This window comes from Strigops habroptila, chromosome 12 (assembly GCF_004027225.2).
Source record: "Strigops habroptila isolate Jane chromosome 12, bStrHab1.2.pri, whole genome shotgun sequence".
NCBI lineage: Eukaryota > Metazoa > Chordata > Aves > Psittaciformes > Psittacidae > Strigops > Strigops habroptila.
Window position 1 is genome coordinate 26791469 of NC_044288.2, and position 72089 is coordinate 26863557.

General features: G+C 40.1%; 1 protein-coding gene across 1 annotated transcript; it reads left to right on the forward strand.

The window, feature by feature from the left end:
• The first annotated feature begins 25318 nt into the window (after positions 1-25318).
• LOC115615498 lies at positions 25319-26800 on the forward strand. The gene is given in 3 exon segments (XM_030503645.1): positions 25319-25966; positions 25968-26582; positions 26584-26800. Coding segments are annotated over 3 exon segments (1398 nt in total). The 5' UTR covers positions 25319-25400.
• The last annotated feature ends 45289 nt before the right edge of the window (positions 26801-72089 follow it).

Consider the following 72089-nt stretch of genomic DNA (forward strand, 5'->3'; position numbering starts at 1 on the left):
ATGGAGATGCCACAACCTCTACAGACTGCCTCCGCCAGAGGTGTATCACCCTTACAGTAAAAAAGGTCTCTCTTATGCTTAAGTGGAATTTATTTTATTTAAACTTGTGCCCATTGCCTCTTGTCTTATAAATTGAGACCACCAAGAACAGTACAAATCAATCCTCCCTACATATACAACTGTATCCAAGTTCAAGGCAGAAATCATACCTGCCACTGAGGGTATCAGATTTTATGGGTTTGTTGGGGTGTTTGTTTTGGGTTTTTTTTGTTTGTTTGTTTGGGTTTTTTTCCCCAAAAGCAAAATCTTCTACTTTTAGGTACTTCAGTAGCAACTGTACATTTTAAAAGAACAGTTGTGCAGAAGATAAATCTAGGTCATGAAGATTTCATTATTTTCTATGAAGAAAAATGTCAAGGGAATTTTTTTTCCACTGGCTTAAGGGAATTTTAACATTTAAAATTTCACTATGATAGATAACACAATTTGAAGCTTTCACTTTCAAGAAGTGGTTTACTGTTTCTCCTCACTGAAATACTTCCACTTTCCAAAATACAATTTCAGTAAAATGGATAGGATTTTGTCAAGTACTGAAACTTTATCAGAAACTTGAAACGCTGCAACCAGAATTGTTGAAAATTAGGATTTTTCAGCCACCATCCAAACAGCAAATTACAAAATAAGCAGCTGGGCATAGCCCACCTCCCACTGTGTAGGAAAAGATGACAGCACATTCGAAATTAACTTAGCTTGTACCCAGTGTCCAAACACCATTATCAAGCAAATATAAGATCTTTGGTGTACTCTCCCTCAGAATCAAAACAACTGTTTCACTTGCCAAAATTCTGCAGCTAAAAATTAAATATCTGTTTTAACTATGTTGCATCAGACTTGAGGTAAAATACATGCACATGCAGTGCTGTCTCTAAAGCATTCCAGAAAGGGAACAAAGAACCCAAATCTGTGTTTGGCTCAATCTCTAAAAGCCACAGGACTTGGAAAGAAGATCGTTATACAAGGTTAGAGTTAACCAATATTGTTGAGAGATGCAGTATAATGTGAAGTCTGCTATGGGCAGAAGTACAGAAGAGGACAATTTCATCCTTATTTTTATTTTTGGGAAGAACAACATGCAGGTATTGAGATTCATAAATAATCTAGTTCTAAAGTTTAGTGTTCTCCCTGTCTTCCTTTTGGCTTCAAAAACTGGTGCAGATTTCTTAGCCCTGGCTCAAATTTCTTTAAAGATGATAAAACAGTACAGGGTTTGCATAGTCTTGAGAAGGCAATGACATGAGAAGCTAGATTTGTATTGCATGCATTTGTATGTATGGATTGTACCCAACAAATGGATTAGCTCAATCCAGCTCTTCACAGCTAGCACAGAATCTTGTTTTGGATTAATTTTCAGGCAGTAGTACTGTTTCACTCAGAAGACGAAGTGTTTTGGAATGAGTTTGAATGAGGTAGTTAAAAACATCACATCTAATCTTTTTTTAAATTGCACACATTTAAATCGTTTCAGCCAAAGAACCCTGTTCACATTTTGCTTTCAACCACACAAGAAAAAAAACTCAAAGGAAAAATGCCATAAAAACCGTATCTGCTCTGTAATCTGTTGGGAACTGAACAGTAATAATACTGCTGCTTAACAGTGATACGGCACTTTACCTCTTCAAAGCACTGCACAATCATTAACTGAAAAATCATCTGACAACAATAACTCATGTACCTCACGTTTGCTGTCAGTGCAGCACTCCAAATGCTCTTCATTCAGTCCTGCTGAGAGCATTGTTGCTTTCTGCATCAAACACCAAACTAGTTATTTTCTTTCTCAAATTTTACTGGTACACCTTCCTGGATGAAGGAAAACATGCCTCAGAGGGCAATACCAGTGGAAAGTGCCCCAGTAAGAAAGACTGCAGCTGCCAAGTGATTTGTCACTGATGCCCTAGCATTCAGGAGGATGCTTAATGGTTAGCTCACATACATGGTCCACAGCCAGTGAGTAACTGACATTCACTTCTTCCAGAAGTAAAATAATGAATTGTAGTATTTTAATTCAAATCAAACAAAGCCCCACAGAAGTCTTCAATTTCCAGCTAAACACAGTTTTATCAAATAACTACAAACTTCTGTAATTAGGGGTGGAAGGGAAGGGCATGGGCTGATGTATCTAGGAAGAGCAAGCTACTGAGCTAATTTCATAATTCTCCCCCTAAAGATCTGCAATTTGAAATTTTAAATGCAGAATTTCCACACTGACTAATTGCACACATTTAAATCGTATACCGCAATACACCCGGTAACACTAAATGTTTCTGCATTTAACTTCACACAAGTAGTAATTTATTACTAACCACTTCAAAGTCACCTTCACCATTTGTCACATGTGCATCCTGAAAGATTATTGCACAGAAAGGAAAACCATGACAAGTAATCCAGAGCATTCAAGAGGTCACTTGCTGGTAATGCTCCCGGAGACAGGGGATACACAGAAAAAGGATCCCTGATAGCATGTGTTAAGAAAGCAGCTGCAGCAAATCAGATACAGAAAAGACAGAACTTTCAGAAATCTCTCTCCCACACCCCCTTTATTCCTTCATCTATATCTTCTATACAAACACTTGGAACTGTGCTCTGTGTCCTGGGTATTATGAAAATAAATCCTTTATTTGCATTTTACCTTAATCTGTCTTGAGTAAAGGGGAAATTCCAGGTAACTCTCTAAAAAGAACATCTCTCCCAAAGGTAGAGCGAGTCTATAAACCAGAATACTGCGATTCCTTTACAAGTGCTTTAACTTCACAGTACATTCTCCAAAACAGTAAAATCATTTGCCAAAGACAGCTTAGGCTGGTTTCAGAATTAAGATTGCAGAATCAGAAGAAAATCACCTTTTAGTTACTGGGGTGACCTGCAGAACACTCCAGCTTTCTGCAAGGATACAGAAGACCTCATCTCATTTTCAGAACTTTACAGCTTAGACCAACAGAGGTTTGTCGTATTCGTTGCAACATTACAAAGGTTGTGTTCACAGCTACAGGTTGGGCAGAGAAGAGATTCAGAGCAGCCCTGCAGAGAGCAGCAACACTTTGAGAGTGTTGGTCGATGAGAAACAACATGAGCTGGCTTCAATGTGCTTTCACAGCCTAGAAATCACCTGTGTGCTGGGCTGCATCAAAAGAAGCGTGACCAGCAGGTCAAAGGAGGTGATCCTGCCCCTCTACTCTGCTCTCGTGAGACCCCGCTTTTAGCACTGTGTGCAGTTCTGGTGTCCTCAACATAAAAAGGACATGGAGCTGTTGGAGCAAGTCCAGAGGAGGGCCACGAGGATGATGAGGGGCTGCAGCACCTCCCGTATGAAGACAGGCTGAGAAAGTTGGGGCTGTTCAGCCTGGAGAAGAAAAGCTACGTGGAGACCACAGAGCAGCTTCCAGGGTCTGAAGGGGGCCTATAAGGATTCTGGGGAAGGACTCTTCATTGGCGACTGTAGTGGTAGGACAGGGGTAATGGCTTCAAACTTAAACAGGGGAAGTTTAGGTTAGATATAATGAAGAAGTTCTTTACTGTGAGGGTGGTGAGGCACTGGAATGGGTTGCCCAAGGAAGTTGTGAATGCTTCATCCCTGGCAGTGTTCAAGGCCAGGTTGGACAGGGCCTTGAGAAACCTGGTCTAGTGGAATGTGTCCCTGCCCAAGGCAGGGGCAGTTGGAACTAGACGATCTTCCAACCCTAACCATTCTATGATTCTGATTCTACTAGGCAGCTCTTAATTCCTATTCACTATAAGAAATGTTTAAATTTTCAAAGTAGTAGGCACTGTGCCTACTGAAATTGGGCTTTCTATGCTCCAAGTAATAGCAAAACTGATAACTTGTAGAAACTTCAGCTGTTTTCACCAAAACAACTTTTAGATACACCTCTAACCACCTAGTAAAAGTATAGAAAACATCACTGCTTTAAGGAGTACACACAGAAAACAACTCATCGGGTTCGCTATATTATACCCCCCATCCTTAAGGGAAGCACAAGTTACACGTATAATCACAAACATATGTGACTTCTTTTCTATGAACCTACATTTTCTGTATATCATGGTTTCTGTATCAATTTCTAGTCTGCTGAAGATACCTCCCCACCGTGAATAAAATTAAGCACTAGTGTTGCCTTACAGAAATCAGGTTATCAGCATTAGAACTACATTTACTATTTTCTGAGAAAAGGGCAAAAACTTTGCTCTTCTCTTTGACATAATTAATTTACAAAGCAGTAGTGTGTGATCCAAAAGCTGTAACAGGAACAGAAAAGAAAAGATGACAATTTCTTTGTTCACAGGTTAAGAGGGGTTTTTTTTTATTATTATTAAAAGAGTGATTTTGTTTTCCTTAATGGACTAATGCAATAAAAACCCAAGTTAGAAAGCTGATATCTTTCTTCTCTTCAAATCTCTCTGACTGTAATTATTTTCTTCTGCTTTTGGTAGCTGTTCTGGTGCTGCAGGACCACAAAGCAAGCCAACATGCGCATTTCCATTGGGTCATAAACCCTGACTAGGTGACAGTTAACCCCAGTGGCCAGAGTACTGAGGAAGGGTCGCAGAGATATTTATAATTCAAGACTAGCATGTTTGAACGCATTTCAAGTATTGTGGCAGTTTTACAGCTCTTCACAGCAAAGCTTACTTCTTCTGTAAATACCTACAATTTCACAAAGGATAGCTTCTCTTCAAGGTGCCTACATTCTTCAGGTGCCCCAAAACCAAGTTTGCACAAATGATAAAATGAATTTATTGGAGCAAGTCTAAGCTGCTATGCCTTTCATCAGTGATGAATCCTTATATAAGTAATAGATGTTACTCATATCTATTAGTACTATAGGTGAAGGGTGATCACTAAAAGGGTGATTTTGTCATTCTTTGTCAGAGACTTGTTCAAAAATATTTAGAGAATTTTCTTCCCCACAGAGACCTTCATAAAACAAATCAAGCCATATTATATTTGTACAAAGTATTGAAAAAATGTGCATTTACACTCCTAGTGCATCACACGTGCACATGCTGGCACTTTCAGGATAATCAAGGATGGTACACATTGAGCACAATCACAATAGCATACTTCCTACATTTCATAAATTAGTTTCCTCACGATCTTTTCCACTTAGTTCATTGATCTGCAACTGCACCACTCCATTTTGGTCTCTTAAGACTGCTATGTCAGCTCTAACAGTTTTTCCACAGGAAAAACTAATTGTAAACCATTTCAGGAGGAAATTACATTGTTCCTGTTTGCATACTACTTAACAAAGGACAGTCTATATAGCAGTGCCGCAATGGCTAGAGAAGCAGGGACAAATTAAACTAGGATTCAGATTCAGCAGCAGCATAAGGTTTGTTCTCCTCACCTCAAAGTGTCCCATTCTATTTCTTCTCTCGCTTTCACTAATCCAGATAGCTTAGAATTAGCACAATCCAAAACCAAGTAGAAAATGAAGAAAAGTTACTTAAATGAGACAAGCAATGTTACAATGGCTTTTTTTTCTTACTAGCTTTTAAAGACTATCTTAAGAAGAATTCCATAAAAATTAAAAAAGAAAAATAATATCAAAGTGCAGAGTTTTCCTGAATGCACAAAGCACAGCCACGTACAGAGCCGGAGTATCTGTTGGACAGTACTGTAACTTCACCTATACTGCAGCGTACCCAGAGCAATCTGAAGCAGCTGCAGATTTAGAAAAGAACAGCAACAATTCAAGGTACAGTGAGATAGTCTGTCATCTTCCGTAGTCTTATGCCATTAACATACCTCCTCTCTATTCCTCCTAAACCTAGTCCAGAATATGCTTCTGCCACTATCGCACACCAAAGTCTAATTAAGCCATCCACATTTTCCTGTAAATGTGCATTCTCACACACAAGGAGTGCATATCTTGCTTGGGCAACTATCGTTTACAAAGAAGAAACAGGTTTAGAGAGAAAAACATAAGAAGTTATTCACTGAAGCATCTGATAGGCAGTTTGTATGTTTTCTTGGGGGGGGTGGAGGGAAGAAGAAGAGGAACCACCACAAAATTTTTCTGATGAAAATCTGGCAGAACACTTCAATCCCATCTGAAGTCACATCTAAGACTCACTTTTTAGGTCACTGCATATGTAACATGTATTTATAACTATCAGAAATCATCGGAGCTAGCATTTGGTATCAGTTCATACAGATACAGTTTTTGCTATATCCTAAAAAATGTTTTCATTTTTCTCCTGAATGCAAAAGCATTCAGGCTTTTGTTCATTGTCGAAATGGTAGAATTTAATTTCTCTAGGAACAAGTATCATGACATCTGTTTTACCAGATAATAACGCTATTAAAATAGATTAGTGCTAAGGAAAAATAGTATAGTCAGGTTGTGAAAAGCAGAGAAAAAGCAGGAGCATTTAAAGTCTCCTGCCTTGACAAACATTACCTTGCTCATTTATTTAGCTCTTATGAACTCTTTGTGCATGGTTCATTATCAAAACAGAGCTTGCAGCTACCAGCATTTATCTGTCTTCTCCCATGCATGCTCTTAAGGAATATGTCCCTGCCTGTTGTTGATAATACGTTGCCACTAGGCAGGAACCTTTGAAAGAAAGATAAGAACTCTCTTGCTTCTCAACTGCCCCTTTTATTCAAGAAAACTAGGATATATGAAGAGGAGAAATACTTGAAAGTGTCTTTTTGGTGAGGGTGGGGGGGAAGGGAAAATGTAATTGAGTTTGTACTGTTTACATTCACTAAGCAACTCTTCCCAGGACTGACATCAGCACATTGTTTTACTGCCTCAGAGGGATTTACTCTTAGCTAATTTATCAGTTTGGGATCTGTTGCTGGGCTTGGTTACAAAGGAGGTTTTTGTTTGGGTTTGCTTTTTCTTGGGGCTCCCCCCAGACACTGAGGACAGGAAATCCTGTCCCGGGAAAGCCAGGTAGACTTAAGCCTTACGCTATTTTGAGCGGTTCTAAATACGTTTCAAGTCTCTCGGTCTATAATGGACCTGAAAAACCACTATTCAGCTCCTCCCCATCCACTCAATGAAGCCTTGGGAGAGGAGCTTACACAGCGGTTTGTGTGTCTGAGGCACACGCACACACAAAAAAGTCAAATGGACAAGTTTAGGTTTCAGACATTTGTTTTCTTCATGTTTAGTTAAATACGATACCTACAAGCTACCTTTTGGGCACAAAGTCCTTGCTAACAACCTTTCAAATTCAAGTGCAATGTCCTACAGAATTATTTCCAACAAGCACACACAACCATGCAATTCACAGGAGAAGCACTAAGTATTACTGCAATGCAGCAGCACTTACCTTTCCCTCAATTTTATCCTGTCAAGCTGTGCTGGTGGGAGGAAAGTCAATTCAAGCTGCTTTCGTTATTCTCATTCTTAAAACCTAAACCATTGCCTGTAGCATTGTAGCACTGACTTAACTGCCCTTAGATGCAGTTAAGTCAGGCAGAGGCACTGCTTATTCAGGGTTCCTTCACTGCTGCAGTCTGCCTCACTATGGTGGGTGCAATAGTGGCTTCACTTCAGCACGTTCTTCAACTTACGTGTTTGTAAAGGCATGCAGATATCTTTGACTTCTTGTGGGTAGGGTAGCTGAGGCCTGTCTGGGTTGTGTTGTTACCGAAACTAACTTTGCTGTGATTCCAGCCTCGGTCCTTAAATTGGTTGTGTGCTGTGACAGTCAGCTTCTTGATCCCCTTAACTTTTGCCCTAATGACTTTTTCTTCTTTAAAAAGACCTTTTATTCATGCCTGTTACTGTAATGTCCCTTCTTAAATGAACTGCTGTCCTCTGAGGCCTCAACTAAATTTCTGAAAATGCTTGGGCTGAAAACTTTCTTCTAGATTTGAATGAATTCCAGGGAATACCTCAAGTAACTATTAGCTACTTCAGTAACTGTAGCTGACTTCATATTCTCCTGCTTTCTGTCACTTCTGATGCCATAATTCTTTACCCAAATCTCTTCAATACTGCTTGTTAGAAAACATCTAGATAAAGGAAAAACAATGTATTGCCTGAGGTATATTCATTATTTATGGCATCTAGTTTGGACAACTATGTAAGGAATCTCAGCTTCTGATGAGTGAAAGGAGTCTCAGGAAAGCCACTCCTTTAACAATCTGATTACCCACATGTTATTTCCAGCCTATAGTGGATCCTAATACAGGTACTTGCACATTTAGTTAATTGTGTATTTCCTTAAAGAATGGGCTTTCCACTGTCTGTATTTCTATTTATTTTTTAAAAACATGTTTTGTAAAAAGCATCTTCTCCTGATAGGCTTCACACCTCACCATGTGTCTGAAAAGCAGTACATCTTCCCTGAAAGCAGTCCCTTTCAGGAGCCTGTTCTCTTAAGCCATCTTGAAGAGCTCTCTGTCAGGGTCTACAATGATCAGCCCTCTCTAGTCTATGTCCCTTATTTAACAATCTTGGACTCTGTCTTGCAGTTGGTTTTCTGTGTAAGCCCATCCAAAGGCTACTTTTCAGCTCTGCTGCTTGCACACCGCCCTTTACTGTGCTTCTGTGTTGCTGGATTTCAAATTTGTCATCAGCATGAATTTGTTTTCTGATGTAAACTACTTAAATTTGGGGCTCCATGAAATCAATAACTCATCCTGGAAGACAGAAAGAAGAACTGATTGCTGTTGCATTTTTCTGGCATTATATAAGAAAATATTTTCCTCTGTTCTTGTAGGACACAGGACCAGTGTACCCTGGTACACTGACAGATCCAAGTGCCACCAGGCTGAGCTGGGCTTAAGCCTCGGCTAGCTGGGCCATGGTCTGTCTCTGTTCCAGATGCCAGCCCAGCTGTCCTCCTCCAGTCCTGCGGCTGCTCTGCCTGCAGGCTGAGAGCAGTGGCTGTTCGCAACGGCAGGTGTCCGGCTCTGCGAGCAGACATTTTTACATCTGGGTGCTGTTTGTCGCTATAATGAGTTGGCTTCTTACCATCTCCTCTCAGAATTCCCCTAATGTGCTTGCAACCACCAGTTCCCTTATTGTGGCCACAGACTGATGGGTTCTTGTCTTGCTGACCACTCTGCTGAAGCTTCTGTGTGCTGCTAAAGTATTTGAAACGTTCGTAGTTTTTGAGTGTCTGAACAGTTTCAACATTATGGTGGCAAAATTGGGCTTTTTCTCCCCCAGAGTAAGATCCTCTGCCCCCAGCATAACCTTACCCATTCCTGCATTGAGTCACTTAGACAAAAATTAAGTCCTTTTTATAACTGTCAGTATTAAATAGCTCCTGAAAGCTTTTGGAAAGAGAGTCATAGCTGCAGATGAAGCTTGCTTCCTTTGTTGGCAAGTTAGTGTGAATAAGTAAGAAGATAAAAACAAACTACTCAGCTCTGCAGCATAAGTAGCTGACATACATTATTTTAATGCTTTTCTCTTGACCTTCATTCTTGGGAATCCCTCTTAGAGGGAATTTCTGTCTGATTTCCAGAGGAGACAGATTAGAGTTTTTCATTAGAGGCACTGAGGAAGACATTCTGGTGAGAAACTGGGAAGGAAAGACATAGAGAGAGAGGCGTGCAGGTGTCTTCTCTTTGCCCAAGAGATTGCACTCCATTTGACACTACTTATGTTCATTCAGGCCTTGATGGTGATGGTTATTTTTTATTATTTACACATACATAACAAAACTTGGGCTCAGACACTTGTAAAAGTCTACTTTATGAATTACTCCTTGAGTAATACTTTTCACTCCAGCTGGTGTAGATATAAGCTGCTTCTAAATGCAGCTTAAGCTTTTTTGAAGCCAAAGAAAATTGACATACAAATAAGAACGTGTTATCAAATTTAAATTTTTAACAAGGTTTTTACTAGTCAGTAAAAACTGTTGTTTTGTTCTCAATTGTTTCCTTACCTTGCTTTTCCCTAGTGACATTCCTGGGCAAAAGCTGCTACAAGGAGGGCACTGTTTTGCTTAAAAAGACTGAATACTAAGGATGACTACTAAGTTCCTCCAAACAGCATCAGCAAAACTGCTGCAAGCAATCTATTTGAAAAGGATGGTGCTGTTAAGGTGAGGACACAGTTCCTCGGACATGACTAGTGCTATGCAGGTATAGAGCAGCAAGTGTTCGTTTGGGCTGTGCTGTGAACCACAGCGGTGTGCATGATCTCCTGGTCTCCCCCAGTGCATGTGCTGTGGGGATGTGGTGCTATTGGCAGGTGTATGCAAGTTGGGTTGCCTTGGCTATGGGCTGAAACAGGACACTTTGAACTGCTATGGCAAATACAGTAACAATGAAGGTAGGTTGTGCAAAGAAGTCTTGCTTTAAGCTTGTTGATGTTTGGGCTGCTTATGGCACAACTGAATGGTGCCAAAGAGCAATAAAGCTGTGCAAGACTACCTGGCGCGGTATCATAGATGGAATGTACCTCTACAAAATGCCAGAAATGCTTAATTTGGCAACAGTGCCACAGAAACAGTCCAAAAAGATGTGTTGGTTTTCCCCCGAGGAAAATTTTGTTTCCACAGATCATGGGTATTGAGAAACAAAACTTCCCCAAATAGTGATAGTTCCATCATGACCAAAAGCACATGAAGTATTGAACGCAGTCAGCTAAAATGAGAGGTGGGATATTGTGAAGCATGGCTTTTCAATATCTGCTTTTTCAGTATTTATTTCTTGCTTTTAAAACTTCAACCAAATTAAAGTTTGGTTTTCAACAACAACAACAAGAAAGTGTTCTTTGTTTTACTAAGAAAAATACTCTTTAAGGAGAAATGCCAGGTTTGTATATGGAAAAAGCATTGTTGCAGAAAACCTCAGCTGTTCCTTCATTAGGAGGTGTACTTTATCTCGTACCAACAGAGGAATGAAATTACTTTTCTCAGTTTCGCTGTTACCTAAATGTAGAAAGCAGAGTGATGCTCTTTTTACATGTGCCCTTTTCCAGACAACAATACATTATTGCTGTCATGATCTTGCCTCTTACACAAATTAAGCATGCTAGCGCTTAAACAATTAACTGGAAAATGCTACCTTGTACTAAATAGTGCTTTGTGAATGGCACAGAATTATTTGGTAAGGTCTGAAAAAGATCTAAGTGCAGTTAAGTCAGTGCTACAATGCTACAGGCAATGGTTTAGGTTTTAAGAATGAGAATAACGAAAGCAGCTTGAATTGACTTTCCTCCCACCAGCACAGCTTGACAGGATAAAATTGAGGGAAAGGTAAGTGCTGCTGCATTGCAGTAATACTTAGTGCTTCTCCCGTGAATTGCATGGTTGTGTGTGCTTGTTGGAAATAATTCTGTAGGACATTGCACTTGAATTTGAAAGGTTGTTAGCAAGGACTTTGTGCCCAAAAGGTAGCTTGTAGGTATCGTATTTAACTAAACATGAAGAAAACAAATGTCTGAAACTTAAACTTGTCCATTTGATTTTTTTGTGTGTGCGTGTGCCTCAGACACACAAACCGCTGTGTAGGCTCCTCTCCCAAGGCTTCATTGAGTAGATGGGGAGGAGCTGAATAGTGGTTTTTCAGGTCCATTATAGACCGAGAGACTTGAAACGTATTTAGAACCGCTCAAAATAGCGTAAGGCTTAAGTCTACCTGGCTTTCCCAGGACAGGATTTCCTGTCCTCAGTGTCTGGGGGGAGCCCCAAGAAAAAGCAAACCCAAACAAAAACCTCCTTTGTAACCAAGCCCAGCAACAGATCCCAAACTGATAAATTAGCTAAGAGTAAATCCCTCTGAGGCAGTAAAATAATGTGCTGATGTCAGTCCTGGGAAGAGTTGCTTAGTGAATGTAAACAGTACAAACTCAATTACATTTTCCCTTCCCCCCACCCTCACCAAAAAGACACTTTCAAGTATTTCTCCTCTTCATATATCCTAGTTTTCTTGAATAAAAGGGGCAGTTGAGAAGCAAGAGAGTTCTTACCTTTCTTTCAAAGGTTCCTGCCTAGTGGCAACGTATTATCAACAACAGGCAGGGACATATTCCTTAAGAGCATGCATGGGAGAATAAATCCACTTCCAGAATTGCATTCTTGCAGTCATGTGCACTAGGGACACAGCTTCCAGTGCTCAGAGCTGAGGTTTTAAGATCCCGAGCCTATTCAAAACACATACTTAAAATAGAATCGTGATTTTTTTGAATGGAACCAAGCTGTGTTTCTTCCCCACTCATTTCATAAAAGTCAACATAAAAACTCATTTGTTTACTCCTCTACAATAGAGAGCTTTTCTCTACTGAAAAACATTGAATAAGTACAGTTCAAGGGTAGCTCTTAATCTATATAGTTTTGAGACCCAGAGACAAAAGCAGCTATATAATGCTTTTGTTACAATATGGGAAAAAGCTGCAAATGCTGTAAATAAAAAATAAAACCATCTCTGATTACGTTCTAAGATTAGCAAGACAGATGCCCACATATCATAGAAAGCAGATGAACACAAAGCTAATCTGTAAATACAGTGACCACATTTTTCATATTTAAATGTGAAGCTTAAGCTATAATGTACTAACGCATTAAACATACCAAACACAGTTCAGCTTGCCAGATAAACTGAGTGTTTCTGTTGTATTTCTAATTGTTCCGTTCAAGTTGTTTACTCTGAAATGAACATCAAGGTAAGTCATCCAGGCCTGAGCATTTTGGAGATCTGCATTTCTCAGTCACCTCAAAGAGGATTCAATCCATCCCTGGAAGTGTTAAAGGCCAGGCTGGAGAGAGCCTTGGGTGACACGGTCCAGTGATATGTCCCTGCCCATGGCAGGGGGTTGGAACTGGATGATCTTCAGGTCCTTTCCAACCTTAACTATTCTATGATTCCTCATGAATATTTATTTTATAAATCATAGGGCTCTACATAAAGTCACACAGGATTAAGTTACTTTTTAATTCCTTTTCTTCTTAAGAATGCTACTTTGCTGATTGACTAATATACTTTTTCTTAAACTCACTGCTTTGGAAACATAGTATAGAGTAGAAAAACATGCAACAACAAAAGCTTTTGTCCCTCTAGCAAACTCTCAAGAAATAAGTCAGACCAAAAAGCATATTCCTGTTCAACATGTAGTCTCATTTTCTAGAGTAAATCTGGCCACTGGGCTCATGATAAAGACTAAATCTAAAATAATATTGCAAATAGCTCCATAGAGCTTGCAGCAAATTACGATTTTGTAGGTGCAATGGGAAAAGTTTTTATGGCAACATTAAAATGACTGGGAGAAAACACTGTAAAGCTTGTTGCTGCTCGATAAAGAAGTGTTCTATGTTTAAGAGGCAAGAAGATGTGTGCAAATGCGTATAGAAATAAGGAAAATGGGAACTTGCACTTTCTGAAAGCCAGACATTCTTTAATGTGCATGTCTTATATCTGTTATAGACTAAGAAAAACATGAACAAAATCCCTCAGAAGTCTTTACTACCTCTGTTCTTACACTTACAACATGAAAGCAACACAAGATACATGCAAGATCTGTTGTAAATTTTGAGGGCTGTAATATAGGGTCCCATCTTCAAACCTAGAAGCAAAATATTCCAGTTTGCCCAAACCCTTTTACATAAGCAAAACCCAACACCCTTTAATACGGTGTATTTCTTAAACACTTTTAAAGACAATGACCACTAAGTAAAGGACGGCCAATTAAAGTCCTTTGGAATGGACAATTTTACATTTGTGCTTTTGAGAAGTTTCTCTTCTTGACTACACATCTTTAAAACCAGACTCTACACACAAATCTAGTTCTGCAGGGGTTTACCTGAAGCCTAAACAAGCTGGGCCCAGTTACACAACAGCACCCTATCCTACCATTGAAAGCAAAAATTTCTTGGAGGGATGGGGAGGAGAATCTGAAGAACGTAACTCCCACGGGTTGAGATAAGAGCAGTCCAGTAACTGAAGTACCATACAAAACTACTGCTGCTACCACCAAAAATAACGATGATGATTAGGAAAATAACAAGGGGAGAGGATACAATTGCTCACCACCCACCGACCTATACCCAGCCCGACCTGAGCAGTGATCTCGGCCTTCCGGGTAACTACTCCCAGTTTATATACTGGGCATGACGTGCTGTGGTATGGAATACCCCTTTGGCTAGTTTGGGTCAGGTGTCCTGTCTCTGCTTCCTCCTGGCTTCCCCTCCTCCCTGGCAAAGCACGAGACTGAGAAAGTCCTTGGTCGAGTAAGCATTACTGAGCAACAACTAAAAACAGTGTTATCAGCGTTGTTCCCAGGCTGAAAGTTAAAAAACACAGCGCTGCACCAGCTACTGAAGAGAAAAATGACTGCTATAGCTGAACCCAGGACAGTATCCACCCCTTATTCCATACCATTCACATCATGCTCAGATCCCACATCTCTCAACACACCATCGCTCCTGCCCCATATATACACATATATATACACCCACACCCACACACAAACAGAAAGATATCATTCCCTAGTCCATGGACCAATCCCTGTAAAATTGCTGAATTCATCCAGTCCATGATGTCAGGCTCCACCTCTTGTAATAGTCTTTCAGGGCAGGAGGGATGGTGTGTAGTGTTGGGTTGTTGCCTGCTGATGACACCGCCAAACTCACCTATCTGGTCACTGCTGAGCTCATCTGGTTTCCTCAAACTTCATTCTTTGTTGAGGTGATGATCAGCGGGAAGTCAGGGTCAGTTGCTGGCGACCTGAAGATATCTAGCTGGTGGGCTATCAAAGTGTTATAGAGCAGGCAACAGCATACAATTGAGTTCATTAGCTGTTTTCCCCCAAAATTAAATGCCTTGAGGTACACATCCAACTTCCCCATCTTCCTGCATTACCCACCAAGTATATTCAGGTCCCTGAGCAAAAGCAACCCCACAAGTGGGTTTGCCTTTACCTGAAGCAGGAATAACCCAGACTGTCTTCCCCAACAAATTCTTTATGTGCACCACAGGAACTTTATCCCCCTCTACAGTACGTAAAAGTTCTGATTGGGCTGGGCCAGCCCTGTTGGCAGATCCCCTACTGTTGACCAACCAGGTGGCTTTTGGTAAATGTGTATCCCAGTGTTTGAAAGTCCCACCACCCATTGCTCTCAGTGTAGTTTTTAACAGCCCATTGTACCGTTCGATTTTCCCAGAGGCTGGTGCACGGTAGGGGATGTGATATACCCACTCAATGCCATGCTCTTTGGCCCAAGTGTCTATGAGGTTGTTCCGGAAATGAGTCCCATTGTCTGACTCAATTCTCTCTGGGGTGCCGTGTCGCCACAAGACTTGTTTCTCAAGGCCCAGGAGAGTGTTCCAGGCAGTGGCGCGGGGCACAGCGTATGTTTCCAGCCATCCGCTGGTTGCTTCCACCATTGTAAGCACATGGCGCTTGCCTTGGTAAGTCAGTGGGAGTGTGATATAGTCAATCTGCCAGGCCTCCCCATACTTGTACTTCAGCCATCATCCTCCATACCAGAGAGGCTTTAACCACTTGGCTTGCTTAATTGCAGCACGTTTCACATTCGTGAATAACCTGGGCAATAGTGTCCATTGTTAAGTCCACCCCTCGATCAAGAGCCTATCTGTATGTTGCATCTCTACCTTGTTGGCCTGAGGTGTCATGGGCCCACAGGGCTAAAAATAATTCACCCTTATGTTGCCAATCCAAGTCCATCTGAGCCACTTCAATCTTAGCAGCTTTATCCACTTGCTGGTTGTTCTGGCATTCCTCAGTGGCCCGACTCTTGGGTACATGAGCATCTACGTGGCGTACCTTCACCACCAGGTTCTGCACCCGAGCAGCGATATCTTGCCACAGTGCAGCAGCCCACATGGGTTTACCTCCACGTTGCCAGTTGCTCTGCTTCCATTGCTGCAACCACCCCCACAGGGCATTTGCCACCATCCATGAGTCAGTATAGAGATAAAGTACTGGCCATTTTTCTTGTTCGGCAATGTCCAAGGCCAGCTGGATGGCTTTCACCTCTGCAAACTGACTCGATTCACCCTCTCCTTCAGCAGTTTCTGCAGCTTGTTGCAGGGGACTCCACACAGCTGCCTTCCATCTCTGATGCTTTCCCACAATATGGCAGGACCCATCAGTAAACAAGGCATATTGCTTTTCACTCTCTGACAGTTCATTATATGGTGGGGCCTCTTCAGCACGCATCACCTCCTCTTCTGGTGACATCCCAAAATCTTTGCCCTCTGGCCAGTCCATGATGACTTCTAGAATTCCTGGACAACTGGGATTTCCTATTCAAGCTCATTGTGTAATTAGTGTGGCCCACTTACTCCATGTAGCATCAGTTGCATGATGGGTAGAGGAGACCCTGCCTTTGAACATCCAGCCCAGCACAGGCAACCGGGGTGCCAGGAGGGGCTGCGCTTCAGTTCCAATCACTTCTGAAGCAGCTCAAACCCCTTCATAGGCTGCCAGTATCTCTTTTTCAGTGGGAGTATAGCTGGCCTCGGATCCTTTATATGCCCGACTCCAAAAGCCAAGGGGTCGACCTCGAGTCTCCCCTGGAGCTTTCTGCCAGAGGCTCCAGGTAGGACCATTCTCCCCAGCTGCAGTACAGAGCACATTTTTCACATCTGGCCCGGCCCGGACTGGTCCAAGGGCTACTGCATGAACTATTTCTCGCTTAATTTGTTCAAAGGCTTGTTGTTGCTCAGGGCCCCATTTGAAATCATTCTTCTTCCGGGTCACGTGATAGAGAGGGCTTACAATCGAACTCTAATTTGGGATGTGCATTCTCCAGAACCCCACAACACCCAAGAAAGCTTGTGTTTCTTTCTTGTTAGTTGGTGGAGACATTGCTGTTATCTTGTCGATCACATTAGTGGGGATCTGGCGACGTCCATCTTGCCATTTTATTCCCAAAAATTGAATCTCCTGTGCAGGTCCCTTGGCCTTACTCCATTTTATAGCAAAATCAGCCTTCGGCAGGATTTGGATCATCTTCCTCCCTTTCTCAAAAACTTCTTCCGCTGTATCGCCCCACACGATGATGTCATCAATGTATTGCAGGTGTTCTGGAGCTTGCCCCTGTTCCAGTGCAGTCTGGATCAATCCATGGCAGATGGTAGGGCTGTGTTTCCACCCCTGGGGCAGTCGGTTCCAAGTGTACTGGACGCCCCTCCAAGTGAAAGCAAACTGTGGCCTGCATTCTGCTGCCAAAGGGATTGAGAAAAAATGCATTGGCAATGTCAATTGTGGCATACCACTTGGCTGCCTTTGACTCCAGTTCATATTGAAGTTCTAGCATGTCCGGTACGGCAGCACTCAATGGTGGTGTGACTTCGTTCAGGCCACGATAGCCTACTGTTAGTCTCCATTCTCCATTAGATTTTTGCACTGGCCATATGGGGCTATTAAAGGGTGAGCGGGTCCTGCTGATCACTCCTTGGCTCTCCAGTCTACGGATCAGCTTATGGATGGGAATCACGGAGTCTCGGTTGGTGCGATATTGCCGCCGGTGCACTGTTGTGGTCGCAATTGGCACTTGCTGTTCTTCGACCTTCAGCAACCCCACAACAGAAGGATCCTCTGAGAGACCAGGTAAGGTGGACAGCTGCTTCCTCTGTCTCCAAGGCAGCGATACCAAAAGCCCATCTATACCCTTTTGGGTCTTTGAAGTACCCTGTCCTGAGATAGTCTATGCCAAGGATGCATGGAGCCCCTGGACCAGTCACAATGGGGTGCCTTTGCCACTTCCTCCCAGTCAGGCTGACTTCAGCTTCCAGTACAGTTAACTGTTAGGATCCTCCTGTCACTCCAGAAATATAAATGGGTTTCACCCCTTGATACCTTGTGATGGCATCAGGGTACACTGTGCGCCAGTATCTACTAGAGCCTTATACTTCTGTGGGACTGATGTGCCAGGCCATCTGATCCACACAGTCCAGTAAACCCAAATATCCCTCTCCTCCACCTGGCTGGAGGCAGGGCCCCTCTAATAATGATCATCAAATTCTCCACTTATGTCTTATAGAAAGGGATTAGTATTTCTTATCACAGGAGCTGGAGTAAAATCAGCTCTTCCGCTGCATCTGGGAAACTGCTCACCAGAGACTGGAGCAGCAGTGTTCCTGGGAGGATCATCCTTGACCATTGTTCTCCTCTTCAGTTCACGCACCCGTTGCTCCAGAGCTGAGGTAGGTTTTCCATCCCACTTTCTCATGTCTTCTCCGTGATCCCGCAGGTAAAACCATAGGGTGGCCCATGGCGTGTACCTCCTATATTTTCTTTCTCGAGCAGTAGGGCGCCTTCTGTTAATAGCTGAGACATGGGTTGGTACACGTGGGGAGCTGGATAGATAGGATAAATCGTCTCAATTGTTTGAACTCCTGGGACAGTTTTTCCACAGCTGAAATGATGGAAGGGGTGAGATTGTCTTCGAACTCTCGGAGTTGACGAATCAGGAAATCCACTGTTGGTGATATTCCGTCATTCCAGGTCATTGATGCCAATGTGTGGGCATATGATGATGGCGCACTCCGTGTAAGTTCCCGCCACATGAGTCATGTACATTCGACTTCATCTGGATCTACAGATGTGTTCCTGGCATCCGGCCTACGATAGATCATCTCTATAATGGCTGATTCCCTCAGGGACTGGATGCCTTTCTCTATCGTGGTCCAGTTGGCTGAGCGAGTCGTAATATCGTCTTTGTAGGGAAACCTTTCCTTCACAGCTGCCAGGAGCCGCCTCCAAAGGCTGAGGGCTCACTTCTCTCTTGCAATTGCTTTGTCAATTCCTCCTTCCCCAGCAAGTGATCCCAGCTGCTTGGCTTTCTTACCTTCTAGTTCGTGACCGTCGGCCCCATTGTCCCAGCATCGGAGCAACCAGGTGACAATGCGCCCCATTGGAAGACGGGTGAAATCTTTTCGCATATTCCGCAGCTGGGTTGAGGTCTGGGGTCGAGAAGTCACCTCTTCTTCTTCTTCCTCTTCCTCTGATCCACGTAGTAGTAACTCTTGTTCAGATGCTGTTCCATGCAGCAAGTGCATTGGGACTTCATCTTTCTTCACTGCAGAGGAAGAAATGTGCCTCTCGTTTGATTTTGCTTACAGGGGCAACAGACATTGTCACAAACTGGCCATTTGGTTTAGCTGCAGTGTTTGTCACTGTGGTTGGAGTGGCTGCAGTGTCTGCCACTAGGATTGGAGTGGCTGCAGCGTCTGTTGCCGGGGTTGGTGCAGCTGTTGTGCTTGGGAGTTGAGTAACACCAGCAGCTGCATTGTCTGTTGCTGTCAGGGTTTGAATAGCTACTGTGCTTGTCACGGGGGTTGGTGTAGCTGCTGTACTTGGAGTAGCCACATTGTCTGTTGTGGTCAGGGTTTGAGTAGCTGTTGTGCTTGTCACTGGGGTTGATGTAGCTGCTGTACTTGGAGTAGCTGCGTTGTCTGTGGTGGTCAGGGTTTGAGTAGCTGCTGTGCTTGGAGTTGGAGTAGCTGCGTTGTCTGTTGCTTTGCCATCAGATCCAGAGACATTTTTTTCCCTTTGAAGGTGCTGGATAGTGTTGAGCAGGGCTCTGTAGGCGTAGGCCAAGCCCCAGCACGTTGCCATGATTTGTCCCTCTCTGGTATAACCAGGACGACAGCACACCTCATTTAAGTGTTTTACTAGTTTTTCCAGATGTTGCACTTGTTCAGTGGTGAAATTCCAAAGCACTGGAGGGGCCCACTGGCCTAGATACTTGCCCATACTATCCCACACACCCTGCCACTCATGACTGTCCAGCCTCAGGGAAAATCTCTTGGTGGTCCTCCCATATCGTCATCTAACCCTAGACCGGATTTGAACCTGATACTGCTTAACTTTTGAGATCAGACGAAATAGGGTGTTCCCAGGGCGGGATGGCCGTGGGTAAAACACACTCCATATGTTTGCCAACATGCTGATCCCCAGCACAATCAGCAGGCAGGTCTCAAGGGTATTCAAAGGCCATCCAAAAGCTTCAGAACTTTCAACTGCTGTTGTAAATAGGCTGGTGGGGGAACGGGGAGTGTAAGGAAATGCCTCCTTCGTAGGTTGACCCCCGAGGAGAGAAAAAAAAAAAAAAAAAAAAAGAAGAATATGCAATTGCTGAAATATTTCATTATATACCTCCCAAAGTATAGAGGTGATGGCCACACCGGAAGCACAAACCAGACCAGTTCCATGATCAATGAGTCCATTGCATTACAAGTCATTACCATGGAGTACAGTGAAACAAGAACCTTAGCCCAGGCCCCCCAGCCAATAAACGCTAAAACAGCAAATACTGGCTGTAAGTAAGGTACAACATGCTGAAACTCTGAGATCAAGCGCAACAACTCTGAGAGCCAGTAAATCAACATTGTGATGAGTAGTAACAATAAATGCTTATCACAAATATGATCAGACACACTCTGGTCAGATCTGTCATTATCTCAACCCTTCGTGCCCCACATTGGGCGCCACAAACAACTGTTGTGGTTTAAGCCCAGCCGGTAACTCGGAACCACGCAGCTGCTCACTCACTCCTCCCCTTCTTCCTCCCCCCGCTCCCGGAGGGATGGGGAGGAGAATCGGAAGAATGCAACCCCCACGGGTTGAGATAAGAGTAGTCCAGTAACTAAAGTACCATACAAAACTACTGCTGCTACCACCAATAATAATGATGATGATTAGGAAAATAACAAGGGGAGAGGATACAACTGCTCACCACCCGCCAACTGATACCCAGCCCGACCTGAGCAGTGATCTGGGCCTTCCGGGTAACTCCCCCCAGTTCATATACTGGGCATGACGTGCTGTGGTATGGAATACCCCTTTGGCTAGTTTGGGTCAGGTGTCCTGTCTCTGCTTCCTCCCGGCTTCCCCTCCTCCCTGGCAAAGCATGAGACTGAGAAAGTCCTTGGTTGGAATAAACATTACTTAGCAACAACTAAAAACATCGGTGGTATCAGCGTTGTTGCCAGGCTGAAAGTTAAAAACCACAACATTGCACCAGCTACTAAGAAGGAGAAAAATGACTGCTACAGCTGAACCCAGGACACCTTCTTAGGAAGAGAACAAAAATCATAAACAGCAAAACGTTGTCACCTTATTTCCTACAAATGGAAACAGAAAGAAGACTCAAAAGATTAATGAAGCTTTTTTTGACACCTTTACTGCAACCAGACTAATCTGAGAACCATTCTATGAACTTTCTATGCCAAAATGACCACAAACAATTGCCACTGTATACGCTGGTTAAATTCTTAGTTATTGTTTTCTGTGTCAGTTTCAGGTTTTCATAAGAATACAAAATTAAGGTTGCAAAAGTAGGTAAAGAGCAGGGGAATTACTAAGGCAAGCATTTCATGCTTCTATTCTTTTAGCCATCTTTCTCACATGCCTGCAATTTTGCAGAAATCTGATCAGCAGACCTGCAAAAGAAATATTCTCCCTCTCTAACAAAGATTTATGATATACCGAATTCTCAGAACTCAATATATAATGAAAACCAATCCTATTTAACAAAGATTTTAATCTTTTCTTATTGTGATGAATTATCAATATCATGCCTTGTCAAACACAGACTATTATCTAAAAATAAAGTTGATGAGGTCTGTTGTATCTAAGTTTTATTCTTCATGAATGGCTATTAATACCTACTATAAGTAATCACCATATGAAGATATGCCCTTCCATATTTGCACCCTGATTAAGAATAAATGCCTTGCAACTTTAAGAGCTGCTTAATGCTAACCAATCAATTTCTAGTCCCCATTTTCAAAATGTCATCCTTCAAATACTGGCAGGGATTACTGCCTGACAATTGTTATGTTTTCAGGTGGGTTTTTTGGCGGACTTCATATATTTTTTCCTGGATCACCATATAAACCAGAAGACAGATCAGTAAATTAGCTAACTTGGTCTGAAATACCAGCAGGTATGGATTTTTACAAGTTTTTTTTTTTAAGCACAGGTTTCACATTTTGCACTTGAAGTTTATTACTACTCTCCTACCAGGTTTTCTACAGTTCTTTCATTTTTAATAAAACAGTATGAGCAAAGCTATTCTAACAATATCTGTCTTGTTTAACCACCAACCAATTTACTGAAATTGTATGTTCCTATTTATCATCTATCAAAAGTTGGAGGTAACACAAGCTCAAGAAATAAGGCTGCAGCAAACATTAAACCCTGCGGAAAGTAATAAATTAGCAAACTGTGCTTTGATGTTACTTATCACAGAGCTACAGCACATTCACTTGAAAAGTGGGAAAATATCTTGGCACTTAGACAAGTATAGTCAAACTCATTGATTTCCAATCTCCACATTCCAACTGACAGAATAAAGGCAGAATATGACAAATAAGAACAAGCTCACATTTTTTGAATGAGCTTTGCTGCACAACTGTGTTCTTATCAACAGATATGCTGGGTTAATGACTGCAGTAGAAGATATTACAAGACAAAAATCAAGCAACTGGACAGTCAAGTTGTAAAGCTCTTGCAATATTTAGAACTGCAAAACTGCAAACTATGATTAGTATCATCTAGAGTACTTTCTAGCAATGTTATCTGGTTCTGGCTCTTCGTTAGAACTACTATTATTTTTTCTACTAAGAATAAAAAGTAAAGTTACAAGCAAGGGTTTTGTTTCTTTGATTGATTGTTTTTAAAAACTATTTTATCTTACTTCCTTTTCATTAAATGCATATAAACAGAGAAGAATTTGCACCTATGGCTTTTTGAAGCCAGACTGGCTTGGCAGATCATGCCACTTACAGGAAGAGAGCTAGCATTTGACTCAGGTAGCTGTCTACAGCACAGTCAATTATTATTACCTATAGTAAAGATCCAGAACTCAAACACTCACAGTAATAAGGAAGTCATATGAAAAGCATGCATGTTTTCATCATGGCAGAAATTCATGGAAGTGTTGCATTTGTGTTCTGTGGTTTCTGACTGCTTGCTAATTGAGACAGACATTTGTTTCAGCCTTACACACTTCACTGATTTGGATGCTTCAAGGCAGTAGTATAACTTCTAACTCTTGTTGCCTGGGGGATTTATTACACAAAATAAAACTAATTAGGAAAAGTAAAGATTAATTCCTTACTACAATGTCTTTCTGTCAACATCATCTCTCTTGGAAGAAAGTTTTCTGCTCTTCAAGATGAATATGCTCACATTTTGTGAGTGTAACTCCTGAGGGGGATGGAATGCTTAAATCAGGACAGCGTTAGTGAACATCAAGTTAAAGTTACCATAACAGAACTTATGGGGTAAAGAGCAGTCTTTCAACAGAAATGACCCACAATATAAAAAAAAAAAAAATAAATAAAATTGGTATTTCTATGAAGAGAGAAGAATGGTATTGTATTTCGTGTAATTAGCACCACACAATCTCTCCCAAGTGTTAGATAAGTCAAGCATAAAAGCAGCAAGCAAACAGCCAAGTTGAGCTATTCACTCGAGTATCCACAGGAGTTCTGATCTCAAGCATTAAATGCATTTTGCTTACAAAAACATCTTATCAGAGCTTGCAGTATTTACATGCACTATATGAATAAGAAATCATACTTATTAACTTTTAATTTAAAAACAAACAAAACCCCCCAAGAAGATTCAGAGAAAGAATTCCTTAAAAATTGTATTTTACTAGTCCTTTGTGTGAGGCTCTGTGTTCATACCTTAGCTAACACCTAAAGCAAGAAAATGATACTCGCTCAGTCACAGAAATCTGTTGCCATGGGAAACACAACGATATGAACTCAAGAACTGGTAGCAGGAGTAAATGAAAGCCCACTTTGAAATGTACCAAAAAAAAAAAAAAAAAAGGTACAAATCAACATACAGGGCTATGCAACAATCGAGATTTAATTGCAATTTAAGAAAGGGTATATGATACTTTTAGTAAGGTAGCTGTATCAGAACAACCCGTATGCTGCTGGCACTTCTTTTAACTTAATATCCTTGAGAAACTCCTGCCCATCTACAGAGTTACAAATAGACCTGCAGGTTCACTCCAGTGTATGTTTTTCTGTTTTCCCTGTACAGGTTCCAGTGGGTACAGCAATATGAAAATACTGTATCATCAAGAACAAACTCATCCTTGAGCAGAATACTACGTTAAACTCCTTTTTAATGTGTAACCCTTACATGTTGCCTTCTAAAAAACCTAGAGCCTTCTCGTTCAGCTAAAATTCAGATATAAACTTCTAAGAACTTACCTTTGTGAGAGATTGATCTGAAATCAGACTCCATTGTCTCAAAGATTGGTATGGGAAGCTGAGATGGGATTCCACCAGTCCATTGTCTCAAAGATTGGTATGAAAAGCCGAGATGGGATCCTACCTATCTTTTGTCTCAGAAATGGGTGGGAGGAGTTAAGATAAGACTCTTCCACTGTCCATTGCCTGAGGGATGAGCGGGAAAGAGCTAAGATCTCCAGGACTGGTGTGAGGAATTGCCCGTTATACCAAGAATTGCTGCAGACGCGTGTGTGTGCAGACATGTGCAGTTGAAGAGCTGGCTGCCAGACCAGGGAAACTGGTCCACCGGGAACGTGTAACACGTGACATGAAGAACAGAGGTACTCCCCCCAACTCATTATAAGAGCGGGAAAAGGTAATCACCAAGAGGCACATCGCCAGGGAGCCATTGCCATGAGGATGACTCCAGAAGGACACCTCCGTGAGGACACTCTCCACCGATGACTCCTACGGACCCTGAGGGACACCCTCCGTGAGACATCGCCATGAAGGCAACTCCACGAGACACACTCCACAGGGTACCTTCAAGGGGACGACTCCGGAAGGACGCCTCCACGAGGACACCCACCTCCGACGACTACTACGGACTCCTGGGGGACACTCTGCTCCGAAACTGACTACGAACCCTGAAAGACTCCCACCACCGGCGACGACGACAGCAACAGATCCCCGGGACACCGCTGGATCCACGGTGGTGACTCTCTCCCTCTGTACCCCGAATCCTTGCTTCATTTTCCACCTTTTCTCCCCAGTCTGTCCTATCGCTATCCCCTGTATTAAAATAATTTCCCTTTTTTATAATAACTGTCTTTTTGTAATAAACTTACTAACCGATTACGGTACTTGACCTCGTTTGCGTATTAATTTCACTCTTGGGATCAGGAACTGAAACAGGGTCTGGCACTGGGGTTTTCTCCAGTCGGACCCCGACATTAAATTGGCGTCACGGACAGGATCCCTTGCAGTGAAAAGTACCGCAATGTCACGTAAAGTGTGAGGTATCACGCGTGTACCTCCCAGGGACGTAAGGGTGGATTTTGTGAAACAGACCTCCTGCCTCCCTGAGACGACTACCCCAACCTGTTGCTTTGTATTACGTGCGTGTCTCTCAGGGACTTAAGGGCTGGGTTTTGTTGAAACAAAACGTGCTGCTTTCCTGAGACGACTGTCCCATTCAGAAATGAATAGCGGTGAAGCTGCCCCTCAGGGCAAAGATGCGTTTTATGGTCTTTTAGAGAAACATAAGGCTCGCCCCTCTCTGCCAGGCGTAGAATGGGCCAAGAAAAATTGGCATAATTTGCAAAGTGTAACAGACCGAGTAAGCGCCTTGCAAAAGGACGCAAAACTCCGGCCCGGAAAGGGTAAATCGATTGCGGCGGCCATACCGGGCGCCAGCTTGGCTGCTGCAGTAGAGGCTGGAGAACAAACGGCTGAATCGCGGTTCATACAAACTTTACAAGACCTGGTCCGAGCTCTGCAGGACCAGGTAGTTAACTTAAAAGAACAGTTAGACAAAGAGAAAAGTCAGGCTAACTACTTGCAATTAGCCCTGAAAGAGCAACTCCTGGCAGAGAAAAGCGCCTCTCCGCCGTCCGAGAAAACAATTGAATACCCCCACAATGGCCTGGAAGAGGCGAGACTAAGGTTAGAAAAATTAAATGTTCCTGCCGCTTCTCTCCGACCCTTGAAAAAAACTGAATATACTTACAAAGACGGAGAGGACGAATTCCCACCAAAGAGGTTCCGTTACTGCTACGGAATTAGCTAAACTTAAAAAGGAATTCGGTCGTACTCCAAAAGAATCAGAAACCGAATCTGTTTGGAGAGTATGGCTGTCTGGGGGAGATAAAATTTTACTAAGTGAGAAGGAAGCTGAGGGATATTGGGGGCCGGGAGTATTTTTAACCACCGGTAACCACCGCGCACCCTGCGCGTTAACTCAAAGAGCAACTTACTGGGCTGGAGGACTTAACCCTTTGGAAAGGGGAGATCCCCTCTCCATCACAGGGACAGTCGACCCGTTGGTAGAAAATGTACAGAAAGCGGCATGTCTGCAAATGATGTACGATCGGGAACTTAAACAGGAGTCCCCGATGATGATACCGGTCGATCCCGAACATATGACTCCCCTTATTCGGGGTCTCCCCGACTCCTTGAAAGCCGTGGGGATCCAGTTGCAGGGAAAGAGACAAGCAACACCCCAAAGTGAAAAGGCCATTGCTGCCCTGAAGGGACTGCTATCACCTGATCGAAAGGCAGAAAAGAAAGTATGTACATGGGGGGAAGTTGCCCAGGAATTGTATGGTCCTGTCAATATTTCTAGTAAAATTGATACTAAGGGACCGAGGCGAACTAGAGGTGAAAACCGCTCCATGTCCGACTAATGGCAAACGCCCGTCACCCCCTAATTGGCCGGGAGGCAGAAATGTTCCTAATAAAAGGCAAGAGTTGTGGACATTGGGGTGGTGAAAGGGTGTTCCTAAAGATTTAATGGGTGGATTACCCACTGATGAATTGGAAAAGCTGGTGTTAGAGTGGCCCGAAATAAACCCCATGGGCCCTAAAGGAAAGGAAACGTGAAAAGCCACAGTACCCCCACCACTAACTAGCTCCACCCCTTGGTTGTGAGTGGAGGGGAGGAGGGTGGATGTACATTCGACAGCTCACTGAAAATAATTAAGGTGGGTTGCTTGTTTTGTGGGATCTGATCTGGTGCCACATTTTTCACTTGCTTTGTATGTTTTGTACAACCTTATAGAGAACTCAACTCATAATGCTATTGCCAATTGCCCCACAGGATTTCACAATTTTGTTAGATGTTACACAGGCATTAAAGACTGAGGTATCCAGCCTATCCCAGGTGACACTGCAAAACTGTCTAGCCCTTGACTTGCTATTAGCGTCCCAAGGAGGCATCTGTACAATTATAAATACAACCTGCTGCACATACATGGATCAGAGCAGCAAAATATCTATAGATCTGGCTGAAATTTGGGGACAACTCTTGCACCAAGTCACTAGAGATGATACCACACGGGTTTTGAGGAGTCATGGTACAAACTTACCTCAGGCTACCAAACTGGACATGGTTAAAGAACTTGTCATAATTATAATCATAATTATGTGTTTGTACTCCAGCAGGCATGATTCAATGTTGCTGTTCACAATGGTGTTTCAGAATTAAATATGAGAACATATGAGATGAGGCTTATAGGGTATATGCGTATCCTGTAAGCCTCAAAGGGGGGAATTGTACACTGAAGTGCTACACCGAGAGACATCACCAAGGGAGCCATTGCCATGAGGATGACTCCAGAAGGACACCTCCGTGAGGACACTCTCCACCAATGACTACTATGGACTCCCTCTCTCTCTGCACCCCGAATCGTTGCTTCATTTTCTACCTTTTTTCCAATCTGTCTTATCACTATCCCTTTATTACAATAATTTCCCTTTGTTATAATAACTGTCTTTACGTAATAAACAAACTGACCAATTACGGTGCTTGACCTCATTTGCATCTTAATTTCACTCTTGGGATCACAAACTGAAACAGGGTCTGAAACTGGGGTTTTCTCCAATCAGACCCTGACAACCTTTCGGCAACAGCTTATTTTAAGTGATTCATAACTCACTGCACAATGTCATTGTACATGCTAATTCCTTCAAATCTAATTTCAAAGTTTTGCTGACAAAGCACCAAAGTTAAATAATTTGTAACTTGCTAAAGACAAATGTGATAAATGCAGTGATATCAATGTAATAGCTTCATAATTTACTCAATATCCAGAGGATTAAAAAATTGTTATGAATCAATAACCCATCAGCCATGGTGTTGTGAAGCATGTGTTGTCGATATTTAAATTTCTACCAAAATTTGAGTGGAACAAAATCTCAGAATGTTCTGCTTTGAAGAAATTACTGCAGCAATCAATTAAAATGCACCAGCAAAGTGCTTTGGTTTAGTCCAACTACAGATTTTAACGTATCCCAAAACACGCATACAATCTTGATAGTTAAATGCATCAAGAATGCTACTGGTGAGCACAGGGGCCAGTATTCAATGCTGCAATTCAGATGAATCAAATACTCCTACCACATTTCAGATCAGTATGCAATTCCCTACACCTATACTGCTTATGTACCCAATAGAAATTGGGTCTCAAGCTCTCCTACACTTTTTCCCAAGTTAAAAAAAAAAAAAAAAAAAATCCCTGGTGAAATTATTAGATTTCGATTCTGTGCTATGCTTTTCACCGTTCCTGGCTTATTGCCACCGGCACTTAAAAGCAAAAGCTCACTAGCACCATCCCGTCACTGGCTGCTGTTCAGACAAGCAAATGGCTCACAAAGCCCTTGGCTGAGATTGTTTTTCACATGTTTTATATTTTCAATGGTCCATAGCATGATGTCTCGTACTGTAGAGGTTACTTATGAGTGTAACTTCAGATGCTAATTGTTCATCTCAATACCATTAGTAATTACACAGTAATTCAGACTCCGTATTATGGCAAGCCTCTAATTTTATTCTTGAGCTAGAAGAGGAATGGAACCATTGTGCTGAGATTTCCTCCCTCTCTACCTTAGTGGCTAGAGAACAAATATGCAGATTCCTTATTCCACTACGGGTTCCACAGAATGTTTAGACAACCACCCCCCCATTAGTTAGATGGCAAAAAGTGTTAAGATTTAGAACACTCTCACAAAAAACCATCCACTATAGGACAGGTTTTCCCAGAAAAAAAAATTATAGTCTAGATTGCTTTGATTTCAACTTGTTTCCAAAAGACACTAAGTGTTACATTCCCCCTAAACTGAATCAGTCCCTTGGGAGGAAGAAAGCAGTTGTAGCACACGCATTGAAGTTGCCTCATCTTGGAATAAATAAAGTACATGCATTGAGGCACTGCCCTTAGCAAAGATGACAGTAAGAGTGCAAAAGCTGGAAGTCTTTGAGCATCCTGTCTAATGAACATATTTACAGGTTTATCCTGTAATGGCATAACACTGGTAACACTGAAGAAGTTTTGCTTGCAGCTTGCATTTCAAATAATGCCCTAGTCATCTGCTTGACAGGTAATGAAACTTTGTGCTATTACCTTTAGCTTGAAGCAGAGTTCTTAAAATATCCTTTTCATATTGATTTGTGATGAAATTAATTATGTTCTCCTGCAAGCTGGAACCTGTAGCTAAACCAGAGTCTAATCAAACCAACTGAAGCTAAGATGGTAGTAAAAGAACCTTTAAAAGATGGAACAGATAAAAACAGCTCTTGGTCTCTGACAAAGTGACTTGGCTCCCTGAAGGGGGATGAAGGCTGTCTCATCAAACAGCCAGAAGCCCTTGCAGTCCACTAACAAGGGTGGGGGATTACCAGGAGCTCCACATCCGTTATTGACAATGTTGATGAGCCTAATTGGCAACATGCAGCTGATAACCCTAAAGCAGCAGGGGAGAGAAACAAATAAAGAGCAAAAGGGTGGATACAACAGCTTGAGCAATGCACTTCCCAGACTATCTGGATAACCTACTCTTGCATGCTGCAGCTCACTGACCCCCTGTAGTAGAGAAACTACTGAAGGTTGGAGGGCTGCTGCAGGCTTTGCACTACTACAACAGTGGAGTTCTGGCAGACAAATACAATAGATTTGTACAAACAGTAGGCAGCAAGACTGGCTGCAGAAGGCCAGTACCCTACCTGCCTCCCACAAAATTTACTACAGAAATACAGTTCTGACTTGTAACAAAAATCCTGAAGTCTGTGACAACTTTTTATAATTTATCTATTATTACAAAATTAATTTAAAGAGCAAAGTTACCTCTATTTTACCAGTTTAATTTCTGCTCTGAGTATGTTCTAACAGCTACACTATGCTCAAAGCAGGATATTTCTGTTTGTTACCAGACTATTAATCCCATCTAACATGGCTTGGCTTTGAACAGGGCTCACTCTCTGCAGTTTAATTGCTAAGTTGTGGCATTATAATAGCTATCTTAACAGTTCAGAAAAGAAAAAAAAAATATCATCAAGCCTAATGCCATAAAATTAAGTACATCCCAGGTTCCCAAAAGTGACCTTCGATCTTTTATTATCACTTACAAATACTAGTTGGTGTCCAAGGTTTTTTATTAAAAAGGTCCCCCCTTGCAAACCCTAACCTGCACAGCTGGATTCCCTTTCAAGCCTCTTTCCCCAGCAAGATCCCAGATGCCAAGACACACTGTCAATGGCCACCAAGTAATTAAGATACAACTAGACTAGTGACATCACCACACACCAGAAATGTGCCAAAAAAGGAGAGCCAAAGTGTGTAATTAGCAAGTAACTGCAGCTACACAGAGATGTCAAAAAAGCAAAGCTGGGTGAAAGCAAGCCCAGTCTGAATAAAGCCCACTCTTAAACTCTACCAGACTTGTTATGGCCACCAGCGATACCCATATTGACCTCAGCTGTGATGCGTTTGAAAGTCATCATAAAGATTAAACTACACCAGCTTTGCATCCTTCTTGGATTTTCCAGGAATTCCTACTTATCCACTTCTACACTGGAACAGATACTGTGACTTCATTTTACTTTTTCATTTACCTTTTCACCAAAGGTAGTCAGGATATTGGTATTCTGACCCACCTTAATACTGACAACTATAAAAATTTTGTCCAATCGCTACTATAGGCAGTTTGGTCTAGACATCTACCTTAGCTGAGCTCACAATGTGTGCAGCAAAAGAATATGATTATTTGTCTTTCATCAGTGATCAATGAAATTTTCAAGCAACAATACTGTTTTCTGCTAACATGAAGTCTCAAAATGACTGCCTAGGTAGAAATTAAAAAGACATCCACATTAGGAAAGATACATGTATCAAATATGTCTGTCTCCAGTTCTTCCAGAGTCTTTTTCAATACACATTTATTCTGAAGTTTATTCACTAATTTTGTGAGATCATAACTAATATTCTTCTAGGTGGCATTTATCAACGCATCCCAGAGTGCTGAACTGCTGAGCTGTTTCACCATTGGTTATTATGAACACCCTATCCCAAATACCTTGAAAATCCCCAATCAAGCTTAAAACGCAAGCTATATATTAAATAATTTTATTTCACTTCATATTGAAATTAGTGATTTATTTAGTGAAAGAAATGCAAACTTATTTTTGCTCCACATTCAGAGAGCAACCAGATTTAAAAGGGCATTTAGAAAACTAGTCTTGCTGAAAAGCAGTCTGCAAGCTCTGCTCCAGCACCCATATGACCCTAGTGCCCAGCTGTTTGGGTGCCTCATTACTCACCCAGCATTTCTCATGCTTTTGAAATCCACAAGCCACTTAGGTCCCTCCACAAGAACATAAATACAGTCTCAAAGACATACCAATTCAGCAGTTAAACCTTAAGTTCAGACAGACTTCTCCTTTACCTCCAGAAGGCAGCTCTCCCATTCTGTTTATTTTCACATGCATTTAAATGAATTCCTTGCCATTTCATGTGCATTGTAATAGATTTGTTTTACACCATCAGGAAACAAGTTTTTAAACATGTGCTGTGCATTAAATATCACATATATTCAGCAGGGAAAGAAAAACATTTCTGGAGGAGTACAGTAATTTTACAGTCTCTGGTTTCCAATAATTTTTTACAGCAATCCTAAACTGCATTAGCAAGTTCCAGTTTATTGTCAAGCTTCTGCACAACATGCCTCAATGACATGTCAAATCTTTACTAAGGCAGTTGAACTCCTAAAGCTGTCCTCATTGGCAAGAAATTTGTCAGATTAAATTGCCACCTCTTGTCAGGTAAAGATATATGATCCGATATCCCTCTGCTGCTGATGACACAAGCTGTCCTTTTACTTTGGACGTATTATGAATCTCCAGTGTTTCTTACTATGAACAAAGATGTAGCTCACAGTGAAAGGGGAAATATTGCTTGCTGACCACGTTAAATGTGGTTTGTTTTAGCTATAAACAAAGGAATAAGACTGTTGAATTTTTTTTAGTTCTCTCCCGTTTCATTTCCACATTGTTTGAGGGTGTTTGCTTATTTCTCTAGGGAATCAAAATATAAAAGTATTTTCATTATTTCTTGCCTCCCGTAAGTGCTGTTTCCATAATGCTGCCCAAATGCATATTTACTAAACATTCCTGAAGAGCTTACTGTACATTATTGCTACACAGTGTTTTGTGAAAATTAACTGCAACAACATATGCATTATTACATAACACATAGATGATGGAATAGATTATTGAATGGAACACAATTTGGCTTTGTGTGATGCCTTTTACAATCGCAATCTGTCAAATCACTTTATAAAGTTAAATATTCATATTAAACAAAGAAACCAGACATCCTGTGATCAGTGACAGAACATACATATGGAAGGTACCACAAATGCTGTTGGGATCATTTGAAAGCCCCACAGCAGTCAAGGGAAATTTCAGTGCAACATAAAAGTCCTCCAGAAGGACGGGCTGAACTTTTCCAGACAAAAATTTACTGAGTTAGGAAGCAACTAGCATGAAGCCAGTGCTAGAGACATTTTATGCAGCTACACAACTAGCCAGTCAGATCCAAGGGGCATCCACCCCCATTCACTGAAAGGCTTATATTATCAAGGCCAGGCTGGACAGGGCTTTGAGCAACCTGGTCTAGTGGAAGGTGTCTCTGCCCATGGCAGGGAGTTGGAACTAGATGAGCTTAAATGTCCCTTCCAATCCAAACCATTCTATGATCTTTCTGTGTATAAAAGTCATGAGAGATGGTCAGAAGCAGTGTACAGCATAGAAGAGTCTCTGGTAGCCTAACACAGAACTTGAGCCTTGTGAGGACACAGTTCAAGTCCTAAATTACACCCAAGACTTAAGGAACAGAAAGGTGGAAAGTACCATGAGGGGTTTTTTGTAGTATTTACATTGAAGTTTTACTTCCATCAGCATTTTTCAAATAGTCACAATTCAGAACCTGCTGTCGGCTTACTTAAAACATAACCAGAAAACTCAGAAGGGATTTTCACAAAATAAACAACAATAAACCAAAACCACACAAACAAACCACACCCCCTGCCTAACTTGAAGGAAAAACAAAACCAAACATCAACAAGGTATTTCTGGCACACCTCAACAAAGTTCCACTAGGCTCCTTTGTAGGTTGTATTTACACATGTAAACTTAAACAAGTTTCATATTTATACTCCCCACACCCACTAAAAAAAACCCAAACCCAGAACTCTTTGTACGTTAAAAACTTAAAACAAGTTTCAGACTTTTTTTGACTTGAAAGAACAAAACAAACATTTCTATTAGGGAGACAACTAAATTGCACCTCTCCACATTTTTTCAGTCATGAAGTGGAAGTTACAGTTGATGCACCTTAAGGCTTTCTAGCCCATAGGAACAGAACTTCTCTGCTACCTAAAAGACAAAATTCTGTTGAGCTGCACTGATATACTTTAGAAAGTCAATTCAATTGTTTAAAACAGAAATTCTTAACAGCAGGCAGAAAACTTTCCAAAGTCCTCTGAAGCACTAGTGCCGATTAGTACTTTTTATTTCCTCACCTGCTTGCAGGCACACAGATTGCTTACTCTGTTCTCATCACAAACTGAAATGGCTTCTAGCAGTGCCTGGGAGCATAATTAAGAAATTTGTGCCCCAGAGAAAGGTACGAAGAAGCCTGAGCTAACTCAGAACTGCATTCACAGCTTTTCCAACCAGCAGCAATAGATAGGTTACATCACAAGTTCAAGAGACATCAGATTTAAGGTGATATGGGAAATTTTATGGGAAATTTTATGGGAAGGTTTGTAAGCTTCTCCAAGCCAGCTGAATAGACATTCAAGCTGCAAACAATCAACACAGGACAGATAAGCATTTTAAACTGGTAAAAGTAGGTATCTGGCAGTGTTTTCAGAAGCAGCGGTACTGGTGAATAAAATTCAAAGTTATTTTAATCAGTGAAGTTTTAAGTGACCACAAAAAGCAATACTTTTTTTACCCACTTTTGTCTTACCTAAAATGGACTCTTTACACTAACCTTTTTTTCTATGATCCTAGACCCAAATTTAGATGATCCCCTTCAAAGAATAAAGATATATTAGGAAAATGAAGCTATAGACTAATGTTACCTTATTAAAATCCTATTTACATAGAATTAACATAAATACAAGTTGGTAAACCATATGCTATCACATCTGTTCCTCTGTGTATTAATAACAATACTGTCCCCTATAGGGCTCTCAAATTAATATGTATGAGACTATATTACAAACTAGTTTGATTCTCTTGACAATATAATTTGCAGCTAGATTATTTGTAAGATTCTAGCTTGGAATTATTGCTGTTGCACTATGCGTCAGCTGTTCCTTCTAGTGTGATTAAAGTACAACACCTCCTCTTCTGGTATGAAAACTTTATGGAACTCTCAATTTTCAAATACTCAGCTTGTTACATTTCAAGTATTCGCAGATTAAAAATGTCAGAATATTTCAGTCTTTTGTCAAGCACAGCATCATTTAGGAGTTTTGTTTTCCCACTTCCAGGACACTTGATATATGTTGAACATCAGCAGTGTTTACTAATTAAGTTAGGGATAAAAACAGAACAGAAACTAAAGAGTTTTAAATCTGAAACTCAAGATACATATTCCATTTTAATAGAATTATAGAATAGTTTGTCCTGGAAAGGACCTTAAGATCAACTAGTTCCAAACCCCTGCCACAGGCAGGGGCACCTCACACTAGACCCTGTCACCCAAGACTCTGTCCAACCTGGCCCTGAACACTGCCAGAGATGAAGCATTTATCACTTCTCTGGGCAACCTGTTCCAGCACCTCACCACCCCCACAGTAAATAACTTCTTCCTTGTATTTAACCTAAGCAGCCAACTTCACTCTACTCATTTCAACAATGATTTTAGCAAGTGTCCCAGATTTGGAAAGAAAAAGAAAAATAAAGATTGGGTCAAATAGCCTAACATCCTTCAAATATACAGACACATCTTCATATGAAGCACAGTTGCCTTTCCACACTGAATAAAGCATGTGGTTGTATTTGCTCTTCAAACTACACTGCACGAAGTTGCATAAATCAACACTGGCTTATTGGAAGCAGTGTGTGACTACTGCCTTTCTGAACAACTCTCTCATTTTATACTCACAGCTATTACAATCAACATTGATCAAAGCTAGCTTGAAAGAGAAAAAAGTTGAGATTTTTTTTCCTTATAAATAATGCCCTACTATGAAATCCTATTTTAGGAAGAAACAAAGACAAAACTTCTGCTGAGTGCTTCTTGCTTTTTCCAGGCTTCTACTGCCTACGCAAGAAATCACATCTCTCTAAGGAAATTGTAGTGGATTATCACCATGATTTTTTTGTGCCCCGCACCACCCAAAGCAAGAGTTGCATTTTTATACTTGCAAACATTAAGTCAACCCATAGTAGCCACAGAGGTAGACAAGGAAACCATGCCACCCACAGCTCTATTTTGAGTCGGACTAACCACATTCCAATTGCAGCTATCTCCATGAAAGCAGATGCTTTATCAATTGCACTGGGGGGGATTCCATTAATACTAGCAGTGAACTGTTCTCTCTGAACATTAGAGTAAGTTTCCTGTCCCTATTCTTGCTTCTGTTTGTTGCTTATGGGTAGCTGATAAAAAGAGTACTGGATACATATGAAGGAAGCCTGCACATTGATATTTGCATCACACTTTAAGAAAAGGATGCTGTTAGTTACTTTACTAAAAAGAAATTGATAAGACTAGAATATTCTGGGAGACCAGAGAAGTCTTTTACTCCTGATTTTATACCTGTGTTTGTTTATTTTCTTTGACATAACATGCAACTAAAAAAATAATCACAATAACATTTTTTAGGTCAGCCACAAGGTTTCTGCTTAGCTTTAAAAACTAAATGCCAAAATAAGAAGCTACAGATAACGCACTTTTATAATTACTATGGTCTCTTCTCTGTAGAAGAAAGCCCACTCTCAAGGGCTACTTATAAAGACTGCCCTCACTATACTTCTGTAAAATGCTTCCCCCATTTTAAGGTTAATAAAAAAGAAAAAAGCTGTATGTGGGCAAATAATTTAAAGATCTAGACAAAACCAGAGTTAAATACAACACCTCAGAGTCTCTTATAGGCACCTAGGCCACAGCGTCAGTGCATTACACTCCCAGCAGCCATTTTTAAGGAAGAGAAGGCTGGAGGAAGGACCAGCATGAAGCAGAAGCAAGCAGTGCAGCACCAGCTGTGAGGAGCACAGACAAGCCTCCTGGGGTCACCATGGCATTTTCCCAGCTTTGCCAAGATTTTAGCACCCAGTCAGGAAAAGTAGCTCCACATTTTCATTTGTGGTTTGCCCCTTCCATTCTTTTCAACCTCAGGATCTCTATTTCGGTGTTTCCCATTAACCCACTTCCCAAGTAAGTCAAGCATTACTAAAGGCATTATTAAAGCTCACAGGGTTAGGCACACCTGCTGCTGTAAGACTGTTTATGGCCACCACCTCTCACAGCACCTCAGCCACACAGCCAGGCTGTGAGGCACAGTGACCTCCTCACACATGCCTCAAGCAGCCACACAGTAACTGCAGGTAGCTCCCTCTCACACCTACAGTTAGCTTATTAACAATGAAAACATCACAGGAAAACACCAGCTCACTTCCCGAGCACCCTTTAAACCAAGCCAAACCAACAAATCACAAGACTCACAGGCACCATTCTTGTCTTTTCTTATCTGAAATACAGGGAGCTACAAAAGCCCTCATCCCCAAATCAGCTCCAGCACTCCTGCATTGTTTCAGGCAATTTACTCACCAAACGCACCAGGGCTCAGGAGCAACAAAACAGTTGGATAGACCCTCGCTGCAGGCTCAAAGAGCAGCCCAGCAACTGCAGCTACCACACCCCTCAGAGAGGGGGTATAGAACTAAGGCAGCATCCAGGAGCAGCCCCACACTGGCATGCCCCCTTTATTCCTGCTCTGGCCTTTTAAGGAAGAATGACAAACGAATCCAGAGCTAATCCTTTTCACCTGGAGACAAGAACACGTTTGTTGACTCTCTACTAAGCTGGTGATGTAAAGAAATGCTCAGCTTAACTCTGAACACCAGCCGCTCTGCACTGATGAAACAGTGTGCTGGTTTTACCCCCTGTCAGACACCAGTGGCTTGCTGTTTTCCAGTCAAAGCGAGGGATGGTTCAGGGGCAGGTTGTTGTCTCTGAAGCAGCACAACAAAATGTTGCTGCAAATTTTTACCCTGTGGGTAATTTTATAGTTGAACTTCATCGCTTTTAAGAATGACAGGTATGTGTGTACAAATCAGAATTACATTTCATTGTTAGGCTACTTTAGGGTTTAGATTTCTAGGACGTATTTCTAAGAAGTGATCCCAGAGCTTTAAAGTCCCTCAGGTTTTTTTGCATAACTCCAAAATGAAATGCTCCAAATAAAATCTTACGTTAGGTGTGCAATGCCGTACGTGTGCTATCTCTGTTCGCAGCTGGGGAAAGCGAGGCTCAGAGCAGTGGCAGGAATACTTCTGACTGGTCAGGAAGAGTCCCTCATCCCCAGTGGATGCTGGGACATGCTGCCTTCCTGACTGCCCATCACACAAGCTGCTGTTTTGAGATAGCCAGTGATAGACCCAGGACAAAAGTATTTAGATTGGTTTTACTTTTATACACTTGGACCAACTTTTGCTCTTCCCCATTCCACAGCTGAGTTTATATTAATGTCTCAACACCCCATGACTAATTGCATGATGGGTGTAGGGCTTCAAATGTAACTTATTAATAGCTTCTGCCCTAGTGCTGTTGAAGTAATGCTGAAAAGTACACTTGAGTTTTAAAAAAAAAGTAAATAAAATTCATTGGATAGGAAATATTACTAAAACATTGTTCTTACTGTATTGTTTTGCTTACATAGTTCTTGGACCTTATTCAGTATTTTCAGATTCTGCTAACACAGGAAAGTCTCAAACGTTGTTCTTTTTGTATCTGCAGAGCAATTAGAACATTAATGAAACAATCTTCTTAGTACCTTTTTTTTTTTCCTGAAGTTGTGTACTGTGCAACAAACTAGGGACTAGCTAAGGACCCAAGTGATGGAAAAAGTCAAGTGCAGCCTATTTTGCTTCAGCAGTATCACAGAAAGTCTAAAACTTGTCATAAGTCAAGCAAAGCAGACATGGCACGTGCAATTCTAGGTGTTAGGCACTGATTGCACCTTTTCTGGGATCAGAGGAGCTGCAAAGTGAGAGGAAGAAACAAAAAACTGAATAGTCCTCAGCTTGTTCCACGCTGGACCTTCTCCAGGCTTAAATCCATGCAATTTTACTTTCAGGCTCATAAAATCTTCTGCCTGGCACTCCAGTAAGAGATGCAATGGTGCACTGCAGGACACAGTGCCTACTGTGTCATCTCCTGGATTGAAAAACAACCTTAAAAGATCATCATAAATCTTCACTGGTGGTAAGCAATAGAGCAGGAATTGCAATATCCGAAAAGCACATCAGTTGAGCAGTATAAGGATGGAAGCCATACAGACAGGATTGTAACTGATTTTGATTTTGAGCTGCATCTATTAGATTGTTCTGCTTTCTTATATATGTTGTGTAAGGACCCATTATGGATCAGATTGCTGCGTAAGGCATTGCAGAAATACATAAACTCTAGACCTTCCCACATGCAATTTCATCATGCCTGCAACATTTCCTTCTGTTTTGCATATTCATTAAGTGTTTGAGTTTTCATAATAGTAGGTTTTTAAATGTTTCATTAATTTCCAGTTTAGACACAAATACAACGATTTTTCCATTCAAAGACAAATAGATTGGATCAAGAATACTGAGCTCTGAGATTCAAAGTAGTGACCACAAAGGGTCTCTCAGACCAGTCATCCTTTTGAATAGTATTCACATATAATTAATATAAGCATGTCTTAGTAAACCATATGCTCACTCAGCTGTTCTATGCTGTATCAATAACAAGGCTGTCCCCTAAGGGACTCCAAAATGAATGTATATTAGACATATGTATCCTAATAACCAGAAGGTAACACAGTTGTACTTACTTTAGAGAAGTATTTAATACAGCAGTATTTTAATGACTTTAACAAAACATATGTGCCTGTCAGCTCAAAAATGCAGTTTACAAGATTGAAGAGAAGCTGAATATTAGGATAACAAACCTCACAACTGTCATTCCTTTCCACTATATGTTAATAACAAATCGGATTCACAGTAATATGTATCTATTAATCTTACCAAAAAAAAAAAAAAAAAAAAAAAAAAAAAACCAAAGTGGGGGAAATTACTATAAGGCAAAGTGCAACATAAGAAAACCTCTGAATACACCATATCATTTCAGGTCTCATTTGCTGTTGCTCATTACCTTATGACGTGAACTATAACACTATAGCTCCTCACATTATTAGAGTAGGCAACCCTGTTTAAATACAATGATCACCATTATGTCACACAAAGGTTCAGCTGAATTGGAGTGATCTGAAATTGTCAACTGTATTTTTTTCCTTTTAGTTGAAAAATATTGATTTATGACAAACAATTTATTTTAAAACACACTATCTCACCCACACTTCTGAAACAAAAAGCAGCAGAAGTCAATTCTGAAGAAAATCCTAGAGTGAAAGGAGACATCTCTGAGTAGAAAATAGACAAATGTTAACTGGATTAAAAATTCCTGCCTGTGCCTCTCACTTTCCAAAGGAAGGTCTGATCACTAAATTTTTTCCTTTTCGAGGATGGATCTCATTTTTCACAGAAAGCTTTGAAAGATATCAGACTGATCCCAGTGTGAATTTTTAAAATCTGAATATGGTTCTGTGGGATGGGAAAAAGGCATAAGTCAGAAATTTAATTTATACTGCCCTATAGCTTTTCAGTGCATACAAAACATTTAACCATTCAGCACAGAACTAAGAGTTCCAATCCAATTTACGTGGTCTTGAGCAGGTCAGTTTTAGTCTCACCCAAACAGCTTCCCCAGTATGGAGAAATATCTGTCTCTTCCACTCTCATCTCCAGCACAGCAATAGTTCCACATGCTTGAGATTTGAAGTGCGATCCCAAGTACAACTGCAGGCTGGGCAGAGAATGGATTGAGAGCAGCCCTGAGGAGGAGGACTTGGGGGTTTTACTCACATGACCCAGTAATGTGTGCTTGCAGCATAGAAAGCCAACCGTGTCCTGGGCTGCTTCAATAGAAGCGTGAGCAGCAGGTCGAGGAGAGGATTCTCCCCCTCTTCTCTGCTCTTGTGAGACCCCCCTGCAGTCCTGATCCAGCTGTGGAGCAACAGCACAAGAGGGACGTGAAGCTGTTGGAGCGAGTCCAGAGGAGGCCATGGAGATGCTGCGAGGGCTGGAGCAGCTCTGGTGCAGCTTAGAGCAGCTGCAGTGCCTAAAGGGGCTACAGGCAACCTGGAGAGGGGCTTTGGACAAGGGCCTGTAGGGACAGGACAAGGGGAATGGCTTTAACCTGCCAGAGGGGAGTTTGGGATGAGGTCTTAGGCAGAAGTCCTTTCCGGTGAGGGTGCTGAGGTGCTGGCACAGCGTGCCTAGAGAATCTGTGGCTACCCCATCCCTGGCAGTGTTCAAGGCCAGGTTGGACGAGCCTTGGAGCAACCTGCTCTACTGGAAGGTGTCCCTGCCCATGGCAGAGTGTTGGAACTGGATGAGCTTTAAGGTCCCTTCCAGCACAAACCATTCTATGATCCTATAATCTTCATATTTGACTGGATTTCTTTTTGGGGGAAAGAAAAAAAAAGGGACAGATCTTTTCCGTAGTAGCCAAAAAGGATGTAAAAAAGGTATTATTTGCCTTTTTATTTGTAAAACTTTGTTACCACTGCATGCCTATCTGCACACCTACTACTTCCTTTAACAGAGCTCTTCTGAATGTCCATGATAAGGTCCCATATCAACTATGTTGTATATAATACACCTTTGTGAATAACTAATTAATAACTCTTTCTCACACTATTTTCAATGAATCCCTTCTCTCTCCTTCTATGTGTATATTCACCTTGTGCCACTTTGAAGTACAGACACAAGATTCACCCTTGGTTTTTATTATTATTTTGGCTTTGCTGCTGTGTATAATGACCATAGGTGTCCTGAACAATGGGAAAACCGTATGAGTATTGGGGGCATCCCAAATAATAGGGGTATGTTGGATAAAATTTGCAATTATCATTCTACCCCTTATTCAGCTCTTTGTAATACAATATAGCTCACAGAAGCTCAAAGTTACAGCTCCAGTTTTTTAAGCAGATGTGATCCCCACTTTGCAAGATGCACTGATAGTTAACAATACACTTGTCATTTTGAATCGGATAAAAAGCAGCTGTTCTTTAAGTGTTCATTTCAAAAAATACACTGTTCTGCAACAAATGGTGATTAACTGTTGAAAGGGGAATATAGAGAGCAGCTCTCCAGGTAAAATGCTTTTGTTTATCATTAATTTATAACAATAAGTCGCAAACTTCAGAAGTAGATGCAAGAGTCATACAATAATGAAGCCTAAATATTCTGATCAAAACAACTACAGCAGGCTAAACATCTCCACTGGGCTGAGTTAGCTGAATTGAAATGTCTGGTCTCAATTGCTTGTTGCAGTGTTGTGCTTTCACCAGCTGACATGAGGAAACTTCTTTTTCTGACAAAAGACAAAACATTCCTGCCAGCTGAGGTGACATTGTGTTCATTCAATAATGATACAAAGCCCCGAGGTTTTTCAGCAAGAAAGATGACAAAGAGAATCCTCATTAACTAACTGCAGAAGAATGAAGGTCAACCCACAGAGAGAATTTCATGCTTACATGTCAGTTAGAACATTTGTTCTTCATTAATTCTTTAAACCCAAGCTGGGATATCATCTAGCAGCATTTTAATGTCCTGTACTCCAGAAGTAACTCTTAGCATATTGTTTTCTTTGTACTGTTCTTAAGAGGCCATTTTTATAAGCATCACATCATTGGGCACTTGACTTCACATCATTGGGCACTAATAATGCTTTAGGATTGTTACCAGAATGGATGTAATACAGATAATAATAGTTTGGGTATTTCAAGGTGAAATAAATGGGCACTGCCATAATGTATTCCAAGAAACTCACTACTATACGGACATATAAAACCACTACTACTTTTTTTTTTTTTTTACACTACTTTGTTATGGTTGTATTTTTAAGTGCTTTTTATGAATCAGAATGTCATATTTCTATCAAGAGTATAGTCCCCATAGAGTAGTGTAATTTTATGTAAGATACTGTATATTAACATATGCATTAGTGAATATTACTAGCAAAAACAAATGAGAAATATTTATTATTTTTTCTTACAATACTCACAAAATTTTATTTTGTATAAATTATGAAAATTTCATGATTCCTTAATTGCCACATATTTTAATCAAGTATTCATACTCACCACATTCAGAAGATTTTATGCTATTATTTTACATTAGGCTTAACACTTGTACTTGCTCGGTTTCTCTCTGGAAATCAGATTATACAAATTTCTTTTAAAAATACTCACCTCTGTCAGCGATTATATTTCCTCTACCCAAATCAAGATGATACATAGATCTTTCAGTACATAAACTGAAGTTGATAGTCAGAAAACAAGGTAAGTGGGTCTTATATTTCCAAATCCATAGAATTTGGATCAGCTTGGATTTGTTGGGTTTTTTTCCTATCTCAGGATGCTTCTTCAATTCTGGGCAGAATGTCTTCCTCCAACCCACACTAGTTTATTGAAGCTTGAAACAATATGGCTCCTTTTGAGACATAAGTGGCTACTGCCAACTAGTTTACAAATCTTCTTTATTTTCATTATTCAATGTAATATACTCATAGCTTTTGTATAGTAACATAGTATTTGTGATTGGCTTTTTCAGACACAGATACATAAACAGGTTAATACACAAGTCAGTGAACTTCAAAATTTTCTAAGATCAGCAACTTTATCCTGATGTGCATTTGTGATGACTTCAGATGCCTGTCTTTCAGGGCACAGCTTTTTGTTTTCCAAGACATTAAAATACAACATTTGGTCTACCACAATGTGACTTGCTCCAAGTTTCTATATATAGCTTTGGTTTCCTATTCTGTATCCACAGCCTTACCTTGTGTAGTTAGAATAAAACTTTACAGATGCAACTATAAACAATTAAGTCTCTTTTAAATATGGGGTTTTTGAAGTATCCTGTGTAATGCAACACTAAAAAGCTAGTCTATGATGGTAGCCACATCTTTGTTTTCTTGGATCATCCACATGTCAGCTTGTGCGATAATCTTCCCAATTTTCCCCTTCCTGTGATGGCCACAAAAAAATCCCCCAAACCAATAGCCTTCTGGTTCTGCATGTTTATCAAGTTCAGCTCAGTTCTCATAGAAGTAAGAAAAAATAAAACACTTTTTATATGTGTGTATATTTTTTTAATGGACATACTTTTAAAGATTTTGTTCTTTTTCCTACGATTAGAGTTTGAGGGCATTCTGCGTAAAATAGGATGTTAAATGTGAAATTTGGGAAGACTTCCTGCAGTGCGTGAGCATGAGCTGAGACCTTCATCCGGTCCTACTCAAAACATCAGAAGATTCCACCTGTATCGCAACACTGCCAAAACACAGTATCAAGGCATGAAGCTACAATGGTTGACTGAACTGGAGCAGCTAAGGATTTCTGACACTTTCCATGCCATCAGAACTGGTAACCTCTATGTACAAGACAGTAACATCCTAAACCTTTACAGCTCTTCGTAATTTTGCCCTCTCTCTATGCCATATGACTCTACTGATTTTGGTTTTATTTTAATTTCCATATTACAATTAGAGGTATCAGAGACAATAGAGAGAATTTGTGAGAGGAAACTGGCAAATAGTTAGTGCTTTATGCAGAACCTGCTTCAAACAGCGAGACTTATTTTTGTACCAAGTTTGGTCCAAAGCAGTTTATTGTGACTCCAAATGTTTTTCCTCACAGTATCATATATTATTGGTTGTATTGGTATTCTCTGGATTCTTGGTAGAAAAAGAAAACAGTAAAAAGATGCTGGAGAGGTGACTGAAAAGCATGGGTATTTTAACTGAATGTCCTGTTATTGTTTCTTCCAAACCCTCAGTGAATTACCTTGAATCTCCCTTTTATCCAATGCCATCCTGATATTGATATATTATTCAATGAACCCTGCAAATCCAGAAGCATTTTCTTGTTTCTCAGAAGACTTTTGTGGATTTGTTTCAGCTTTAATCTCCAGGTAACATTAGATGCCTAGATCAGCATAGAACCTCAGTGGTCTCTGCACAATGTCAGGAGACAGCTTGTCAGGGAAATGTGACTGATCAGCACGCTGCCTCATCTAACATTGAGAAAACACATATGATTCCTTGCCTATATTTTCAAATCAAAAATCTCATAGTAGTAAATGTTATAATAAGAAAGCAGAGAAATAAAATTTTAAAATACCAAAACGCTTAAGGTGCCTGAAACAAAATAAACCTCAAATTTAATTCAACTCGTTCTAAGCCAAACGAATAGTGAAGGAAAGTGTCTATTTGTGTCCTGGATCACGAAGCAGGCTGTAGCCCTGAGTGGGTTTATTTAGCTGGCTTCTCAACTGCTCCCATCCAGCCTCGTCCACTACAAAATCCTTGGTTCAATACCCTTGTTTCTGCTGTCAGGCAACACTGTGAACATGACGTTTTTTTCTATACTTGTGTGCACCTGTAGCCTTCTGATGTCTGTTCCTAAGTCAGACAGCCCAGCAGACAATTGCTCTTCTCTTTCACATCTCCTTTTTATTAGGAAGTCAGCAAATTATAAGCTATTCTCTCTTTTCCAAAATTTGTTCTGGTTGGCTTGAAAGGAGATCCCTGAGCCACCCTGCCACATCTACTGCACTAGAAGGCACCTGACACAGTCTTAAAAAACGTAGAAGTAGTACCCTGTATTTTTCTTTTCCTAGACACCAAGCGGTACGTCAGTTCTACCTCAGCCTCCTCCTCTGCTGCTGCCTGGGCTCTTCATTGCATGGGCAGCCTTGCTTCTGACAGTTGCCATTTCAGATTTAAATGGACACAGCATCCTGTGTCAGAACATGTCAGAGAGATACTAGTCCTCACTATTCTATTATACTTTACTGGGATATTCTAAGTAAATCAAGAAATGGTAGAATAAAATTACCAGTAGACTTAGGTAGTATGTCTATCTTAACTGACTTTTAAACAGTTCTTAAATCTCTGTCACAATAAAACTGACATATACAAAAATCTCTCACATATATTAATTTACAAAAGGAGAATTGTAACAGAGTTCATAATTTAGAATATTACCCATTCTGTTCCAGCTCTTTTTCTTTATTCCAGTCTAATGTTAATCAATGAAATGGCTTTACAGAGGAGAATATCCTTACCTAGCAGGTAGACGGTAGATGCAGCACAGAGTTGTCTGCAGCACAGATACAGAAGCTTCCTTAATTTCTTCTCTTGTGTTTATATGGTTTAGAGCACTGGATTTCCACCCCCCCCCCCCCCCCCCCCCCCCTTCTCTGCTGAACAATTATGAAGTAACGTCTGGTCTACTTAGCAAATGGTGCAATTTCCTCTTTCACTTATATTCATTTATTTATTTTATAATGAAGAGAGAGGTCTCAGAGTGAATGAGCAATTAGCTAGCACCTTCCTCTAGGGTCTCTCTGAAAGTAAGGAACAGAAGCACTCAAACATGATTCCAATCCACCTTTGCTATCATCCAGCTGCAGAGTCAATCTAAAAAGCTGCTGACATATCCAAAGGTTTCACAAGTACTCACATGAGTTAAGTGTGTTAATGCTTTCCTAATCAAAGCAAAAGATAGAGAGCTCATATTGAACATACTCAGTAATTGTTAACAAATTATAAATGTGTGTGAGAAGTCCATAGTACATCCTCTAAAGTTTATAAAAAATTAACACTTCTAAAAATTACCTCAATATCCTAAAAGTTTTGTAACAAGGTCGCTGAACTCAACTGTGAAAATGCGAAATTTTAATGTACCTTGGACAAGTTTTCCACCAATATCTGATGAAATTTATGGGTTTAGATCACTTGATCTGACTTTAAATGAAAGCAAGCAAAATGGGGAGGGTTGTATTTTTATTTTGGGGGAATATGGAAACATTATATTACAAAAGCAACTTAAAAGATGCAAAGTAATACTCATTGAATTACAGGAAGGTATACAGGTTACCTCTGAACCAATAATTTTTTGAATCCTATACTAGTATTGTACACCCACTGCAAAACACAAACCATTCAGTAGTAGAAAATTATTCCTTTTCTTCTCCTGTAAACATCTTAGTGGAAATAACTTTTTCTGTTGTTTGTTATTTTCTTAGATAATATTGATATCAATAAATAAAACAGAATTCAAAGTCTTCTTAAAATATCACAGCATTTAATGTTATATTACTGGATAGAAGTATGGACTTTGCAGAGGTTACATGTTGAGTTAAGGAAAGTGAATATTTATTCAATATACTTCACCAAGCTCTTGATTATCTTGCCCTTTTGATACAACTATACAAAGGACCTTTGAAATACTGTCATCCAAATCTGCCACAGTTCACAACTTCCTGTTAGTGGCTGAAGAAGACATAATACAGTAGAATAAGTATAGTTCTACTTCACATACATTTAGATAGATTGGAGGAATAAATTTAAAGCTTTAGAAAATCCTTATCAACATGAGACTTTTTTATACAAGTATTGCTATCTTGTGTTATTGGGAAAACTTCCATCAATCTAAGTCTACTTATTTAGAAATTACTAGGTTATTAGAAGTGCTATCTTGTCTCTTGCATTTAATTTTCAATCTGCATTACATTTAGATATCCTCGTGACAGAGAAAGCAGTGGATGGTTCCATTTCTGTAGCTTCCAGTTCTGTAAAATGAATCTCAGTGTGAAAAATTAAGATTAATGGGCTTCATAATCATTTTGTTCTGCTAAAGCCAATTTCAATAAAAGGGAAAAGGAGTTCAGATATGAAAACATTGTTGACATCTGAATAAAAATAAGCATTGTACATAACTGTGAGCTCATGCACAAATTGTCATTTTATTTTCTCTCATGCCTGTATGAAGCATCATTGTCATATGCACAATGGATTTCATGTTCTCTTCCAAACTGCTAGCTATATGATGTGCAGGGAAAAGTCTATGAGAACATGAAGTGCAGAGTAGCTGACTGCCACTCTGCGTATGTCATTTTAAGGATTCCACATTCATGTTGATCTTTTAACAGCTAATTTATCTCCTTGCCTTAAGTGAAAGGTACAATGGCTTAGGTTGAGAAAGATGTAACTCTTCTGACCCCCAATTACCCACCTGGCCCCTCCCTGAGGTACCTCATGTGGCTTATTTGTAGCTGTTTAGAGGTACCGTATGTCAAGAGTTTTGCTTTTGGATCAGATTAGCATCTAAAGATATCTTATAGCTGCTACAGAGCAGCTGAGACTTCCCTGCACTGGAGAAGAAATGTCTGACAGAGAAGTGATAAAACCACCATCCCAGAAACAAGTCATCCCCATCATCTGTCAGCACCATGAAACTGCTGGCAAACATAAGGGGCACAAGTTTGCACCTTTTCTTTCTTCTGTGATGAAAATTACTCTGTTGTATGACATAAAAGTGACATTTGATCAAATGTAATCCAAATTAAAACTGCTCTAAAACCAGCTGTATAATGTTTAATGTATAATCCTGACTGATTGTAAAGGAATAAAACCAGAACTAAATTAGGTAAGCTAAAGATCATTTTGTTCCTCACTGGCTGAAAATTACTGCACTAGAATTTTGGTTTTTAGTCTTAAGTTGTGCAGTTTCTTTGAGCCTAGCCCTATTTCAGAGGAGTCTAAGCACATGTTAAATTCTTCAGTACAGGATAAAGAAGAGAGCAAGTGACATGCAATAAAGTATTTCGTACCTATTCAGCTTCGTGTAGCATCTCCAGACCAATGATCTTAATTTAACAGAGTGATTGGTTGAGAAAAGCCCTGTGCCACAACTCCGACCAAGTCCAGCACTGATCCAGTGGAACTGCTACAAAGTCAATATATTTCATCCACCACCTTCTGTTTTATTTTTAACTTTGCTGCTCTGTTGTCATGCTGTTCTGGCATGCTAAGCACTATCCCTCCAGTAATCAACTGGGGAATATGGCACATTACAGACATATGTGGTATTATACTACTTTATGTAGGAAATACTGCAGTATCACCTCTTCCCTGAAATCTTGCAAAATCTCACTTTCCCTTCTAGCAAAATACTACTGAACCCACAACGCACAGTTGTGGGTTCAGTAGTAAGTAAACTAAGTACAGTTTATATCCTTGTAGCCACTTGCTGAGCACCAGAATGATGAATATTTCACAATTCCCTGCATATGGCACTAGCCAAACTTTTGTTTTTAATCTGTGTCATGTGATTTGACATCACCTCAGATAACGTGCTCTATTCAGGTGCTTCATTTTGTAATAAGAGCAAAACGCAAACACAGGTTTTTAAACAAACAAGAGTGTTGTGACACCCTGACTTGGAGGTGACCTATTGCTAACCTCCTCTTTGGTTGCCTTACTTTCATCATCATTTGATACCAGTCTTTCATGTCAGCAGGATGACAGCACAAAACAAATATTTGTATATACATATACAATATGCATATATGTATCATCATCTGCTCATCAACAGTAGCAGAGAAAAACTTATTAAGGGACTGTACTTTGCAGATAAGAAGTCACTTGTTAGACTAGTGTCGTGGTTTGAGCCCAGCCGGTAACTCAGAGCCACACAGCCGCTCGCTCACTCCCCCCCTTCTTCCCCCCGCTCCCGGGGGGATGGGGAGGAGAATCGGAAGAATGTAACTCCCACGGGTTGAGATAAGAGCAGTCCCGCAACTAAGGTATAATACAAAACCACTACTGCTACCACCAATGATAATAATGGTTAGTGAAATAACAACGGGAGAGGATACAATTGCTCACCACCCGCCAACCGACACCCAGCCCGACCCGAGCAGTGATCTGGGCCTTCCGGGTAACTCCCCCCAGTTTATATATACTGGGCATGATGTGCTGTGATATGGAATGCCCCTTTGGCTAGTTTGGGTCAGGTGTCCTGTCTCTGCTTCCTCCTGGCTTCCCCTCCTCCCTGGCAAAGCATGAGACTGAGAAAGTCCTTGGTTGGAATAAACATTACTTAGCAACAACTAAAAACATCGGTGTTATCAGCGTTGTTCCCAGGCTGAAAGTTAAAAAACACAACACTGCACTAGCTACTAAGAAGGAGAAAAATGACTGCTATAGCTGAACCCAGGACAACTAGCTATAGGTTCATTGTATAACTTGGACAAACTACCTATTTTTTTGCAATTCAGTTCCTTACTTGTACATCAAAGAAAGCAACTTTTTTCTTTGCCCATTTAACTTTGAATTCTTTGTAAGGTGAGCGTCCCTCACTATCAATATGCAGACATGCTTTTAGAAACTACTGTAACACAAATAAAATAACAGCACTGACCAGACAGTACTAAAATAATTCCAATAAAGTCTGGGCATATGCATGAAGAGGCCCCCAAGCCCATTTTATTCTGCAAGAAAAGCTCAGATAGTTTTTATACATTACTTCTTTGGAAAAAAAGTCATTCACTGTGTCTGTCACTCAGTGCAATATACTGTATACCAAAAAGTTAACATTTACTTATAGTATCTATGCAGGCAGATTAAGTACATACATGTATGTATGTACTTAAAAAAAAACACAAACAACACAGGCAATTAAAAAAAATCTCCCCAAACTTAATTTTAAGATTATGCAAAACCTTACAAAATCAAGCACTTGAACCATGTCTCTGTTATAGCAGAGAGAAATGATGGAAGCCTTTGACCTCATAAACCATGGCTATCACATCTGACAGAATCAGACCCAATGGCTGATGAACTCTTCAGGATAAAAGGTATCACATAAATTCAAAGATATGTCAATGATAATGAAAAATTATTAAACTAAACTAAGACACCATCTAGTATAACAGATATAGAATTATATTCTCAGAGAGATGTTTTTTAAGTTTTCCAGGAGGCATCAGTGAATAAAGAGTAGAATTAATCCCTAAAACGTTCCTAATCCCCTAAAAAGCTCGGGCTTTCATTTATCTTGAACTCATGGTGTTGAACTACATATACCAGGGATCTGTCAGCACTGTGTGATATTGCTGCTGCACCATCTGTGCAGCAAATGCACACCTAAACTGCGGGGAAATGCTGGTGGAATGCAGTGGAATTTTTAACTCAGTGTTTCTGTTTTAAATGTTTTATGGAATCTCACTGCTGACCCAATATTAAAATATTGCTAAATATTGTACAGTAACAGTAAATGTTAGAATAGACTCTTTGGAAATAAGATTGGCTTTGTGAATACATATGATGTGAAACCCCAGCTTGAAGATGACTAGTGCTTTGGCACTCACATAATGAGACACAAATTTAATCTATCACATTCTTGTATAGATGGTGCATTGAATTTATTTATTTTCACAGTACTCTAATCTAGGAGAGAAAATACGCTTCAAAGTGGAAAAATAGCCTTGTAATATTGTGCAAGAGATTTTTTTTATCAGACATGGATGAGGAAGATACTCAGAATAACAGGAAAAAACAAAGCACTGAACATAATAGCTGATAGAGGACACTTCACATGACATAATATTTTATCAAAGTATTTGCTTTTTTGACAAACACTCTCTCCATTGTGCAAAGAAAAAATAAAATCTGGACTGACTGAAATATTGCACTATTAAGTATAATTTACTTCATTAGTATCAAGAGATTCCCTGGAAGTTTGTATTCTATGTGATTTTCTTTACAATTTTCTGTATCTATATTGCTGCTAAATTCTTTATAATAAGTTTAAAGCTGAAGATTCTATTCGCTACTTCCATATGTAGCAATTTAGTTATTCTCTCATTTTAAAATAAATTTCCTATATATTTACTCCATAAATAAAAGCAGCCTGTTTCTAACCACTATCCACTACCACAAAGGTAGGCGTGTGGGTATCCTGTTCACATAAAAAGTAAATAAAAGTGTTCCTTCATTGTCACACACACAATGTTCTACCCACTGTGAAGCTCAAGATTAAGAAGAAAAGATGATCAACATCTTTTTCTTTTGATTCTATAGTAGTCATGTGTACAGGACTGGTGGTTGTAACTTCATATGAAGAATAAATAAATCAAAAGCAAGAAGGACCCTGAAGAAGTGATTAGGTTTTCCAGCTGCAGTTCCTCTTGGAGATGGCCACCTCTGCCTGCCTGGCTACAAGCAGAAGAAGGAAAGAAATGAATGGAATTATCAGCTTGTTTTGAAGACAATACTTAGTTTTAGTAGGGTTTTTTAGGCTGATTGTGAAGCTGACATACATTTGTATTTTCAAACTTACCAACTATGGAAGAAAAATGGTTCTACCATGAAAACAAACTGCCTAATCTCCACTAAATTTAAACAATAAATGGAAAAACAGTCAGAAAGATAAAATGTGGTCCCCAGTAGGTTTCAACCAATATGTAGCCATAAAAGAAAAAAAAAAAAGAAATATAATGCAACTATTCTTGTGCATGACCCAAAATGGACTCTAAATCCATCAGAAACTCACAGGTTTTCTCCTTTCCTTTTCTGAGTACATTGCATCAAACAATTTCCACTCCGAGGATTTCCACCCTGTTTTTCCCATTACCACTCAGCATTTGCATTAACTCAATCTACCTCCTACCTACAAAAAGCTAATTACTGGTCTTGGTTAAGCCTATAAACAGTGCTTTTACATTAACCAGGGGTCATTAAATATCAAGGGAAAACACTTTTTTCTTCAGATGATTGGAGGGTTATCTCTACCCAACATGTTCAGCATTTGTTTACCTGCAAAGACAACTTCGGTTTAACATGCTGTAACTTTGAAAAATACATACAACTTAATACACATGAAGCTGTTGGCAGCTGTAGGCACTCTTACTGATACATGCACTGTATAAATTCAGTTACTCTAGCACAGCTCACCATAACTCCATGGGTTTCATCACCTTACATATTTACCTTCTACGCATTTTCAGAGGACTCTGGTATGATTTTTCAAAAGTAAATGTATACTAATGGTATCAAATTTACCTCCTTTAAAGGGGTGGAGCTGAGTACCCTGCATGAGTCCCATGAAAGACAGCATGAGTAAGAATTTTTATTAAAAAAAAATAGCAAATCATGTGCTTGAGACTGGAAATTCCGTGATATCTGCTATGCATTCAAGATCTATTTCTTCATTGGGAGTTATAAGTGAAGGACAAGTCACCAATATTTGGGTTTTTTCTCTCCAGAAGGATATAAAATAGAAATCAGTGTTGTTATTATTGAAGGAAAACATGGGTTTCCTTCTGCCTCGTAATCTGGTCAAGTACCTTAGTCTAAAATTTTATGCCTGATCTGAATTAATTGCTGACAGATGGAAAAAACCAAACCCTTACGCAATCCTTATGCAGCAGAGTAACGTGAGATCCCTGAATGGGAAGGCAGGGAATCATCACCTATATTTCTGAGATTATAAATCCATAAAAACATAAAGAGGACACAGTTCCTCCCATTTGCTCCACTGTATTCCTTCAAGGTGAGAGCTTTGCAAGGCAGTCACTTAATTATTTTCCTGGGCTTACATCGCCTGTTTGTCAGTGTGTGCCTTTGGGTTCTAAAGAAGAGATGGATTATAAATAAACTAACTCTTACTTTCATGCGAAGCACAAATAGAAGAATATACAAGAAAAAGAATGGATATTTCATGGAAAATGTGCTGAAAGTGAACAGAGAACTCGGAAATCTCTACTCCTCCTTACCAGGGTGGATGGCATAGGCATAACTAGTTCGACCTTAATTCAACACAAACCGTATTTTAAACTAATATTTCACAGTGCACAAACATATTTTAAATAATCTTTCAAGATTATTCAGACTCACAAGGAAATGAGTACTGTATTTCACATCGTAACTACTTATTCAGTCATTATCTGTTTTACTTAGATCAGAAAACTCTGAAGTATATGTTTTGAACATTCCCAGCTGTAATTTTTAACACAAGATAGCCATGATTGCCCAAATTACTGGACAAAAATTTTCAGATAAAACATTTCTTTGGCAAAGCAAGCATAATAAGCCATTGCAGAATGTTTCAGAAATTCATCAGATTTTTCCAGATTGGGAGGGGGACCCTATGAATTTTCTTAAAAAAAATACTAATTTCTATAGTAGACTTTAAAATTTTGGTTGTTTTTAAAAATTTTCAAATGAAAATGTTTATTTTTATGTAAATATTTTTGATATCATTTATCTCTAATTTTTAAAACATCTTAAAGACAGACAAAATAATAAGAAAATAAACCAATTAATTCCAGTATTTTGAATCAATGTCAATGTTCTGTTAAACCTGAAGCACCTTCTAAAATTATTTTCTGTAAGAGCCAAGTTAAGAGGTTTATTATTTACCTACTTTTAATCACGACTTTTTGCAATCATCATCACAATGTAATTGTTCATGTATTTTATTTTGCATCAGAAAATACATTAGGAAAAATTTAATTCATTCATGATTAAACAGCAAGCTAGTGCAAAGGCAATAAAGACCAGACTTGAGGATGCCTGTGAGTTTTTAAAGCAAGATTGCTACCAAAAACATTCACTATACAATTCACATTTTATTTTTGAGCTGTTGCCCATTTTATGAATGGTCTATTCTTCTCTTTTTATTAGTATTGTTGACTAGCTACAACAGGTGACATTTTTATCCCCTTAGGCTGTCCATTATCCAAATGAAGGGCCATCTGGAAAGGGATTCTGTTCACTGAAAATGTGACAGAACTGATGGCTTTTTAACTGCCAGTCATCTATGACTGCTGGTAAACACTGAAAATTAGCATTGATCCCCCTCAAATGAAAAAACCAACAATAAAGTACTTCAGACAGGCTTATGGAAACACCTTCTCGGCAGATGTGCATGCTAATTAATAATTGTAGATGGCAGCCCTTCTTCGTTTTTGTAAATGAATGCCAGTTGAATTCTCTAAAACAAATAGACATGACTACAGATGGGGCAGCTACTTGTATATGCCCAACACAGCATATGTAGATTATGGGCCTGAAATCTCTGCCATAATACAAACAGGTAGTAGACAAGCACCATTACCATAACCTGCCACACTCAGAAAATCAGATAGTTCATCCTTTTGCCCACCAGGTTACATTCTGGGAGGGTTTCCAAAGCTGGAAGTAGATGCCACATTGCCTCTTGTTTTTAAGGCGCTCAGTACGGAGGCTACGGCTGGGATGAAGTCAATAAGATACATTCAGATGCAGAATAAGACTGCCACCATTTGTGTATCGATAACCCTCAAAATTGTATTTTCCACCCAAAGTAGAAAAAGAATTACAGTAGAAAATTACAATACACTCCACTCATCTGTCTTCCAGCAGTACTCTGTTCCTTCTAGGGCAATGAATACACATCCGTAGTGAATATACTTGTCAAAACCAGTAAGAAACCACTCTTTGGCTTTGATGGAATCAAACCAGGCTCTCTAACTTGGTACCAGCAACAACTCAGATAGGGTCTGACATATCCTGACAAAGCTGGAACCTGCTATGAACAGAAGCAGTTAAGATCATGAGCATCAGAAAATAGTTTCATAGTTTCAAATATCCTCTGAACTGAGAGATCATTAAAAATGTGCTTATTTTGAGACTGTACAACATTTAGTAGTTAAAAAACATTGGTTCCACATAAATTGGACACCAACTCATTATCTTTTGATCCATTTACTGAAAATGTATTTTCAGGATAATTCTTTTTTTGTTATCTGAGGTCAGAACTGTGACACTCAAAGTTTACTCAAGTACCTTTATGCTGTCAGTGAAAATATATCTAAAATATATCTATATCACGTATACTTTGTCACATCAAAAGACATTCAGAGTATGATTATCTTGACTTAGAAAAATCATATTCATCAGAACCAATGATGACAACAGAATGAACAACTCTTGATTTACTTCTGCCTACTTTCTTATATTAGAAACCATCTGTATCACTCTTTCTGCATCTGGTGCCATTGTGGTGAACACTTGAACAGCAAGCTCGGTAACAGATTCCACACTCTTGATCTAGCATGTGTGTAAGTATAGGGCTTACTCAATGTTCATATCAAACATTGCAAGGAAGAAGTTAAAAGGAAAACAAACAAAAAAACCCAAACAAACAAACCAGAAAATAAAATCTACAGTAATTATGTAATAATATTGAAGTTTTCCAATGTACCAAAAAATAAAAGCAATAGACTTTGTTACGGCACAAAACATGAAAAAAGTTTAAATTAGTGCTCTGTACAACATAGCAAACAGAACAATCAAATTATTGTTTGCTTGTCTAACATGAAGGCAGTATTACCAACAAACATCCTGCAGCTAGGTGATAAGATGCTGGAGAATAAGGTGATGAGATGCTGGAGAATTAGTACTGTAAAATGGTTTATCATGCAACCAAAAATGGTTAGGTAATTTTGACATTTCATATTTAATAAACAACTATTTAAATCAGAAATCATCAGACATGCAATGACAGGGTTTGTTTATACTACGTTTGTGTCTCCAACCAATGATTTAATTCTTTCTACTTTTAAGTAGTACCCATTTAAAGTGAAGGGAGCGAGTTAGGTGCTCAGTATTACTTTTAAATTAAACCACACAACTGGTATGACTAAAAAGCAATTTCCTACAGTATTTCATAATAACAGTGAGAGCAACTGGCTAGCAGAACACGTTACTTGTTTTTCCACAGCAGATTTGAAATGCACTATAATGAATGTACTGAAAATGATTTCTGGTCCTCCCTGATGTCACAAATCACAACCTGTATAAAGGCACATGAGCAATCAAAGATACATTTGAGCTGTGATTCATATGTGCATGTCTTCAGAGCTAGTACTGCTCAGTGCTCGATAGTCAGGACTGCAAACATTTTTCATTAGTTTCCCATTTCATTAAAGCTGTGAAAAGAAGCAAGAGATGGAGTCAAATATAAAAAGAATGAAGTTGGTATATAATGCCAGCATTCTTTTGAAGTCAAAATTTTACCTGCTCTGTGTGTGTATGTGTGCGCATACACATATATATTCACACTCAATATCTGAGCATACAACATTTCTAAAAGTAGTCATGGAAGAAGTCCCCTGCTGCCCTTTCAAGAAAAGGTTTCTGAATCTTCAAATCAAAATGTGCAAAGCACAATCCTAGATCACATGTTGAATATATCATGATAATTAGGATCTTATTCTCCAAAACACATTAAGCAGGAGAACAGTACCTACCAAATAGTGTCTTCTCCTTTTTATTAAGATAGAAGGGTGGTTAATTCCACTTTTGATATGTAAGTACACACAATGTATCTATATATTGTTACTACATAAAAGACATAATTAGTCCATATACCAAGAGGCAGTTAAGAGAAGATTAGTACTCAAAGTCTTTTTCAAAGATGAGTGGAAGGTATATTTGGCATTTAGAATTATTTTAGTGAGCATGTATGAATTACCCATCAGCTATAAAGTCTGTACCCTGCACTGAAAAAGTACCCTGCACTGAAGAAGAAATCATCAGAATTCACCTCTGAAGAAGGTAAATGAAGAATAAAAATACAGATCAGAATGAGGAGCTGATCTGGCTTTCATCATTGGCTGGATGCTTCCTTCTTCAGCTATTTTATTTGTAATATTGCATTTATGCACAAATGTGATGTCATAACTGAAACCGAAAATGTACTTTTATTCCAATGAAAGTAATAAACATTTTGCAAGATACATATCGTACAGACAAGAGAAATAGAAAAGCAGTTGTAAACTTACCAATTCCAAACAAGAAAGAACCATATTGCAAACCCTGTCCTTTCTATCTCTCTCCACCTAACAGTAAAGTAAGCACTTACAAGTCCATTGAAAAGACTCCTGTGGGAAAGAAAACGTACCTACATTAAACCCACTAACTTTACTTGTTCCTTCATGGAAAATTTTCCAGTAATACAGGGAATACTTTCTCCATAGCTGTGAAAGTAGAGTTATAATTACTTATAAAAGAAATTAAAGGATAAACATAGAAATGTAGTATGTTCCTCCTTTTCATAGTTTCAAAATATGCACCAATAAAATATTGGAACTTTGCAGTTTTGGACTCTTTACTCATGGTTACATCCAGATGTATTTAAAGAAAACAAGAATAATTTCTAATAAAAATCTTCTTCAGCGTTAAAGAGCTTAACCTCATTTCCTGAATTGCAAGATATACTTCTGTGATTTTTTTTTTCATTATCTCATTATTTCTGGGATACTGGGAAATCAAATGAACTCCTAACAACAGTAATGACTGCTTGTGAGCCAAGGGATAAAACGGCTATGAAGTATCTAACATATTTACATGGATTATTCTTACTTTTTTTTTTAAATTCAAATCAAGCAGGTTATTCAAGAATATCATCTTTATAGCCATTATTTATTTTATATGGTTTTTATCAGTTTAAGAAAGAGATTCTAGTGAACAAGACTTACTGAAAAAAAACCCTGAAAATTATTCCTGACTTCCATGGAAAATATTTGAAACTTGGTAGGTTGAAGGAAAGGGAAAAAAGAGGAACTCACAGAAATCTGGAGAGATATGGATTAAATACACTGTTTCTTTGTCTGAATGAATGAAATGAGTACTTATAACCAAAATTCAAGGACGCTACCAGCTGGACTAAGGTTAAATTTATTAAAATACTTTAAAGATATTTTTAATAAAAGAAGACTTCAATTGGAAATGTTGCAGATATGAGCTTCACTGTAGTAGATTTTTAGAAGTGGGTCACTTATTTAAGACCTACTTAAGGAACCAGATCTGACACTTGGTCTGTTTTGTCTGATGATACGGTCTGCCTCTACCCCTCTCTCCAACAGAATGTCAGGAAACTCCTTTATTGTCACAGTCTTAGAGAACCAGCGTTATTCAATAGATCAGATGGGTTCCTTTTTGGCCTTGTATTATAAGCTCTTATCATTAGCAAAGTTTCACATTACTCCTACACAAGAATAGAGAAGTAGATTGCAATGCAACATAGAGAACTGTAAAAAACACCCACAGATATTGCCTGAGTATCAAGAGCCAAGGATTGTGATGCCACAGATTTGCAGTTACGTTATTACAAGAAAATTGAAATATTTAAAAAATGTTTTTAGGGTAAGAAGAGTATTTGCATGCTTAATGTGATGTGTTTATCTTGGCATTACCACTGGTGATGTTTATTAGACTACTTTCTACATAGTCAGTATGTGTATTTTTAATGATCTTTTAAATGTGAGGCAGTATCTAGATAAAAATTCACAGCATTATAGTTCTGAATGAAGACTGACAATATGTTGCAATTTCCAGCCATGATGGTTTGCCACTTCTAAGCTATGGAAAGCATGTTTAAACGCATTACTCTTGACAGCTTAGTTAATACTGATTTCTAAAAGAAAAGCCAAATATTGGTTATTGATTAAAAAACAGCAAGTGAAAATTGCAATTCACATCATGGAGTGACACATTTGCTAAATGGTAAAATTATGGGTGACTGGAATATTTTACTTGAATTGGAACTAAGCAATTGAGTATAAAGCAATCAAGATGCTATTTTGTATAGCAATTACAGCTCACAGAAAACATTGTTAACATTTACTATTTTTCTTCTTGATCCCATTTCTCTTCTTTCAAAACTAGAAAGAAGTATGATGGGATTTTTTTTTGTATAATGGAAAGCAGAGAAATAGTTAACAGCTTGGATAATAATTTAACAGTGACTTAGCAATAATTTAGTAATTGATTTGGAAATATATATATACACATCCCTATATCAACATATTCCATTAAAAAGTAAATTTTATACTAACAATCATTTAAGAAAACTTTTTTTTAATCAAAAAAAATGAAATTCATTAAGTCTTCTAATATCAGGCAGGAAGGTACCTGAAAACCTTAAGTGGTCATAAAATCCATCTCCCTCAACAAGGCAGGATAAGCTATACTAAAATGATTTCTGACAGCTCTTTCCTTAATCTGGTCTTGAAAATCTCTGGTGTGCAGAAAAGTCTGCAGCCTCCCAGGGTGACATATCCAAGTGCTTAACTATTGTTACAGTTAGAAAGGTGGTTTTGGTTGCTTCTCTTTCCTGAGGCCCAATCTAAAGCTCCCTCACTGAAAAAGAATCACATCACTTACTGTCCTATCCCGTATCCTGATCTGCAATGGACATGCAGAACAATTTATTACTTTCCTATTCGTGATAACCTTTATTCTTGTAAGACTGGTGTCCTCTCTCATGTCAGCTGTATTTTCCTGTCTAAACAAGCCCAGTTCTGTCAATCATTTCTGAGAGATCATATTTTCTCTGATTGTATCTGTTTCTGTTCTCTGGACTGGCTCCGTCTACTCTGCACCTTTCCTTGTATGCTTAAAATCAGACACACTGCGACAGCCAAGAGACTGCCAGTATGACAATAATTAGCAAATCTTGTTAATTTGCAATAAACAGACAGCAGTATTTTCAAAAATCCTAAGTTGTTAAAAAGCTGAGGCATCTTTTTAACCCACAGTTCATTTATATCCAAATGATACAATTTTTAAACTAGTATGCCAAATGTTGAAGCTCATGAAGGAGGCCTACTGCTTGCATCTATGTCAGGGATTTAGTGTAATAAAAACTTAATTTAAACACTGTAAAATGAGGCAACAACTGAATTGGTCATGAAGTCTCCTGACAATAAACACAGCAATGACCAAAGAAAGAAACGGATGAATGCTAAACCTCTGACCCACTGTTGGGTTAGGGCCAACTATGACAGAACTAGTGATGTAACTGCCCTTTCACACTGAAATAATGAATCCTCCAAGCCAAGCAATCAGTCTTCAAAGTTATCAAGTTTCAGTATTACGAAAGTTTTCTGAGCAGCTCCATACAATGTTGAACTGTGTCATGCTGCTCCAAAGCAAGCAAACATCATTACACAGGCACATTTCTGTTCTTTGCCATATTTCTGATTAAAACCCAGAATAAAGAGAATTTGTATGAGCGCTTGGATATGCCTAAGAAAAAATCTAATTGCATTAAACAAAAATATCTTAAAGAAAACTGAAATTATCCTTATTATTTCTATACATAGCTCTTCCAGCCTTCATTACTTTAAAATCAAATTTAATGCATGGCTTTTCATGCCTCTCTCAGCTATGAACTTTGCTTTTAATAAAGTCCCACAAGTAGTGTCGTAAACTCTGTGTTAATGAATGGTTGATGTATGTATTTTAGGACTGAAGTTACAAAAGTGCATGGCTATGCTAATTTTGTGTCTGGAAACAAAAGTAGCATATGCAAAAGGACCTATTTAATCATCTTAACTGATTTAAACTTAACTTCGTTCAGCCTAAATCTAATTCAGGTAACAAGGAATGGATTTTGGTTCTTGGGAGAACATTCTAAAATTGCATACTTATTAAGATAACACACAGTTAAGACACAATTATTAAGATATTATGATATCAAAATACCTTTTACTGTCTTCCGTACACTAAATTTAACATAATTAGATTTGCTGAGCAAATTTCTCTCTTACTTGCTCTTTTCAGTCACAATTGTTTACATATATGGGAAAACAATTTGTATAAAGTAAAAAAACCCTCAGCATTCAAACTCTTAATTTCAAAATTTTAAAGAATGCATGGGAAAAGTCTCACAAAACAGAAATAGCTCCTTTTTTCTGACTAGCACAATATATAGACTTTCTTCCATTACATTTGTTTGAAATAAGGTCCTTTCATTACAGTATGAGAAAGGTGCAGTAGGGAACTGACCAGAAATAGCTTATTAACCATAGCTAATAAAATAAGTCAGAACAGATCTTCTAGTTTATTCTAAAGGCATTTTTTTTTAGATATAGAAATTATTCAAATGCCTCCATTTGAAAGGTGGAGGTTTTGTTTGTTTTCTTTGGGGAAAAAAGTCCACAAAAACTCCAGTAGTGATTACTTCAGAGTACATAACGATCACCTCTTCATCTCTATTGCAGCTGGCATCATAGGAAACTAGAGCTTAGTTTATTATAGGATAAGTAACATCACTGAATCCACAGGAAAGAATGAGGGCATTAAATTATTCTGTCTCAAAATAATTACAGATGTTCATGTGTTTTATTATTCCCAGGGTATTAACTACAAAATTTATAATTATTTCAACGAAGTAATCTTGGAAATTTTAATTTACTACTACTAATAAAAATTTCTTCAGTCTTGAAATGTTATTGAAAACGAATCTTAAAATATCTTACATTTCAGTGGGATAGAAACAGTGGGATGTTTTGAAATAGCTCTGGTACTACCTTTTTTTACATAGGAAAAAGAAGCACGTGGCAAAATTTCTCACCAGAGCAAAATAACTTTTCAGTGCCTTCAAATTATTATTGGGGGAAAAAAATTAGAAACATAACAAGTATTTTTCCACTAAAACTAGCATTTTACTGAAAAATCTTTTAATTGTAATGGAATTATTTTTAATGAAAATAATTATTGCTAAAAAACCTGCAGATGATACAAATAAATTTGTTAACTGTGTCCAAGTTTTTAACTTGCAAAGCAAGAAGCAAAACTCACAATATTCATCATTCTTGCTCATATGACCTCTAGAAAGCCGGTTACCTTCATCAAAATGGCACTGGATTAGCCAAAGTTTTGGATACCTCATCACTACACCCACCTCTTCCAACCCAACATCAGGGTCCTCTATCCTGTGGCATTTCCTTGCAGAAACCTACCCACTGGCTTATTTTAGCACCATATTGTCCTGATATAACCCCAGCTGTCAACTAAGCCCCACACAGTCACTCGGTCACTCATTCCCTTCTCCAGTGGAAAAAGGGAGAGAATCAGAAAAGTAAAAGTGAGAAAACTCATGGCTTGAGGTAAAGACAGTTTAATAGGGAAAGCTAAAGCTGTGCACACAAGCAAAGCAGAACAAGGAATTGATTCACGACTTCCCATGGACAGGCAGGTGTTCAGCCATCTCCAGGAAAGCAGGGCTCCAGCACTCAAGCACTAAAGGTGACTTGGGAAGACAAACACTATCACTCCCAACATCTCCCCTTACCCCTTCTTCCCCCAGCTTTATGTACTGAGCATGATGTCCTATGGCATGGGATATCCCTTGGGTCAGTTGGGGTCAGCTGTCCTGGCTGTTTCCCCTTCCAACTCCTTGTGCCCCCCACGGCCTCCTCACTGGCGGGTTGGGGAGCAGAAAAGGCCTTGGCTCTGTGCAAGCACTGCTCAGCAATAACCAAAATCCCTGTATGATCAACACTGTTTCCAGCACAAATCCAAACCACAGCCCCATAGTAGCTACTGTGAAGAAAAATAACTCTACCCCAGCCAAAACCAGCACAAATATGCAAGAAGCAAAGGCAAGTGTGGACAAGAGAAGGCAATTACAAGCCCCTGCTGTGCCAGAGCAAAAAAAGCAATACGAACAGCTGCCCAGCTGTACTCACTAGGAGTACCCATCCTGGTAGAAATCTATTTGAAACTATGCTCTTTTGGGGGTCATGCACCTCTTGCCATCTCACTATCTAGTGCTTGTTTTTCCTTTTCCCTTAGGCTATTTTCTCTGGCAGTCTTCTCCACACCTGCAACCCCCTTCGCCAACTTATTTAAAATTACTGAGCCACTCATCAAACAGCCATTCACTAAATATATGGGTGAATGTGTCTTAGAACACAAATTTGAGGGAATGGCTTTTTAACTAGGTGAACAATTGCATCCACAATGGACTCAAAGCATAAATGCAAACCTAAGAAGTCATGAAAAGCAGTGGTACTGCTGTAATGTCTCCCGTTATTGCAACACTGTTCTGGTGTAGTCTTCGTATCAAGGCTCTGAACAGTGAGAACCTGTAAGCACACACAATGGCTTTACAGCCAGAGTGCAGAATTCTTCCTGAATTTTCCATGGACAAGGCTTTCCAAATAACAAACATAAAGTTATCGTATTACTTTTCTCAGATTTCTATACAACTACATTATATTAATTATTCCTGCAGTGTGTAATGTTACTAAAATTAGTCCTGTGAATTAATGATGTTCATATCAAATGAGATCCTGTTCATTCAGAAATATTAGACTAATATTTTGCTCTGTTGTTCTTCTGTCTAAATACTTCAAATAGTCCTGAATATATGAGAACTGTTCAGACATTTTTAATAAGTCAAAAGGTCAAATAGTCTGTCGATATGAACAGAGAGAGATCCTGCAGGTTTTGGGGAACTGTACAATGAGACTATAAATTCCTTGGTTATGTTGAATGTTCGCAGTGAGATTGCCTCCTACAGGACGCCAAAATGTTTTTTACTGCAAAAGAGAATGACTGGGGGAGGGAGAGTGGGAGCACATGCTGGTTTCCAGCCTTCCTGACAGGCTAGAGGGAATTATCATCTGATCTCTTATTATCTCCAACAACATGCAAATTTTAGGCAAAACTCTGCAACTCCTCTGACATCTGAACACCTAACTCCATTTTGGTTTGGGATCTATCTGTATCTCAGAAATTTTATTGGTGCTTTCAGCTATCCTAAAAAAGCTGATCTTTTTCTTTAACCTGCAATATACTGTATATGAATACCACAAAACTGAAAAGTGTTCTTTTCCCCTTAGCAGAATGAGTCCCAAGATGTCTAGACAAAGGCCCAGGGCCTCTTCACTCTGTCTCCTGTAATGTCCTCACCGATTCTTTTCACAGATTTAACTATTACCCCAGCTTGCTACCACAATGTGAAAAGATGGATGAATAGCTTCCAGTGTAGATGCCACAGGTGTCCCACTCCATAGATCACCCAGTAAGCTGAACTGCAGCATCATGTAGTCTGGGCTCGCTGTATCATATCAGATGTCATCCCACATTGCCTGGGGCCTATGAAGCCACACTCACTCCAGCAGCAGAAAGCTATGTTAGAATAATAATCAGATTGCATTATTAGTCATGACTGGGGGAGTTAAAACTTATAACAGTGGTTTACAAAACCCCTAATGAGCTCTTTGCTGTCTCAAAAAAAACCCGAGACTGCTGACTTCAAGAATCCCACCAGCCTATATCAGATATGTAGCTGACAATTGCTACGCAGCGGAATGGAGGCTATTTGTGTAGTTCTTGCAAGTGTACATCAGACCTGTGTAACAATCAAAAGTTAGCCATCCAAACTCTAACTGAAATTACAGATAGAATGAATATCTGAAAAGACACATGCGTTGTACTCAGGCAAGTCTTCCTAACATCTTTTCTGACATGACAAAATAGAAAGCTGCAGAGTCCTACTCCAGAGGGGTTCAGTGAAGAGAACCTTGCACATTCTCTTGCAAATTTAAACCTGACCAACTTTAGCCTCCAAGGGGAAATATCATCTTTCCTTTTTCCTTTTACTGGCTTATTTATCCCCTCTCCTCAGCACCATAATAACTATCCCTTCAGAGGAAGTGAATAGCTTATTCTACAACCCATATATTTTGGAGTTCAGTACAAATGTTCTATTTAGTTCTTCTGATCATTAAATACAGAGGAAACAGCTGGTTAAAAGGCAGTGAAGTTTATGGATATGAGATTAAGAGTGAAAGACCACAGGAATTTTTATAACGAATAACCATAAGAAGCTACTTTTTATGTAATCTACACTGATGGCTGATGATTTGGAAAAGCATCATGTCATATAGCTGTAAGAGTCACAGTCCAAAGCTTCATTCCACCACAGGTGGATAGACTTTTTTGTGAGACAAGTGTAACTGATCTCAGAAGACCCACAGGGTAGTAAATCAGCTCTTTTAATTATACTATCAACTACTATGACATTCTCAAAACCAAAGAATTGCCAAAACAATGGAGATTTCATAGTCTCTCGAGATGAATATTGAGAACAATCAATTACAAGTCTTTTAATTGTTATTGACACATGCTTTAAATGAAAATCATGATGAGTTTATGACAAGGGAAATGTTACTGTATTAGAGATTCAGGGATATACAAGGAGATTCAGCTGCAGCTAGAAAGACTGACAGTATTACTAAAGTTTTGCTTTACAGCCAAGAAATATTCAGAACAAGAGGAGAAAGAACAGAACCACGTTACAAATTGACAGGTCTGTTATCGAGCCTGGTGAAAAGTTTGTGTTAAAACCTAATTGTCTGAATAACCTTAACCTAAGAATGTGCTCAGTAACAGACAACCACTATTTGAATGATGTCACTTATTCTAATGCTCAATACTTTAAAGATATATTAATAGATGCATCAAAGGTATTTAGATGCCTTTAGTGATGTGTGTCATTAGCACCTAGGAAAGGCTCATACAAATATGTCTTAGTTAAGTAAACTTCATTGGTTTTTACCCTCTAAGACACCTCATTTTAATTATAAATTAGAAACTCCTTATATTTCTTATAGTGTTAAGAAGGTTAAGAATGAAGATAAAAGGAAAATGAAGATATGACAGTTTATATATATATGTGACTATATAGATATAAAAAGTCATTTTGCATTTTCAAAAAATGCATGCTGATGAATAATTAATCACTCTGTATTTCTCATTATCCTTGTGAAATGGAAGCCCTGTGTCTATAATGTACAGTATAAACCGAGGCCAATACAGGAATTTTGAAAGTTTTCTTTGCTTCATGTTAATTTAGGTGATATATACCTTGGTCCAAACACTCACGTCCTTATGTTGCCCATCATGATCTTGAACAAACCCTTTTACCAGTCAGTATTAACAGAAGCAATGGTGGGCTGGGAGTTTTGTCCTTAGTATGAAGGATGTGTTCAATTGCTGCAGGTCAAAATCCTAGCAGCAGACTGGCACACCCCAATAAACTAAAGATGACATTAACCTGAAAACCATTAATATATCCTCCCTTTGGTATTTTTCTAAATTACTGTATCATAATTTTGGATTATCCAAAAATACGCCTTGAAAATGTAAATTAAAAAATCAACATACATGAAAGCATGCTTTTGAATTTAAAGTAAATACATATTGCTATGTGAGCCATGGAATATTTATTTTAGTTGTGTGTTGTTTTACAGTTCTAGTTTGACCGGGTTTGGCTGATGGGATTACAGGGAGGGAAAATTACTTTGCTGCCCTTTCAAAGGCATGTCAGTTCTTCCCTGCCCTTTGAATTCTTTTGCAAGTGCCATCAAGTCTAAGTTTATGCTCATTCCTAAAATGTGCGACAGTTCAGTTGCTTGTCAGCCTCACGAACGCACGCAGCAGTGGGACAGCTGGCAGGATGACTCTTGGAACCAACATGAGGAATGACGGCAGTCAAAGGAGATGCAAGGGGCTATGGCTTACTCTGGGAAGCACACTGAGAGGTGTTACATTCCAGGTGGCGTACTCAGGACTAAGTAGCACAGCTATATGTGCATACGTGAGTTTAGCACATTTTGTTTGGGTGAACTACATTTTTTAAAATCAAAATAAGTGAGAGAAGTGGAAAGAAGAATACATAATATAGTGTAGAAAGAAACCTCAGATATGTGAGGAAAATGTTTTGGGGCTTTTTTGCATAAAAATATCATTGCATACATTATACATCTTCCTTGAGTTAACTGCATGTTATCTACAGAATTTAATTAGGCAATGTAGCAGATTTACTTGTTTATTTACACCTCCAGCTGTATTAAAAAAAACTTTTCTCTGGAATACCTAAGAGTATTGCCTAAGCAGTCAGTTGGGACTTTCCTATTAACTCATGTTCTTTAAAGCCTGAGATCCTAATGTCCTACTTCTCCACCATATAGGATGCATGGATAAGGCAGTGAGTGCTCAGCATTATTTCAATGCAGATGCCAGGTAAGCTCAGTGTGGGAGGTTTGTCCCTGCAGTGGTGTTTTCTTGCAAAACGCTGCTTCGCTGAGATGATTCTACCTTCAATGCATGTTTTGCACAGCATGCTCAGGCCTGCACAGGCAAGCAGACACCTGCAGCTTGCTGCAGCATTACTAAACTGCTACTGCTTGCTGCTGGCTGGCAGATGAATGAAGCCCAGAGTTTTCCACAGCAGTAGAGCAGGACAGATCTTAGAACTCCTGGTGCCCCACTTAAGTTTTGTCGTGGTTGAGCCCAGCCGGTAACTCAGAACCACACAGCCGCTCGCTCACTCCCCCCCCCGCCTTCTTCCTCCCCCCGCTCCCGGAGGGATGGGGAGGAGAATGGGAAGAATGTAACTCCCACGGGTTGAGATAAGAGCAGTCCCGCAACTAAGGTATAACACAAAACCACTACTGCTACCACCAATGATAATAACGATTAGTGAAATAACAAGGGGAGAGGATACAATTGCTCACCACCTGCCGACCGATACCCAGCCCGACCCGAGCAGTGATCTGGGCCTTCCGGGTAACTCCCCCCGGTTTATATACTGGGCATGACGTGCTGTGGTATGGAATACCCCTTTGGCTAGTTTGGGTCAGGTGTCCTGTCTCTGCTTCCTCCCGGCTTCCCCTCCTCCCTGGCAAAGCATGAGACTGAGAAAGTCCTTGGTTGGAATAAACATTACTTAGCAACAACTAAAAACATCGGTGTTATCAGCGTTGTTCCCAGGCTGAAAGTTAAAAAACACAGCACTGCACCAGCTACTAAGCAGGAGAAAAATGACTGCTATAGCTGAACCCAGGACAGTATCCACCCCTTATTCCATACCATTCACGTCATGCTCAGATCCCACATCTCTCAGCACACCATCACCCCTGTCCCATATATACACATATATATACACCCACACCCACACACAGAGAAAGATATCGTTCCCTAGTCCATGGACCAATCCCTGTAAAATTGCTGAACTCATCCAGTCCATGATGTCAGGCTCCATCTCTTGTAATAGTCTTTCAGGGCAGGAGGGACGGTACATAGTGTTTGGTTGTTGCCTGCTGGTGATACCGCCAAATTCATCTGGTCACTGCTGAGCTCGTCTGGTTTCCTCAAAATTCATTCTTTGTTGAGGTGATGATCGGAGGGAAGTCAGGGTCAATGGCTGGTGACCTGAAGATATCTAGCTGGTGGGCTATCAAAGTGTTATAGAGCAGGCAACAGCGTACAATTGAGTTCATTGGCTGTTTTCCCCCAAAATCAAATCCCCTTGAGGTACACATCGGACTTCCCCATCTTCCCGCATTACCCACCAAGTATATCCAGGTCCCTGAGCAAAAGCAACCCCACGAGTGGGTTTGCCTTTACCTGAAGCAGGAATAACCCAGACTATCTTCCCCAATAAATTCTTTATGTGCACCACAGGAACTTTATCCCCCTCTACAGTACGTAAAAGTTCTGATTGGGCTGGGCCAGCCCTGTTGGCAGATCCCCTTGTGTTGACCAACCAGGTGGCTTTTGGTAAATGTGTATCCCAGTGTTTGAAAGTCCCACCACCCATTGCTCTCAGTGTAGTTTTTAACAGCCCATTGTACCGTTCGATTTTCCCAGAGGCTGGTGCATGGTAGGGGATGTGATATATCCACTCAATGCCATGCTCTTTGGCCCAAGTGTCTATGAGGTTGTTCCGGAAATGAGTCCCATTGTCTGACTCAATTCTCTCTGGGGTGCCGTGTCGCCACAAGACTTGTTTCTCAAGGCCCAGGATAGTGTTCCGGGCAGTGGCATGGGACACAGCGTATGTTTCCAGCCATCCGCTGGTTGCTTCCACCATGGTAAGCACATAGCGCTTGCCCTGGCGGGTTGGTGGGAGTGTGATATAGTCAATCTGCCAGGCCTCCCCATATTTGTACTTCAGCCATCGTCCTCCGTACCAGAGAGGCTTTAACCGCTTGGCTTGCTTAATTGCAGCACATGTTTCACATTCGTGAATAACCTGGGCAATAGTGTCCATTGTTAAGTCCACCCCTCGATCACGAGCCCATCTGTATGTTGCATCTCTACCTTGATGGCCTGAGGTGTCATGGGCCCACCGGGCTAAAAATAATTCACCCTTATGTTGCCAATCCAAGTCCATCTGAGCCACTTTAATCTTAGCAGCTTTATCCACTTGCTGGTTATTCTGGTGTTCCTCAGTGGCCCGACTCTTGGGTACATGAGCATCTACGTGGCGTACCTTCACCACCAGGTTCTGCACCCGAGCAGCGATATCTTGCCACAATGCAGCAGCCCAGATGGGTTTACTTCTGCGTTGCCAGTTGCTCTGCTTCCATTGCTGCAACCACCCCCACAGGGCATTTGCTACCATCCATGAGTCAGTATAGAGATAAAGTACTGGCCATTTTTCTCGTTCAGCAATGTCCAAGGCCAGCTGGATGGCTTTCACCTCTGCAAACTGACTCAATTCACCCTCTCCTTCAGCAGTTTCTGCAGCTTGTTGCAGCGGACCCCACACAGCTGCCTTCCATCTCCGATGCTTTCCCACAATACGGCAGGACCCATCAGTAAACAAGGCATATTGCTTTTCACTCTCTGACAGTTCATTATATGGTGGGGCCTCTTCAGCACGCGTCACCTCCTCTTCTGGTGACATCCCAAAATCTTTGCCCTCTGGCCAGTCCATGATGACTTCTAGAATTCCTGGACGACTTGGATTTCCTATTCGAGCTCATTGTGTAATTAGTGCGGCCCACTTACTCCATGTAGCATCAGTTGCATGATGTGTAGAGGAGACCATGCCTTTGAACATCCAGCCCAGCACAGGCAACCGGGGTGCCAGGAGGAGCTGCGCTTCAGTTCCAATCACTTCTGAGGCAGCTCGAGCCCCTTCATAGGCTGCCAGTATCTCTTTTTCAGTGGGAGTGTAGCTGGCCTCGGATCCTTTATATCCCCGACTCCAAAAGCCAAGGGGTCGACCTCGAGTCTCCCCTGGAGCTTTCTGCCAGAGGCTCCAGGTAGGACCATTCTCCCCAGCTGCGGTATAGAGCACATTTTTCACATCTGGCCCGGCCCGGACTGGTCCAAGGGCTACTGCATGAACTATTTCTCGTTTAATTTGTTCAAAGGCTTGTTGTTGCTCAGGGCCCCATTTGAAATCATTCTTCTTCCGGGTCACGTGATAGAGAGGGCTTACAATCAGACTGTAAAATCAGAACCCCACAACACCTAAGAAAGCTTGTGTTTCTTTCTTGTTAGTTGGTGGAGACATTGCTGTTATCTTGTTGATCACGTCTGTGGGGATCTGGCGGCGTCCATCTTGCCATTTTATTCCCAAAAATTGAATCTCCTGTGCAGGTCCCTTGACCTTATTCCGTTTTATGGCAAAACCGGCCTTCAGCAGGATTTGGATTATTTTCCTCCCTTTCTCAAAAACTTCTTCCGCTGTATCACCCCACACGATGATGTCATCAATGTATTGCAGGTGTTCTGGAGCTTGCCCCTGTTCCAGTGCAGTCTGGATCAATCCATGGCAGATGGTAGGGCTGTGTTTCCACCCCTGGGGCAGTCGGTTCCAAGTGTACTGGACGCCCCTCCAAGTGAAAGCAAACTGTGGCCTGCATTCTGCTGCCAAAGGGATTGAGAAAAATGCATTGGCAATGTCAATTGTGGCATACCACTTGGCTGCCTTTGACTCCAGTTCATACTGAAGTTCTAACATGTCCGGTACGGCAGCACTCAATGGTGGTGTGACTTCGTTCAGGCCACGATAGTCTACTGTTAATCTCCACTCTCCATTAGACTTTTGCACTGGCCATATGGGGCTATTGTATTACAAGTCATTACCATGAAGTACAGTGAAACAAGAACCTTAGCCCAGGCCCCCCAGCCGATAAACACTAAAACAGCAAATAGTGGCTGTAAGTAAGGTACAACATGCTGAAACTCTGAGATCAAGCGCAACACGTCTGAGAGCCAAATAATCACCATTGTGACGAGTAGTAACAATGAATGCTTATCACAAATATGATTAAACACACTCTGGTCAGATCTGTCGTTATCTCAACCTTTCGTGCCCCACGTTGGGCGCCAAAAAGAACTGTCGTGGTTGAGCCCAGCCGGTAACTCAGAACCACACAGCCGCTCGCTCACTCCCCCCCCCGCCTTCTTCCTCCCCCCGCTCCCGGAGGGATGGGGAGGAGAATGGGAAGAATGTAACTCCCACGGGTTGAGATAAGAGCAGTCCCGCAACTAAGGTATAACACAAAACCACTACTGCTACCACCAATGATAATAACGATTAGTGAAATAACAAGGGGAGAGGATACAATTGCTCACCACCCGCCGACCGATACCCAGCCCGACCCGAGCAGTGATCTGGGCCTTCCGGGTAACTCCCCCCGGTTTATATACTGGGCATGACGTGCTGTGGTATGGAATACCCCTTTGGCTAGTTTGGGTCAGGTGTCCTGTCTCTGCTTCCTCCCGGCTTCCCCTCCTCCCTGGCAAAGCATGAGACTGAGAAAGTCCTTGGTTGGAATAAACACTACTTAGCAACAACTAAAAACATCGGTGTTATCAGCGTTGTTCCCAGGCTGAAAGTTAAAAAACACAGCACTGCACCAGCTACTAAGCAGGAGAAAAATGACTGCTATAGCTGAACCCAGGACAAGTTTATATTATGGTGCTCAGGAAGCAGTCAAAGATGGGAATGAATTTTACGATGAGCCTCACACACAAAGCAAAAGCCATGGATTTTCAATTTAGTTTATCTCCTGATACTGGAAAAAGAGATAATAAAATATCATCATAGGAAATCTGAGTCCCAG